A 65,641-nucleotide genomic window follows, 5' to 3' on the forward strand; every position below is an offset into this window, starting at 1 on the left:
TTTAATAATTTATTTCTTTATTGGGGAATTAATGTTTTACATTCAACAGTAAATACAATAGTTTGTACATGCATAACATTCCCCAGATTCCCATTTAACAATACAACCCCCACTATGTCATTCATCATTTTTCATGGACTTGTATTCTCCCCACCCACCCACCCACCCCAGAGTCTTTTACTTTGGTGTAATACTCCAATTCCACTTCAGGTTTGACTTGTGTTTTCTTTTCTAATCTTGTTTTTCAACTTCGGCCTGAGAGTGAGATCATCCCATATTCATCCTTCTGTTTCTGACTTATTTCACTCAATGGGTGGTGGATTTGTCCCAGAAATAGCCCTAGTGAGGGAAAGAAAAAATAAAAAAGACAAGGAAAGGAAAGAATCTGGGGACTAGATGGTGGCACACCTGGTTAAACGCACATATTGCCATGCAAAAGGACCAAAGTTCGAGCTCCTGCTCCCTATCTGCACTGGGGATGCTTCAAGAATCATGAGGTGAGGAGTCGGACAGTAGTGTAGTGGGTTAAGTGCAAGTGATGCAAAGCGCAAGGATTGGGTAAGGATCCCCATTTGAACCCCCGGCTCCCCACCTGCAGGGCGGTCGCCTCACAAGCAGTGAAGCAGGTGTCTATCTTTCTCTCCCCCTCTCTGTCTCCCCCTCCCCTCTCCATTTCTCTCTGTCCTATCCAACAACAATGATGACATCAATAATAATAATGACTACAACAATAAAACAACAAGGGCAACAAAAGGGAATAAATAATTTAAAAAAAAAGAATCATGAGGCAGGTTTGCAGATATTTTTCTTTCTCTCTCTCTGCCACTCCCCTCTCAATTTATCTTTGTCCTGTCCAATAAAATAAAAAGGAAAAAAAAATTGGTGGACAGGAGCAGAGTGTTTGTAGTGCCAGCACCAAGCACCAGCAATAACCCTGGTGGCAATAAAAAAAAATGAATCTGGGAGTCGGGCTGTAGCGCAGCGGGTTAAGCGCAGGTGGCGCAAAGCACAAGGACTGGCATAAGGATCCCGGTTCGAACCCCGGCTCCCCACCTGCAGGGGAGTCGCTTCACAGGCGGTGAAGCAGGTCTGCAGGTGTCTATCTTTCTCTCCCCCTCTCTGTCTTCCCCTCCTCTCTCCATTTCTCTCTGTCCTATCCAACAACGACGACAACAACAATAATAACTACAACAATAAAACAACAAGGGCAACAAAAGGGAATAAATAAATAAAATAAAATATTTTAAAAAATGAATCTATCATTTCCATTCTATAGAGTACTAATGACCAAGTAGGCACTTAATGGTTAACTCTCACATCTAGATGATATCAGTACCATTTCTTATTTCCCAGAGAGTAGATATAAATAACACATGTAAGGTGTTGAGTGCTTTACATGTTTTATAAATACCATCATGTTCTTTAGTTTATCAGAAGTCTTTGAGACCCACATGTCCTGGTAGTTTGTAAAGGTAGTATTACACCTATATTTAATTACTTAAATAACATAAAAGCCACTTCCATTCCTGCTGAACTCTACTGCCATCTCCTGTTCATGTAGTCAAGACAAATTGTACTTCCAGTCCCTCTATTCTTAATTCCTTTTTTCTTTTTTCTTTTCTTTTCTTTCTTTCTTTCTTTTTCTTTTTCTTTTCTTTTCTTTTTTTTTTTTTTACTTCTCCTTCTAATCAGACACGCTCAGCTTGGCTTATGGTGGTACAAGGAACTGACCCTAGGACTTTAGCCTCAAGCTCCAAAGCATAACCAGTATGCTATCCCTCAACCCCTTCTATTCTTTACTATTCAGTATTTTTCTTCCTTTCCCTCTCTCCCTCTCTTTCTTTCCCTTTTTATTTATTTATTTTTTTCCACCTCCAGGGTTATCGCTGGGGCTTGGTGACGGCACTATGAATACACTGCTCCTGGAGACTATTTCTTTGCTCTTGTTGCCCTTGTTATTATTATTGTTGTTATTGCTGTCATCGTTGTTGGATAGGACAGAGAGAAATCAAGAGAGGAGGGGAAGACATAGAGTGGAAGAGGAGGATAGACCCCTGCAGACCTGCTTCACCACCTGTGAGGACACTCCCCTGCAGCTGGGGAGCCGGGGCTTGAACCTGGATTCTTACCGCAGGTCCTTGCGCTTTGCGCCATGTGCACTTAACCCGCTGTGCTACCACCTGCACCCCCTGCTTTTTTCTTTCTTTCTTTTGCCACCAGGGTTATTGTTGAGGCTCAATGTCATCACAATGAATCTATTAACTCCTCTCCTCCACCCTTTCCCCACCCTTTCTTCCTCTTCTCCTCTCCTCCTTTTTGACAGAGAAAAATAGCTTCTCACGAAACTTCCCCTTCTGCTGATGGGAATTGGGAGCTTGCACTCCCAATCTGGGTACACCACTGTCCACTGTCTAGCCCTCCCCCCCCCAAGCATTGTCTATACTTTGAGCTTCAGTCCAGAATAGAGGTAATTTTGGAATTGCTTCCTGTATGTCATTAAAAACAATTCACCATTACATGGACAGTTTTCTCTAGAGGGTAATAAGAGTTTGTGCCTTTATGGAACACTAACCTTTTTATTTTCCAGAGCACTGCTCAGCTCTGGCTAATTGCAGTGTGGGTGGGTGGGCAGGTGGGTGGATAGGGGGTTGAATTTAGGACTTTGGAGCTTCAGGCATGAAAGTCTCTGCATAAGTATTATGTTATCTCTTCCATCCTAAACACTTCTATTAAACTCTTTTTTTTTTTTTTCATATGAGAGAGAAATCGTTCTGGCACAGGTGATACAGGGGACTGAATTTGCCATCAATGCTCTTGGGATTTGTTTTCCAGGAAATCTATGGGAATAGGTCATACCATTTCTGTATAATGTCCTCATCCTTCTCTCCCTCTAGTACGTATTACTGAACTAGACATCTGTTTTGGTCACATTTCATTCAGAGTGTAAATCTTAACTCATAGTTCAGGGACTTCATTTCATGTAATATCTGCTCTGTAAATTTTTTCCTTCTTCATTCTGGAAATCTCCCTTCCATAACTGTCAGCTGTTATCAAGAACCACAGAGTGGAAGGAGGATACAAATTCCCATGAGCAAACTCACCATTATACAACATTTTCCCTCATTCTTCCTTATGTGTTGGCTCCTGTTTTTCTTTTGCAAACAGAAGCTATCATAGAAAATATTTTAATGGACTTTTTAAAATTTTATTTAACCAGAGAGCTCTGCTCAGTTCTGGTTTATGGAGGTGTTGGAGATTGAACCTCTGTTCTGGGGGAATTTTGGTTCCTCAGGCATGAAAGCCTTTTTGCATACCATTATACTACTCCTTGGTTCTAAGAATGGAACATTTTAAAGAATCAGGACAGAATTTGGCACATGTGTTGAGTGATCTGATGAAGACAGGATGTCTTCAATAGGTAGAAGGCTTTACCCATTGTTATTCCTAGGTACTTAATTGTGACTACTTCAAAGATTTAATAATGACAGCCGGCAGTACTTGAGCCCTTACATATCTTCTCTCCATTTCTTATTTCATAATGTTTCAAAAGGTAGGGGAGCACTGGTGCACTCTGCAGAGCGAACACTTTACCATGTGCAAAGACGAGGTTCAAGCCCCCAGGCCCCACCTGCAGGAGGAAAGCAGGCCTGCAGTCCTTTCCTCTCTCTTCCCTATTCCTCTTCTTCTCACCTTTCAATTTCTCTCTTTAATAAAGCGGGGGGGGGGGGGGGGTGGTTTCGGGAGGTAGCGCAACGGGTTAAGCGCGCATGGCACGAAGCACAAGGACTCGCTTAAGGAGCCCCTCCTTTCTTTGCCTCTCTGTCTCAGTCTTTTCTATTTCTAGTTAAAAATATAATTGAGGGAGTCGGCGGTAGCACATCGGGTTAAGTGCAGGTGGCGCAAAGCATAAGGACTCGGCATAAGGATCTGGGTTTGATCCCCTGGCTCCCCACCTGCGGTGGGGGGGTCGCTTCACAAGCAGTGAAGCTGGTCTGCAGGTGTCTATCTTTCTCTCCCCCTCTGTCTTCCTTCCCATCCTCTCTCGATTTCTCTCTGTCCTATCCAACAACGAGGACAGCAGCGACAACAACAACAAACAACAAGGGCAACAAAAGGGAAAAAATGGCCTCCAGGAGCGGTGAATTCTGGTGAATTCGTAGTGCAGGCACAGAGCCCCAGCAATAACCCTGGAGGCAAAAAAAAAAAAAAAAAAAAAGGCAGGGGGGGGGAGGAGGACAAAGGAGAGGCAGGCACCAAGCAAAGATAAATGGAATAACCTGGCATAATCGAAATATCTGTGGGGATGGACTGTATCTAATAGGGAGGTTGTGCGGTGTTGACTACGCATCAAAGCGTTGGAATTCGTAGCTTTTGATTGAGGAGGTTCAGCCTCTGCGCCAGACTATATTAGCAAAGCACTTAAGAATTTTGACAGTATTAACAACAACAACGACAAAATCTTGACGGGACAGAACGCCTCCATTCCTGTCCTGGCCAGAGGACTCTCTGTGGGCCCCTCCTGGGTTGCTTTTCCTTCGAGGTTACACCTGAGGGCGCCCGGGATCCCCATCACTGACAGCAACCTACACCCATTTCTGCACAAGAAGGGTGAGCATCGCCATACTTCAACGTAGCCCTGGGAGGCTCACTCTTCAACAGTGACACAGACCAGGGTCCGCTTCTTGTCAGCTCCACATTTGGGGGTGGGGTGGGAGGCGGGGCATGAGGAGCAAATTTTTAAAAATTTTCTCCCAGGGCAGAACACAAATGCTCAACACAGGCGGCTTCTCCCGAGCTAGCTCACTGCTGACCGACTTCCGTCCCTAACTTCCGGTCTTCTGACTCTCACCGCTTCCGCCCGGAGTTACCACCAGCCACTTCCGCCAGGAGTCCCGGGAGGCTGGGAGGCAGAAAGCGGTCCTGTGGCGGCGGCCTCCTCCTTCCCGGCGCCCCGAGGCCGCGCTGCAGGCGAGTGGAGGTGCGGCCCCCGAGGGCGAGTTCCCCGGCCTGGGGTGATCTGGAGGTGCGAGACCAAAGCCGGCCGGGTGGCCGCAGGCCTGGGGCGGGGTCCGGCCTGCTCGCCCCGGTCCCCGCCCCTCCGGCCACCGCATCGGGTAACATTCCGTGTAGCCTCGCTCCTCCGGGCTGCGGGGCGCCATGGAGTTCGCCGAGCTCATCAAGACTCCCCGGGTGGACAACGTGGTGCTGCACCGGCCCTTCTACCCGGCCGTGGAAGGGACCCTGTGCTTGACCGGGCATCATCTGATCCTGTCCTCCCGCCAGGACAACACCGAGGAGCTGTGGCTCCTCCATTCAAACATCGATGCCATCGACAAGCGGTGAGAGCGGGTCCCACGCCCACTCCCCTACAGGTCCGGGGGCCCAGGGCTCTGCGGGGGGAACGACCACCCAGGAAACACCTCCGTGGTGTCCTCGCGGCCCGTCGCCCCACCTGCCAGCCAAAGAGGCCCCTCTACCTGGAGGGAGAGTCTTGAGTCAAGAAAACGGCACACCTGGTTTCCATGACATCTGGGTGGTAGTGCTAAGGTTATTTAAGGGGCCGTTACCATCCTTGTAATCATTTTGGATGGTTTTTCCACGTGTTAAGACTTGACTTGTTTATCTAGCCCCCCAAATGTTGTAGATGGCTTTTTTAACTTTATTTTTTATTTGATAGAACAGAGAGAAATTTAGAGGGGAGAGATAGATGGAGAGAGACACCTGCAGCCCTGCTTCACCACTCATGAAGATTTACCTCTGCAGGTGGGGACGACCGCCCTAACCCCTTTAAAGCCCTTCTGATTTTTATTAGATAGGCCAGAGAGAAATTGAGAGAGGACGAGGAGAGAGGGAGAGAGAAAGATACCTGCAGACCTGCTTCGCCAGTCATGAAGCGACCCTCCCCCACCTTCCGCAGGTGGGGAGCAGTGGCTCGAATCCAGGTCCTTGCACATGATGGTATGTGTGCGAAACCCGGGCACCACTGCTTGGCTCCCAGACTTGTTTCAGATGAGACAGCTTCACAAGAGAATGGAGAGGGAGAGACCAGAACATTTCTGGGTCCATGCAATGTTGGGATTTCCTTAGCCGCAGACATGCAAATCCTGTGGCCTACCAGCTATGCTATTTCCTTGGCCATATAAAGTTTTCTTTTTTAACATAATATCCTGGATGTTAACTCTCCATCACAATTCACCAAGTTGTGATTGAAGGTGATTTCTGTAAAGAAAAACTCAAAAGAAAGGAGTTTCTAGTATCTAAATTCCAGAAAACATTTTTCTTCCTTCCTCAAAAATGTTCAGCTTGTTATATTTCTTATTTTTCACCTCACCAGTCATTAGTTCTTCTCACAATGGGAAATTAGAATATCTTTTATTTATCTTATTCATTCTGCTTGGGAAAAGATCAGAGTTGGTTCTTTAATTAGAGATCATAATTAATTACCTCTAAGGGCTGGCCAGTGGCACACTTGGTTGAGTGCACACATTTCCATACACAAGGACCCAAGCTCAAGTGCCCAGTTCCTACCTGGCAGGGGAGGACCTTCATGAGATGAAGCAGTCCTGCAGGTGTCTCTCTCCCTCTATTTCCCTTCCTCCTTTAAATTTCTTTCTGTCCTATCAAACTGAATTTAAAAAGATACTGGAGACCCTTGAATGTCTTCTGTCAAACACACAAAAGACCAGTACCAAAGGGAAAATTGGAAAACCCACACAATTGTGGAAATTAAACAACCACTGGATTAAAGAAACATAAAGGAAATTAGAAAATACTTCGAGAAAAATAGAAAACACAAATACAACATACCAAAACTTAAAGGACACAACAGAAAGAGAACATATACATAGACTCTCACACACATCTCCACTCGATTTGTAATAAATCAGTGAAGGATGAGATGTGGAGAAAAACATACATTAAACATTTTTTTATTAGTGATTTAATAAACTATAAGATTACGAGTATAATTGCACACCAATCCCACCTCTAGAGTTTTGTGTCCTCATAATTGGATTTTTATCACATTTGAAACAAAAGTAGACTGCAAATGACTTTAGGCTTAAAATGAAGGATAAAACTATGAAGCTAATGTGGAAGAAAATGCTTGAGGCTGTGGGTCAGTAGGTGACACAGTAGATAAGGGGTGAGACTCTCCAGCACTAAGTCCTGAATTTGATCCTGGCATCATTAGTAAATAACTATTCTTTTAAAAATGCAGAAAACAGACTGGGCAGTAGCGCAGCGGGTTAAGGGCACATCAGTCGAAGCGCAAGGACTGGCATAAGGATTCGGGTTCAAGCCCTTGGCTCCCCACCTGCAGGAGGGTCGTTTTGCAAGTGGTGAAGCAGATCTGCAGGTGTCTTTTTTCTCCCCCTCCCTGTCTTCTCCTGCTCTCTTGACTTCTGTATCCTGTCCAACAACGACAGCAATAACAACAACAAGGGCAACAAAAGGGAAAAAATATCCCCCAAGAGCAGTGGATTCTTAGTGCAGGCACCAAGCCCAAGCAGTAACCCTGGAGGCAAAAAAAAAAAAAAAAAAAGGAAAGGAAAAAAGAAAAGCAGAAAATAGGGCTGATGGTTGGTGGTGCACCTGGTTAAGCACCTGTGACAATGCTCTAGGACCTGGGTTGGAGCCCAAGGTCCCCACCTGCATGAGGAAAACTTAGAAAGTGGTGAAGCAGGTCTGCAGGTATCTCTCTCCTTCTCCCACCCAAGTACTAACCAGGCCTGACACTGCTTAGCTTCTGAAATCAGCCGAGATTATGCATGTACTGGGTGGTATGGCCAAAGACTCTCCTTCTCTATCTCCCTCTACCCTCTTGATTTCTAGCTGTCTCTATACAATAAATAAAGATAATAAATTTTTTAAAATGCAGTAAACAGGGAGTCGGACGGTAGCGTAGCGGGTAAAGCGCACGTGGTGCAAAGTGCAAGGACCAGCATAAGGATCCCAGTTCGAGCCCCCGGCTCCCCACCTGCAGAGGAGTCGCTTCACAAGCAGTGAAGCAGGTCTGCAGGTGTCTATCTTTCTCTCCCCCTCTCTGTCTTCCCCTCCTCTCTCCATTTCTCTCTGTCCTATCCAAGAATGACGACAATAGTAACAACTACAACAAGAAGACAACTAGGGCAATAAAAGGGAATAAATAAATAAATATTTTTTAAAAAATGCAGTAAACTACCTTAGTGAACTTGGGATAAGGAAGGATTTCTTCTGTAAGACAAAAAAAAAAAAAAAAAAGAAAGAAAGAAAGAAAGAAAAAAGAAAATACACATACACACAAACTATAAAATAAAAATATGGTGAAATGTGCATTAAAGTTAACAAGTGTTCAACAAAAGATACCATAGAAAAGTTATCCAAATGACCCAGGAGGTGGTATCGTGGATAAAATGTTGGACCTTCAAGCATGATCTTCTGAATTTGATCCCTGACAACAGCTCATGTGCCACAGTGTTGTTCTGGTTCTCGCTCTTTCTCATTAATACGCAAATAAATCTTAAAAACAAAAAAGTTGGGGCCAGGCAGTGGCACACCTGGTTAAGCCCACCTATTACAGTGCACAAGGTCTTTGAGCATTGTTAAAACAACTGCCTTTATATAGCACATCTTCCATCATGTCTTGTTCAGGAGTGGCTCTCTCTCTTTTTTTTTTTTCCTTTAACGGACCGCACTAGTGTGAATTATTTTATGTATCTGAGAACATTTTAAGCACAAATATCTTAAATAGTTAATGATTCAAACTTGGCTTTTCCTTAATTAGGCTTATTGTTAAGAAAGTTGAATATAGATGTTAATTACAACTACATTTTTGTTTTGTTTTGTTTTTAACTAGAGCACTGCTCAGCTCTAGCTTATGGTGGTATTAGGGAGTTGAACCTGGGACTTTGGAGCCTTAGGCATGAGAGTCTCTTTGCATAATCATTATGCTATCTACCCCTACCCTACATTTCCTTTTCAAATAAATAATAGTATATTTAAAAATAATGATTCTATATGTTACATGATTTGTAATTATTATTTTTTTTTTACAGATTTGTGGGACCCTTAGGTACCATCATCATAAAATGTAAAGACTTTCGAATTATTCAGTTGGATATTCCTGGAATGGAAGAATGTTTGAATATAGCCAGTTCTATAGAGGTGAGTATCTTGAGACAAACTGATAAAAAACTATGATCTAAAAATAGATCATAATTTTAAAAAAGAATATTTTATCCTGATTGAATATAGCTTTTTTGTTTCTTCATTAAATATTTGGTCATGTTCTGTGATTTAGATATTGAAGACAGAGGAAAAGCCTTACTCTGATTCATTGTCATTGGAATGTAATAGCACTTTATTGGCTTATAGAAGCTTTAAAAAATACATTATTTATTTATTTTGCATAGAGACAGAGAACTGATAGGGAGAGAGGGAGAGAAAGAGATACCTGCAGTCTGCTTTACCACTCTTAAAGCTTCCTGCAGATGGGGGGCTGGGGGCTTGAACAACTAGTGAGAGTTAGCCAAGTATATTGTTTACTTTTCTACCAGATTATTTTGTACTGCATGGACTACTCTTGTGGGAGCTTCACTGCTTCAGGATGACTTTTTCAGACAGAGAGGCAGAAATAGAAGAGTGAGAGAGACTAGCACTGAAGCTTCATTCCATGTGGTGGGGTCCAGGCTCAAGTCTGGGTTGCACACATGACAAAGCAGCCTACTAGTCAAGCATTTTGATTATACTTTATTTTATTTCACAATAGTTGTGATTCTAGATTTGAATAGGCATGTTAGTAACTATGGAATCATATTGTAATAGTATGATTTGATGTGATTTTACTGTTGGTAGTTTGTAGGCATGGATAAAATACTTAGCTGCCTTGATCCTAGTTTCCTAGTTTTTATTAAATGAAGAAAGCTTTGCCTACCTTTTAGGTATGTTGTAAAAATTGTACTAGTTGGTCTATGTAGAATGCTTACTATAAAATTTGGTAATTAGCAGCTAGTATTAGAGGGTTTTCTGTCATTTATTAGCAGTTTTATGGGCAGACTTGTGAGGTTTTTGTTACTGTCATACTCCAGGCTGACTTCTTTAGAGGGAGAGGGAGAGAGAGAGACAGATAATGGGAGGGAGGGAAAGATATTACAACAGAGTTTTCTCCCTAGTGGTGGAAACCAGGCTCAAATGTGGGTCTGGTGCATGACAAAGCAGACACCCTCCTAGGTGAACTATCTTGCCTGCCCAAGACCATTCTTCCTTCTCCAAATTGTGGCTAAAAACCCCTATAATTACAATATACCATATTGACAGTGTAAAATTCAGAGCTGGTAAGTATATTCACATTGTTGTGAAATAGATCTCCAGATGTTTTACATCTTGCAAGATGGGAAACTCTATTAAACAGGAGGAGGGCCAGGTGATAGTGCATCAGGTTAAGCGCACATGGCAAGGGCTGATACAAGGATCCCTGTTTGAGCCCCGGGCTTCCCACCTGCAGGGGTGGGTCACTTCACAAGCTATGAAGCAGGTCTGCAGGTGTTTGTCTTTCCCCCTCTGTCTTCCCCTCCTCTCTTGATTTCTTTCTGTCCTCTCCAACAACAACAATCACAATGGCAACAATAACAATAACAGCAACAAGGGCAACAAAATGGAAAAAATGGCCTCCAGGAGTAGTGGATTTTTAGTGCAGGCGCTGAGCCCCAGTGATAACCTTGGAGGCAAAAAAATAAACAGGAACCCCTAATTCCCCGATTCCCTTAGCCTATGGCAGCTCCCCTACACACACACACACACACACACACACACACACACACACACACACACACACACACCTGTATATTTCTTATAGTTTAACTACTCTGGATAATTCTTAAAAGTGGGATCCTATATTACTAGTCTTTTTGTGAATGGCATGTCATTCAGTATAAGGCATTCAAGGTATATCCATATTGCAGCATGCAATAGAATTTTCTTACTTTTAAAGGCTTAGTAAAATCCAGTTGAATGTAGCTATGGTAAAAATTTAGAAGAGTTATTACTTTTATAAAGCTAGTAATTATCACCAAATTTTGGTTGTATTTTGTTTTCATTAAACTTGAAATTCCATATATCAAGTTTGCTTATGACAGGATGTGTTTGTATAAATAGTATTGAATATCTCTTTTGGTGACAAATAACAGAGGCCTTGCTTGGATAATTTAATGTTTAAAATTGGTTTATTTGGGACTGGGTGGTGGCACATCTAGCTAAGGTGCACATCTTATCATGTGCAAGGAACTGGGTTCAAGCCCCCACCTACTTTGCACCTGCTGAGAAGAAAGCTTGACAAGCAGTCAAGCAGTACAAGTTTTTCTTTTTCTCTCTTCCTGTCTCCCTACTCCCTTTCAATTTCTCTCTGTCTCTGTTCAATGAGAATAAACATTTTCAAGATTCATTTACTTGTGGGGGTCGGGCGGTGGCGCAGTGGGTTAAGCACATGTGGCGCAAAGCACAGGGACCGGCATTAAGGATCCCGGTTCGAGCCCCCGGCTCCCTACCTGCAGGGGAGTTGCTTCACAGGCGGTGAAGCAGCTCTGCAGGTGTCTATCTTTCTCTCCCCCTCTCTGTCTTCCCCTCCTCTCTCCATTTCTCTCTGTCCTATCCAACAACGAACAACATCAACAATGGCAATAATAATAACCGCAACGAGGCTACAACAACAAAGGCAACAACAACAACAAAAAAAATTCATTTACTTGTTAATGGATGAATGAGAAAAATGGAAATAAAGAGGGGGCAAAATGGATGAATGAGAAAAACGGAAATAAAGAGGGGGCAAAATGCAGCCCAGGGACTGGACTCAGGACTTTACACATGTGAGTCTTGCAGTGTATCAGTGAACCATCTCCTCATCCTTAATATTTAAATTGAAGAAAAAGCTCACACTATTTTCTTTGCTTTTTTTTCTTGCCAGCTGTTTTGGCACATGGTTATTAGATTGCCTTATTTTACGTCACTGTCACTAAATTATAGCAATTAACTTTTTTTTTTTTAGCAATTAACTTTGTTTACTGTACTTCCTAAGTATAGAAATATGAAATACACTAGCTTCCTTTGTTGTTGAATAACTAAACTAGATTTTATGTGCCAAAAGAATGTTGATTTAACTATTAAAATTGAGGTAGAAAGACTTAAACATCTACAAGTAGGACTTTGTTTGATTTTTAATTTTTTTTTTTATTTTATTGCTACCAGGGTTAGCACTTAGGCTCAGTGCTTGCATGATGAATCTACTGCTCCTGGTGGCCATTTTTTTCTTTTATGTATTTATTTACTTATCGACAGAAAAGAAATTGAGAAGTAAGGAGGACAGAGAAAGAGAGATATTTGCAGTACTGACTCACCATTCATGAAGCTCCCCCCTGCAGGTGGGAACTGAAGGCTTGAAGTTAGGTCCTTGGTCACGGTAATGTGTACACTCTACCAGATGTACTTACAGCCTGGCCCTGGATTTTGTTTGATTGTTAAACAAGAATAAGAAGCTAGAGGAACAATTGCTATACTAAGGAAGTGGTATGTGATTCCCCCCCCCCCCTTCTCCTTCTTTTCTTTTCTTTTCTTTTCTTTTCTTTTCTTTTCTTTTCTTTTCTTTTCTTTTTTCTCCAAAGCTCCAGTTTATTGTGGTTCTGGAACTACATCTCTGGGACCTTTGAGCCTCAGGTATGAAAGGTTTTTTGTATAACTGTTAAGCTTTGTCCCCAGCCCCATGTAACATTTTTATTTCTCTTTTGGCTAAATTTTACTTCAGGGAATGAGATAAGCCCCATCTTATCTGTCATTTGAAAGTGACAGTAATGTCAGCTTGGCCAAATTTTTAACATGAGTAAGAAATGCACTGTGACTTTAGGCTTTTCAACTGAAATCATGGTCTGTTATTTGTTCCAGGGGAATATTACCAAGATTGCAGTTGAACATGTGCCCTTTTGTTTTTTCACTCTGCAGATTTTCCTTAACTAACTACTGCCTTTTTTTGTTTGTTTTTGTTTTAATCTCTTGTTACTTGTAAACTAGCTGGTTGGTAGGTGTTAAGAGAAATTGCATGGGAAAGAGAGGGAGAGGGAAAGAAACAGGAAGAAATAAGAGAGAATATCACCCATTTTCTGGTTGGCATCAGACACTAATTAGTTACTTAACTAGAGACACATACATTTTACCTGAAGCTCCTTAGGAGCTGACTCATTTTATAAACATCCTAAAGGCATCAAGGAAGCCATACATTATTATTTTTTAAAGCCATAAATTATTAGCTATCGTAATTTGAGCTCAGAACATGAACTGCTCTGCTGAATTTTTTTTTCAAGTACTTATTTATTTATCCCCTTTTGTTGCCCTTGTTTTATTGTTGTAGTCATTATTGTTGTTGTTGGAGAGGATAAAGAGAAATGGAGAGAGGAGGAGGAGATGGGGGGGGGGAGGAAAGAGAAAGATAGACACGTGCAGACCTGCTTCATCACTTGTGAAGTGACTCTCCTGCAGGTGGGGAGCCAGAGCCTCAAACCGGGATCCTTAAGCCAGTCCTTCCTCTTAGTGCCACGTGCACTTAACCCGCTGCGCTACTGCCTGACTCCCCTCTGCTGATGCTGAATTTTTTTTTAATTTATTTTTTATTTAAGAAAGGATAAATTAACAGAACTATACGGTAAGGGGGGTACAACTCCACACAATTCCCACAACCCAATCTCCATTTCCTGTCCCCTCCCCTGATAGCTTTCCCATTCTCTATCCCTCTGGGAGCATGGACCCAGGGTCATTGTGGGTTGCAGAAGGTGGAAGGTCTGGCTTCTGTAATTGCTTCCCCGCTGAACATGGGCATTGACTAGTCAGTCCATACTCCCAGTGTGCCACTCTCTCTCCCTAGTAGGGTGGGTCTCTGGGGAAGCAGAGCTCCAGGACACACTGGTGGGGTCTTCAGTCCAGGGAAGCCTGGCCGGCATCCTGATGGCATCTGGAACCTGGTGACTGAAAAGAGAGTTAACATACAAAGCCAAACAAATTGTTGAGCAATCATGGACCCAAAGGTTGGAATAGTGGAGAGGAAGTGTTGGGGGTGGTACTCACTGCAAACTCTAGTGTACTTTCAGGTATATATTTTGCACTAGTTTATGGATACGTGTGAACATATGCTCTCTCATAGAACCTGGTCTATATCTAGGTTTTGGGACTTTGTTAGAAAGTGATCCACCTGGGATAGAATTAGAGAATACTATGAAAGGAAAGGTCTCACCTGAGTAATGAAGCTGAAGGGTTGTCATTCCACACCTGAAGACTCTGGACACAGTCTGAGCTGAAGCATGTTGAGGTGGCAATTGTTGCGTTGACTAGGTTGCGATCGGCTGATGCAATATTATTTGATGTGGATTGGGAGAGGCATGTGGGAAAGTGGGCCCTATCCTAGGGTTCCAGGACTGGGGGAAGTAGAGGCTCTATAGTGGAGATGTGAGGTTCCTGCTGTCTTAGGGTTCAAATAGACAATGGATAGTTATTGTTATCATCACATTATTTGGTAATTGGGTTAACTTTGAAAAGTCCTTTTGTTAGGGTTTGCTGTATAGATGCTGAATGTTTTTACAGCTCATTGAATACACATAGTGAACTTGGCCTTTTCCTGACATCTACCCCACCCATTGGCCCACCCATACATCTTAACATAATTTAGAAATAATAAGTGAATTTCTCAGATAGCATATTGAAACTTTTTAAAAAATTTTTTTCTTATTATCTTTATTTTATTGGAAATAGTCAGAAATTGAGAGGAATTGGGATCAAGAGAGGGAAAGAAACAGAGACACCTGCTGCACTGCTTCACCACTCACAAAGCTTTCCCTTTGCAGGTGGGGACTAGAGGCTTGAACCTGGGTCCTTGCTCATTGTAATATGCACTCAACCAGGTGTGCCGCCTCCTGGCTCATGAAGTTATTCTTGTAACTAAAGTGTCCATCTGCTCAACTGTCTCAGAAATTGTAGCATAAATTCTTATTTTTTTCTGTACAATAATTTTATTCATCAGAATTGAAAACATCTGGCTTATACAAATTACATTCAGCAAAATGCATTAAATCTTTGAGAGGATACTGTATTTCCATAGCTGTATCTGTCTATACCTTGTAGCAGAAATTCTAGTGAAGACTTTTTTTCTATGTAGTTTCAACTTTATTTTTGAGTTGAAATATTTTCAGCTCTTTAAACATTAATGTGTTTAAAGGAAAAGTCCTCTCTCTAATGCCATAAAATGGAATCACAACCAGTCAAAAGATGTGTGCCTATTGCTTGTGCTTCATGCCACATGTGCTTAACCCGCTGTGCTACCACCCAACTCCCTTTCTTTCTTTCTTTCTTTCTTTCTTTCTCCCCCCCCTTTTTTTTTTGATAAATATGAGAGAGAAAGAGAGAGGGGAAATGGAACACATACCAGATTATCACTCTAGCACATGCAATGCCAGAGAATGAACTCAGGAGTCCATGCTTGAGAGTCAAATGCCTTAGCCACTGTGCCATTTCTAGGACTGGGCTTTTTGCTTCTGTATGGTCAAACAAGCAGTCAAAGACAATATAGCACGGGATAACAGAATATACTGCCATGATGATTCTCTATACTTCCAGTTTTATGAGCTTTGTAGAGAAGGCTTCCTGATTTATGGAGAGAGAATAGCACTTTGTTACTCTGCTGAACTATGTATTTGTTCAATTTAAGTCATGGGTCCATCCCTTTGTGAGCCTGATCCTTCTGTGACCTAGAGGGAGGTAGTTTCATCCAGAGAACTTTGAGGTATATTAGCAGCTTGATATTGGATTCCTTCTAGGTAAGCGTCCCCATAATTACTGAAATTTTGAATTATGCAAGTTACTTTTAAGACACCCTCCCCCAGTCAGAAATGCTTTCCATAAATATAGAACTGCCAGGTCCACTGCCAGGGCCTATTCTATTTAGTTAGACTTTCCTGGTATTGTCACTCAGAATTCGAATGTTCCAGATGCATACAAACTCACTGGGGTCAGGGTTACTGTCCCAGCTTGAGAAGGGTCACTGTAGTATTAGGACATGAGAGGGGAGGGGAGGGGAGGGGAGAGAAGGGACTAGGAGAGGAGCAGAAGGGCTGGGGAAACAGCATAATGGTTATGCAAAAGACTTCCATACTTGAGGCTGTGAGGTCCCAGGATTAATCCCCAGCACCACCCTAAACCAGAGCTGAGCTGTCTCTCTCTCTCATTAAAAATAAATGATATAAAAATAATAATATATATTTTAAGAAGCAACAAAGAGGTACATATCCAAATGAAGTATTTTAAAATATTTTTGATAACTTTTATGATAACTTTAGATAAAATATAGTATGATGCATGTGAACATTAGTCTGTCTAAGTAAATCTAGTTATTAAAAAAATTATGACAAACTGTAAGCAAAGATGAGATGAGTTGGACCTGAGCAAATGGCCTATCACTTTGGGAAGGGAGGAACATGTGAAGCATGCAATAGCTAAACTTCATTTTAGAGTTCATTATTATATCAGACACTGCTTGAAGCCTGTTACCTTCTACCAGATGAAGTAAGCACTGTAATTTCTTGTGTTTTGCAGTAGAGGAAACTGAAGCACAGGTTAGTTATATTCTTTAACCACAGTTACTGGGATCTGGAATTTTATTGAGTTTAGCAGTCTGGTTCTCTATACTACTGCCCTTCTCCCCTTTTTTACAGTTACTAACATATACCGATTTATGTAATTTACGTATTGTTATAGTTGGCAACCAACACCTTACTAACCAAATCCTGCCTGTTATCTGATGCCCAGAAATATATTAGCTTCTATAAGATGATAATTTTATCTAGTGATACAGTGTGAGGGAAATATATTCGGTGTTTTGTCTAATAACAGTCTGTCAATTAGAATGTATTTCAAATCATAGTTTCTCTTTCTTTTTACCTCTAGGCGTTGTCTACCCTGGACTCCATCACTCTGATGTACCCTTTTTTTTACCGGCCTATGTTTGAAGTGATAGAAGATGGTTGGCATTCTTTCCTTCCTGAGCAAGAGTTTGAACTCTACTCTTCAGCAGTGAGTTATTTTTGTGACCTATGGGTAATGAGAAATAACCCCACATCTTGCTTTACTTGTGAAAATGATAGCTTCCTTTTGAAGAATAATAAAGTACAATTGACTAACTTGTGCTATTAATTATTACTTCTGTAGCCTCTGCTTTTCAGAGCTGTGTACAATTTACTCTCAGTGCTAGAACTTCAGTGATTTCTCTTCCACTGAACTTACTGTATTCTAAATGTTACTTTAATTTTGAAAATAAATTAGCCAAACAGTAAGATCTTCATATAGTCCTGACGTCTCTTTGAGTTGAGTGTTGGGTGTTTTAAGAGTATCTCCATAGAAGCAACTTAATTAGTAGTTATTAGGTTAGGAGCTCCCAAGTCTGATGAACCCACAGTATACCTAAAAGACAACATTAGTGAACCATATGTCACATTTGTTTCTTTGGATTATTTTTGACTTTACCATTTGAGTTGCTAAGACCTGATAGCTAGAACTGGGTTTTCTTTTTTGTTCTTCACCATTTACTTCTTTCTTCTTTTATCACAACTCTGTAAGTGGGTCCTAAGGAGATGAAGAAGTAGGTACCAGGGCAAACGAAAGAATGAAGATATAATTAAAAAGTGAAAGGCGTAACATGAAAGGGGAGAAGATTTCATATTTCCATGAACAGAATGCTTTTCCATAGTCATGTATAACTCTACCTGAGTAGTGCTTATACTGAGTATCTTTATTCCACTAAAAACTGCATGGTATACATTCTTAAGAACATAATGCTTTTCTTTAGTACCAATGAACTACCATCTTACAGCTACTTAGTAGTCCGTAGTTATTTCTTAGGTGGAAAATAACAGGCAGAATGTGATAAGGAAAGAAAGATCTGGATGATTTACTTGGTTGTCTAAAATTGCATATACAAGTACCCTGCCCTTGATTTAGGTGTTAGGTATCATAAGTAAACCAGTCTAGGCTACACTTTGCAAGTCAACATTCAAATCCGTCTACTAAATTTTGTGCTGAGTTGTCCTGCACTAAATACACTCATGTATGGTTTGTAGTACAGCCTTTGCTTGAATCTCTAGAACAGAATTCCTAAAATGACATGATAATGTCCCATTTTTTTGACAGTTCTAATGTTAACCTGAGCTCTAGTCCTCTATACTTAGGCCCAATTTTATTGCCTTGTGTTATTCATACTGTCTTATTTCTCTACTATAAACGGTTTTTCAATTTGAGAACATTTGTGTCCCCATTAAATTTTCTTTTCTATTGATTAAGTACCAGTATTTATTTCAGTCTTTTTTCATAACACTGACCTTAGGGCCCTTTATTGCCAATTAGTTCTTTTCAGTTGGACTTCCGGTTTATCATTGATTCTCTTAAAAATATGATACCCACAACATTTATTATAAGTTGGAGTTATACTACTTTTTTTTTTTTTTTTTTTTTTTGCTTCCAGGGTTTTGCCTGCACTATGAATCCACTGTTCTTGGAAGCTGTTTTTTCCCTTTTGTTGCCCTTGTTTTTTTATCGTTGTTGTTATTATTATTGTTATCATTGCTGCTGTTGTTGGATAGGACAGAGAGAAATGGAGAGAGGAGGAAGAGAAAAACATAGACACCTACAGACCTGCTTCACTGCTTGTGAAGCGACCCACCTGCAGGTATGGAACCAGGGGCTCAAACTGGGATCCTTAGGCCGGTCCTTGTGTTTTGTGCCATGTGCGCTTAACCCACTGTGCTACCGCTCGACCTCCTATACTACTATTTTTAGTTGCATTTGTTTTTTCCAAGGATTGGATTTTTAAAAAAATATTTTATTTATTTTAATGAGAGAAAGAGAAGGAGGGGGAGAGAGAGACACAAGGATTAGATTTCTAATGAAATAAACTAAAATATATCTTTTCATGCATTTTGTTATGATGTACATAATTTTAAAATATTTTTTACTTAGACTCAGTGCTTTTTTTTTTTCTTAGCAGATATTTCTTTTTTTGCTTTAAGCTAATTATTTAGCCAGTGTATATACTTGAAGTTCTGCTATTTTTCTGCATGTGTTGTAATCCAGACTTAAAAGAACATGCCTTGGTTTTATGCCTTGGTCTTCAATGTTTATGTACTATTGCTAAATCCTAGAAATTTAAAATAGGAAAAGTATGGTTTTTCCCTTTTACTTATTCAGACTAATATTTATAAAATAATTGAGTTCAGTAAAATAAGTGCTGATAAAAGTATCCACAAGCACAGGGGAAATGACACTATTAGATGTGTGTTACAGAAAATCAATACGGACTCAAAGTGCTGAGAAACTGCGTAAGAAGCTACCATAATAATAGAAAGAAGAGGGTTGGGTCGATTGTAGAGGGGTGACAGTGCAGAAAGATTCAGGAAGTAGAAGTAAAATGAATTGACATACTCACTGGATGTCAAAGGTTAAAAAAAAAAAAGCAGCCAGCAGCATCTAGGATAGGACTACTGAGATGGGGAAAGCAGCAAGAGATGTGTTTGGTGGGGAACTGAGTTCAGTTTCAGAGATGGCTAATTTGAAAGACTGCAGGTATGTGCTGTTGGATGTATTTTAAGAGATATATTGGAACTTAAACACAGAGCTGTGTTGAGGGTGATAATTTTACAGTGATCATTGAGACATTGTAGAGATCCATGGAGAGAAGATGAGATTATCTAAGGAAATTCTTTGAGTGGGGGATGGGGGCAGGTAGAAGGGGTTGGGGGTTGTGTCAAGGATTCAGTGAAGGGGTCAGTAAAGAAGAAAGCCAAAGGAAAATTGAGTTGTTAAGTAGGAAGGGACAGATAAGAACACTGTAAGATAGAACACTGCTTATTCACTGTTTATGGTCTCTGTGGGCTATGATAGAAATTACTGGATACAAATTGAGCCAGGATATTGTGAATGATTCTCAAAAGAAAAGATAATCAGTAAGTACCGAGATCAAGATAATACCAATAATTGAATTATATGGGGGCTTTATAGCAACCATTAAAACTGCCCAGTTTTCCACAAAGGGAAATATACAGTGGTGGTTTCATTGCTGTATACAACTTTCAAGACTCATGAAACCATGTGCTTTAAATGGATTTAGTTTATTTTTCATGTTACTATAAACAATTCAATAAGGTTTATTAAATAGAGGAAAGAATGGCAGAATGCAAAGGCTAAGTAGCTGAGTAGAAACAACTAAAGAGAATTGATGATCTAGAATATTTGATCTGAATTACTCAGTAACATCTAACATAGAAATGAAGATGGAAAAATGATAGAGAAGTTAGAAATAAGCATGGACGATAAAGGAATTGGTCCAATATTTCATAAAAATAGAAGTTAAAGAATAGAAGACCAGCAAAATAGCTCACTTGGACAGCAGCAGCTTTATCGTGTGTAGCCCAGGTGTGTGTGTGTATGTTTTATAGTGACAAAAATTGAGAGGGAACGGGGAGATGGCAAGGGGTAAAGAGAGAGAGAACTAGCTACATCACTACTTTCTTGTTCATGAAACCTTCCCCCTAGAGATGGGGACCATGGGCTTGAACCTGGGTCCTTGTGCATGGTAATGTGTGCGTTCTATCAGGTATGCCACCAGGCCTCAGTGCTATGCTTTCCCCCCTCCTTTCTTTGCCTCTCTGTCTCAGTCTTTTCTATTTCTAGTTAAAAATATAATTGAGGGAGTCGGCGGTAGCACATCGGGTTAAGTGCAGGTGGCACAAAGCACAAGGACTCGGCATAAGGATCTGGGTTTGAACCCCTGGCTCCCCACCTGCAGGGGAGTCGCTTCACAAGCAGTGAAGCAGGTCTGCAGGTGTCTATCTTTCTCTCCCCCTCTCTGTCTTCCCCTCCTCTCTCCATTTCTCTCTGTCCTATCCAACAGCAACGACATCAGTAACAACAACAGTAATAACTACAACAATAAAACAAGGGCAACAAAAGGGAATAAATAAATAAATATTTAAAAAATATAACAAAATATAGAAATAGTAGCTAAATGATTATGAGAACCTCTTCCTCCCAAGCAATGAAAGTCATGAAAATAGAACTGTTACATTGTGGTATCCCAATAAACACCATGCAGGGGGAAAAAAAAATCTTAATACAAAAAGAATATTATAAAATTAGCCAGAAAGAAATAATAAATTACATACATAACAAAATTAGAAGAATCAAAACAATTTGGTCAAATTAAAGACCCATTCATGATGAAAGCTCAGAGCAAGATTGGAATCTTTTGGAAATTATATTAGAGTTGGTAATATGAGGTAAAATAATTTTAGAATTATGATAAGTGTGTCTTATAAAAAGAATTAAAAATATTATTGTCTTATATACTTGAACTTTACCCTCCTGGTACTATAATCCATGACCAGTATGTTAGGCTAACTCTGATTTATAGCAACAAAACAAAACTTACGTAGATATAATATATAGATATGCTCTTACTGTATTACAAAAAGTGTTTCATATTCAGGTGATCTTAATTTATGATATTTGACATAAGTTGTCATTTGATAGCATACTATATATTTTTGTTCTTATTGTACTGATTACAAATCATTTCAGTGACTCCTGAATATATCAGTTTTTTTTTCCCCCACCAGGGGTACCACTGGGATTGGTGCCTACATGACAACTCTACCATTCCTAGTGATCCTCTCCTTTCCTATTTTTTTCTTCCTTCCTTCCTTCCTTTTTTTCTTTTCTGATAGAGACAGAGAGCAATAGGGGGAGAGACAAAAAGAGACACCTGCCACCTGTAGCTTTTCTCCACTACTCATGAAGCTTTTCCTTCACAGGTAGGGGCTGGAGGACCTGAACCTGGGTCCTTGCACATGGCAGCATTTGCCGTTACCAGGTTACACCACCACCACCATCCAGCTCCAAGTTCCTATTGTCTTAAGAATGATGTTATCCATATTTCTACTTTTTTTCTCCCTTTTTTAAGTTATCAAAATGAACAGGGATTTTGGTGTAGTTAGTAACTTCTGAACTATTCTGGTTGAAAATTATCTGGAAAATTACTTTCTTCCTTTTGCTATATTTAACAAATTAAATGGTACCCAAAAGAGGATGAATAAGGTGTTGTCCCTGACAGGGTGTAAGGAACAGAGGCCATATTCAAGGAAATTATAGCAGAGAATTTTCTCACCTGGGTAATCCTCAGAACATAAACTTCTTGGAAGCAGAGCATGTACCCAGCTACCTAAATGTAAAAAGACCAACATCAAGACATACCATTGTAAAACTATGAAGACTCGAGGTCATGGAAAAAATATTACAGGCTGCCTGGCAAAAGAAATCAGTGTGGTACTTTAACAAAAATAGACATATGGTCCAGTGGAGAAGCAATTACAATAACCATACCTTCTGCCTTCTGCACCCCAAAAAGAATTTTGGTCCATACTCCCACAGGGATAAATAGTTTCCAGTAGAGGAGATGGGACATGAAACTCTGGTGGTGGAAACTGTGTGGAATTGTACCTGTTATTTTACAGTCTTGTTAATCATTATTAAATCATTATTAAAATAAATTTGAAAATGGATATATGGACCAGTGGAATAGGATAGAAAGCCTAGAACTAAACCCACACATTATATACAACAAAGGGACCAAAACTGCCCAATGGAGAAAAGAAAGTCTCTTTAACATAACAAATGGTGCTGAATGAACTGGATAACCACATGTAGAAAAGTGAAACTAGACTACCACTTAACATCATGCACCAAAATTCACAGTAGCCAAAATTTGGATACAACCAAAATGCCCTTCAACAGATGACTAGATAAAAAAGTTATGGGACATATACTCAGTAGAGTACTACTCAGCAATAAAAACATAAATTATATTGGTTTTTTGGGGGTAAAATGGAAATAATTGGAGATTATGCTTCGTGAAGTAAGTCAGGAGATAAAGGACAACTACAGAATGATTTCACTCGTGTAACAGAGAATTGAACACATGCATGTGAAAAAAAAAGTAAACTCATATCTAAGACTGGGAGAACTGTAGTGGTTATCTTTGGGAGTGGGGACATAGGCCCTTGGTGATGTGAAGCAGTGAGAAACTATACTCCTAATGAAAAAAAAAAGGAAGGCACAGAAAAAAGATGTCCCTGATACTCATGTATCCTTAATGTACTCAATGTGGAAAGTAGAAAAGTAAAGGAGATACAATTTTCATTTAAATATTGGATAGAATGTCATGAGGAATAGGGAAGTTATACTAAGTTATGGTTAAAATCAGATTTTGTTCCTTATTAGGAAGAACTCTGTAGGAACTAGGAATACATTGAAATGTATGACGTTGCCCCTGAAGAGCAGAATTCTTTTTCTCTGGAAACATGTGCAAATAGACTAGGCACCATTGTATTACCTGCTGACAAATGGCTTCTTCACTGTATGGAAGTTGAAGACTGAGGTCCTATAAAATTTTGTAGATTATTTTGTGACATTGAGATGCTGGCTTGGGTTTGAAATATTTTGTCTTACCAGACCAATGAATGGAGGTTAAGCTATGTCAACAAGGACTTTGCTGTCTGCTCCTCTTACCCACCAATCGTCATAGTACCTAAGTCCATTGATGATGAAGCACTTCGGAAGGTAGCTACCTTTCGTCATGGAGGGCGCTTCCCAGTGCTTAGCTACTACCATAAAAAGAATGGGATGGTAAGTGTTAAGGACTACTGTGAGGTACTCAAAGAACTTGGTTTGGGGGAATCTTTCCTAGACATATTCCTCTTTTCTATGTACATGATCATTGAAGGGGTTATTTGTTCTCACCAGGACTTTGTTCATTTAAATTTTAGGCAACTGAATGGGTCTACAAGATGGCTCATCTGGTTAGTGTATCTGCTTTGTCAAGCAAAACAACCCTTATCTTTCCCCCTCTCCACCTGTGTTTCTCTCCTCCAAGTTGGCTTAGAGCAATGAAGCCCTGATAACAGAGAGAGAGAGAGATATGAACTTTCAAGAAACAAGGAGAATATATTTCTGTGACCAGGATATGACTAAATTCTAAGATGCTGCTCACCCTTAGAAATGTGCAGAGGTTCACCTTTGGGACTCAGCTCAAAGGGGACTAGTATTTGTACTTAAAATTATATTCTTAGAGACATTTTCTCTGAGCAGATTAGTGGTAAAATGCTTTAATTATTCTCAATTATATTCAGATTTGCATGGGAAAAGTGAACTGACCAGATTAATTGCGAAAGAGAGAAGGGTGGGTGACACATGTTATCAGTCACAAGTAAGTGAACTTGGGAGCCAGGAATTGAATAGGCAAATACTTCCCTGTATGTTTTCTAAGTAGTTTCTAAATCTCTCTCTTCCCTCTTAATTTTCTGTGTCAGAAACTCCATGTCTCATTTTAAAACTGGTAAGTTAGTAGATAAAGTTATAGCTGTCTTCTCCATTAATAAATCAGAATCCAAAGATTTTAGAAGAGGGACCAAGAGGTGGGTAAAGTGTTGGACTCTCAGGCATGAAGTCCTGAACTTGATTCCAAGCATTCTCTATGCCAGTGTGATGCCTTGGAGGGTTCGCTCTCTCTTCCTCCCCTTTTCTTTCCCTCTAATTAATAAATACATTTGTTCTTTTAAAAAAGATTTTAGAAGATGAAGATTTCTAAAAATTTGCTACTTTGGCATCAGGTCATCAATCTTGCCTACTCAATTGACTTGCTCTTCTCTAGAGTTATTACAATGCATTTTAACAACTAATATTAAATATGCTGTTGTGTCCATTTAAATGGCAAACATGAAAGTTAGCCATTGTCATCCTCTGAATGACATATTGAGTCTTAGGGTGGTAGAGACAATAGGATTATATTATGGGATATGTTGAAATGACTAATAATCCACTAGGGAAGAGATCTCTTTAATTGAGACTGATTTATTGAGAAAAGTTTCATAAGTAAGCCTTTCACAATAGTTGATCTTGGACTACCAACCATTTAAGAAGTTAAGTCCTAGGGGCCAGGTAGTAGCGCAGTGCGTTAAGCACACATGGCACAAAGGATCCTGGTTCAAGCCCCCGGCTCCCCACCTGCTTCACAAGTGGTGAAGGGGAGTCGCTTCACAAGTGGTGAAGCAGGTCTCTGTCCTTCTCTCCCCCTCTCTGTCTTCCCCTCCTCTCTCCATTTCTCTCCTATCCAACAACAATGGCTTCTATAACAACAGCAATAATACAACAAGGGCAACAAAGGGGAAAAAATAGCCTCCAGGAGCAGTGGATTCGTGGTATAGGCACCGAAGCAATAACCCTGGAGACAAAAAAAAAAAAAAAAAAAAAAAGTTAAGTCATAGAATGCCAAAGAAGATGGCGTATGGGCACTTGGAGAATAAATAAGATTAGCATCATTTAAGATACTGAAAATGATTCCCATGGTCCAGGAGGTGGCACAATGGATAAAGCATTGGATTCTCAAGCGTGGGGTCCCTAGTTCAGTCCCCAGCAGCACATGTACCCGAGTGGTATCTGATAACTGGTTCTTTCTTTTCTTTCTTTTTTTTAATTTATTTTTTATTTAAGAAAGGATAAATTAACAAAACCATATGGTAAGAGGGGTATAACTCCACACAATTCCCACCACCCAATCTCCATTTCCCATCCCCTCCCCTGATAGCTTTCCCATTCTCTATCCTTCTGGGAGCATGGACCCAGGGTCGTTGTGGGTTGTAGAAGGTGGAAGGTCTGGCTTCTGTAATTGCTTCCCTGCTGAACATGGACGTTGACTGGTCGGTCCATACTCCCAGTGTGCCACTCTCTTTCCCTAGTAGGGTGGGTCTCTGGGGAAGCGGAGCTCCAGGACACATTGGTAGAGTCTTCAGTCCAGGGAAGCCTGGCCGGCATCCTGATGGCATCTGGAACCTGGTGGCTGAAATATCTGGTTCTTTCTTTCTCTCCTCCTAGCTTTCTCATTAATAAATAAATAAAAGTCTTTAAAAAAAAGATTCCCCAAACAAGAATAGTGCATAAACTTAAAAAATATTGTCATTTTCTCCTTATAATCCTTGATAAAACCTGGCAACTCTTAAGTTTATGTAATCAAAGCAAAAGCTTTCTGCTTCTTAGGCTATTATTTTTATCTTTATTATAGGTCCAGTCTGCTGGATTTTTAAAAAATATTTTATTTATTTATTAATGAGAAAAATAGGAGGAGAGAGAGAAAGAACCAGATATCATACTGATACATGGGTTGCCGGAGGTTGAACTCAGGACCTCATGCTTGAGAATTCAGTGCTTTATCCATTGCGCCACCTGCTGGATCACGTGATGGATATTCAATTCACTGACTAAGTGGTAATATTTAATCTTAGAGATCCTCTGTTACTTGATAGTATTTAAAGACAGTAGCAAGAAAATCATGTAACAGTACAAAGCTTTTGTTATTAATTACACAGAAATATTTCTTCATTTTAAATTTACACAGAGCTTTTGAGGTAACCTAGCTAACCCACTATTGTTTTCAGAAACTTAAAAAAAAAAAAAAGCAGAAACAGGCTGGGAGTATACATAGACCTGCCAATGCCCATGTCCAGCAGAGAAACAAAGAAGCCAGACCTTCCACCTTCTGTACCCCATAATGACCCTGGGTCCATGCTTCTAGAGAGATAAAAAACAGGAAAGCTTCCAATGGAAGGAATAGAATATGGAACTCTGGTGGTGGAAATTGTGTGGAATTGTACCTAAGGACAATTCCTCTTATCCAATGGGCTTGTTGTTCTTTTTTTTTTTTTTTTTTTTTTACTAAAGCAGTCATTGTGAAATGTTAAGCTTTACTGTGCTTCCAGGTAATTATGCGAAGTGGTCAGCCTCTCACAGGCACAAATGGGAGGCGGTGCAAGGAAGATGAGAAGCTGATAAATGCAACCCTTCGGGCAGGAAAGCGAGGCTATATCATAGACACCAGATCCCTAAATGTAGCTCAGCAAGCCCGAGCCAAAGGAGGTGGCTTTGAACAGGAAGCACATTATCCCCAGTGGAGGCGGATTCATAAGTCAATTGAGAGGTAATGTAGTCAGGGCTCTTTATGTTCATTTGCTAGACCATATGTTTTAGGAGTATAGTTCCTATATTCTCTGAAGAATGTGTTACAATACTACACTCACCACCAAGGTGGCCAGTATCCCTCCACTAATGAACTTTTACTTCAAGCTCCCTGGAGTTCAAAACCTCAGGTTTGCAAACCTATGCATTAATAAAACATAAAAAATTAGCTGGATATCTTTTCATTGCAGTTGATGTGATAAATAGGAAACTTGTCTTGGATGACTTTTGGTGAAATAGCATTCTTTCCTTAAGTCAGCTCTGAAAGTTTCATGACTTTCAGATAAAGAGTGATGCCTGTTCTTCTAACTATAGACTAGTCGTCCCAAAACTTACTGAAATGGATGTTCCCCTAAGTCACAGACTGAGAGATTTTATTTCTCCCATCTTCATCTCTTCTCACACCCTTTCCCACCACTTCTATCATCTAGTGTTGAAGCTTGACAACAGACGGTTGCAGGTACTTCTGGGGAGGTCTGAGGAATAAAACAACGAAGTACAAGTTGGCCTTGGGTACCTGTACTGAAAATGTAATAGCCTCCAGCCTTGTGTCTACACACATAAGTGATACTGTCATGACATGTCACAAAATGTAAAGTTCTTGCCACCTGTCACTAGTGAAAGAATTCAGCTGTGTGACCTAGGTTGAATCTGATGAGGAACAGTTGACAACATGAATGTAATGTTTTCAGTCTTAAATCATTAACCTGATAAATATTTGTATAGTATTTTGAACTGCTTTTGCTCTTGGATATATAGACACTTTTGGAGGTTGTTTTTTTTCTTCACTTTTTTTTTTTTTAAACTTGTTTCTCAAAGGTATCACATTCTTCAGGAGAGCCTAATCAAACTTGTAGAAGCTTGTAATGATCAATCTCATAACATGGACCGATGGCTCAGTAAGCTGGAGGCTTCTAACTGGCTGACACACGTAAAAGAGATTCTGACAACTGCCTGTCTGGCTGCTCAGTGTGTTGACAGGTAAAGTGTTTTTCAGCATTCTTGTGGAACAGATGCTCAAATAAGACTGCTTTTATCCAGATGTATATTTCTTGTGTGCTTGTTCTATGTCTTAGGTTCAGATCATTAATTACTGTGTGAGATAGTAAATCTTGGGTATGTGTATAGAATCTGGCATTTAACTGATAAGTCCTCTTTGCTGAATGAATATGAATCGTGGATGACACACAGTTCTAAAAGTCCCCCCATCCCATAAAATCCTTAAGATGTAAGAAAGAAGTGAAGTTTATTCTCAGAGAACAAAACTTGCCTCCTTACTTTTGAAGTACCAGTAAGATGAGACATAAGATTTTATTTCACAAGAAATTGAGCCCTTCTAATCTCTCAGTGATCTTATTACAAGTTCCTTGGTATACAGTTAGATCTGGAGCTCAGGCTGAGAAAACCTGCTAGCAATGATGTAAGAGCTAAGTAAGCAATTTTAGTTTATTCACACAACTGAAGGCTGCTAGTCCTTGTGATTAGCATGAGGGAGAAGACTTGACAGAGACAGGACTGACTTACATAAGTTGTTGCATAAATGGGCTGGGAGATAATGCAGTGGTAGAAGCTCGTCACACTTTCAAGTCTGAGGTCCCAGAGCTCACTGGCTCCATCCCTAGTACCACCATGCCATAGCTGAGCAGTGCATGGAAGTCCTCTCAAGAAAAATAATAAAAGGGATTACAAAAAAAAAAAAAGTCACAGAAGGGGATTTTGACTGAAGAAATGGGTAGGTATAGGCATTGCCATTTGAGATTTTAATCTGTTTTTTTTTGCTGCATAAATATAGAGAAATATAGGATAATTTATTTTAATGGCAATAGAGAAATTGATGGTGTAGTGGGTTGCTAATTATCCATGTGCTAATAAGTTAATGACAGAGAAGGAGTGGAAACTCTTGGATTAGGCTGTCACCATCTTTGTCTTAGGTGATGCTTATCCAGCTATGAAAATACACAAGTTGAAAATCAAGGTTTTGTGACAGAGAAGTCACAGAATGATGAGATGCTTGTATAAAGGAAAGGTCTTGTTCATTTTTAACATGACCTTACCAGATTTCCCAACATGATGAGTACAGAGGCTTCTGTCTAATTATAATACTCACTTATAATACTCACTTATCACCATGTTGTCTAAATTCCCAGTTACAATAAAGAGAAGATGCAACCAGGGCAACACTAAGTGCAGACTAGTGTGTTATTTCCGTCAGTGTTTAGTTTGAGCTGGCTACTTTCAAAGGGACTCCTGCATCCTTATGAGAGTTAGTCCTTTGTTTTCTTTTGTCTTATTTGGGTTTCCCTTCTGATATGTACTATGTTAATTATTCAAAACTTCTCACAGGGGTAAAGTGCTATCTTGTTGTTACTTGCATTTCTCTGACGATCAGTGACTTGGAGCATTTTTTCAATGTTTGTTGGCATTTTGGATCTCTTCTGTGGTGAATATTCTGTTCATAGCCTCTCATTTTGTAATGGGGTCACTTGTTTTCTTATTGAGTTTGGCAAGCTCTTTTTTTTTGCCTCCAGAGTTATCTTATTTTATTTTATTTTTTTGCCTCCAGGGTTATTGCTGGGGCTCGGTGCCTGCACCACGAATCTACTGCTCCTGGAAGCCATTCCCCCCCACACACCTTTTATTCCCCTTGTTGTTTTATTGTTGTTGTGGTTATTATTATTGTTGTTGTCATCATTGCTGGATAGGACAGAGAGAAATTGAGAGAGGAGGGGACGACAGAGGGGGAGAGAAAGAGAGAGACACCTGCAGACCTGCTTCTCCTGTGAAGCAACTCCCCTGCCAGTGGGGAGCGGGGGGCTCAAACCTGGATCCTTACACAGGTCGTTGTGCTTCACACCACCTGTGCTTGACCTGCTGTGCTACCACCTGACTCCCCCCTCCAGGGTTATTGTTGAGGCTTAGTGCCTGCACTATGAATCCACTGCTCCTGGAGGCTATCTTTCTTTCTTATTATTGCTGTCATTGGATAGAACAGAGAGAAAGGGGGGGAGGGAGGGAACGGGGGAGAGAAAGACACCTGCAGACCTGCTTCACCAGCCGTGAAGCAAACCCTCCTGCAGGTGGGGAATCAGGGACTCGAACTGGGATTCTTAGGCTGGTCCTTGCACTTTGGGTCATGTGCACTTAACCTGCTGCACTACTGCCCAGCCCCAACGAGCTCTTAATATATTTTAAATGTTAGCTTCTTGTCTGATGTATGGCATGTAAAGATCTTCTCCCATTCTGTGAGGGGTCTCTTGGTTTGGGTAGTGGTTTCTTTTGCTGGGCAGAAACTTTTTAATTTGATGTAGTTCCATTGGTTTATTTTTGTTTTGGTCTTTTTCATAGTTGGATTCATATCATGGAAGATGCCTTTAAAATTTATATGGAGGGAGTCGGGCTGTAGCGCAGCGGGTTAAGCACATGTGGCACAAAGCGCAAGGACCGGCCTAAGGATCCCATTGGAGCCCTAGCTCCCCACCTGCAGGGGAGTCGCTTCACAAGTGGTGAAGCAGGTCTGCAGGTGTTTATCTTTCTCTCCCCCTCTCTGTCTTCCCCCTCCTCTCTCCATTTCTCTCTGTCCTATCCAACAACAATGACAACAATAACTACAACAATAAACAGGGGCAACAAAAGGGAATAAATAAATTAAATAAATATTTAAAAAAAGAAAAAATATATACAGAAAAGAGTTCTGCCAATATTTTCCTCTAAGTATTTGATAGTTTCTGGTCTAACATCCAAGTCCTTGATCGACTTGGAATTTACCTTAGTGTTTGGTGAAATATAGTGATTCAGTTTCATTCTTCTGCATGTTTCAACCCATTTTTTCCCAACACCATTTGTTGAAGAGACTCCCATTTCCCCATTTAATAGTCTGGGACCTTTGTCAAAGATCAGATGTCTGTAGGTGCAGGGGCTTCTCAATTCTATTTGACTGGTCAGTGTTTCTATTCATGTTCCAGTACCAAGCAGTTTTGATGACAATGGCCCTGTAATACAGTTTAAGATCTGGGAGTGTGATGCCTCCAGTTCTGTTCTTCTCAAGATAGTTTTGGCAGTTCTAGTTTTTTTTCCTGGTTCCAGATAAACATTTGTATTCTATTTTCCTTAAAAAAAAAAAAAATTGGGTGGAACCTTGAGGGGGGTTTCATTAAATTTGTATATGGCTCTCGGTAGTATTCATTTTATTTATATTTTTGCCTCCAGGGTTATTGCTGGGGCTCGGTGCCTGCACTATGAATCCACTGCTCCTGGGGGGCTATTTTTTCCCCTTTTTTGCCCTTAAGTATATTCATTTTAATGACGTTAATTCTTCCAACCCATGAACATGGAATATCTTTCCACTTCATTGTGTCTTCTAAGAAAAATAATTTTTTTCGCCTGTCTCTCCCTCTCTGTCACCCCCCCATAAGAAAAATAATTTTGAGGAGTTGGGTGCTGTGCAGTGGGTTAAGCACACGTGGCGCAAAGCGCAAGGACCAGCATAAGGGTCTGGGTTCAAGCCCCTGGCTCCCCACCTACAGGGGAGTTGCTTCACAGGTGGTGAAGCAGGTCTGCAGGTGTCTCTCTTTTTCTCCCCCTCTTTGTCTTCCCCTCCTCTCTCCCTTTCTCTCTGTCCTATTTAACAATGATGACATCAATAACAACTACAACAGCAATGAAAAACAACAAGGGCAACAAAAGGGAAATAAATAAATATGAAAAAACTTAAGAAAAAGAATTTTTAATGATATATTTTACAGGACAGGTAAAGCAACAGAGAGAAAACAAAACAAACAGGCAGACAAAAAACCCTTTATATTTGTAGACTTGATGAAAAAAAAACGATCTTACTCAGCATTTAAAACAGGAAATGGAAGGGCCAGTGGTAATACACCCAGTTAAACACATACATTACTGTGCATAAGGAGCCTTCACAAACGATGAAACAAGTACTATAGGTATCTGTTTCTCTCCCTTTTTATCTTCCCCTCCCCTTTCCTCTCAGTTTCTCTGTCCTATCAGTTAAAGAAAAAAAAAAGGCTACCAGGAACAGTGGATCCATCAAGCCCCAGTAATAACTCTGGTAGCAATTAAAAAAAAAGCACCCAGGAGGTGACACTGTGGATGGTGGTGGACTTGAAATTTGAAGTATAAGGTCCAGAGTTCAATCTCTCTGGCATCATCACAGATATTAAAGTGATTCTCTGCTGTAGTTCTTCTCCCCTGCACCCCACACCAGGATCCAGAAGGAATGGAGAGACAGACAGGACTACTATGAGTAATAAGGATTGTTTTTCAGTTTTGTAAAGGGAGGAAAAAAATCAGCTAAAAGGTTCTATGTAATTTAATGGGGTTCTTGCTATGTGAATTCTGGGACTCATTATAGTTGTAATTTTTCTCCCAATGAGAGCTTTCTTCCTATATCTTATTTAGACTCTGATAATCTGGATGAATGAAGTACATACTCTGAAGTACAGTACCCAGTAAATGTGTCTTATTAGCAGAGTGACTGACTGTGGTGGAGTAGTTCATTTGTGCTCTGGATATTCCAGGGAAGGAGCATCCATACTTATCCACGGAACAGAAGGAACTGATTCCACACTTCAGGTGACCTCTTTGGCCCAGATCATCTTGGAACCAAGAAGTAGGACCATCCGTGGTTTTGAGGCTCTGATAGAAAGAGAGTGGCTGCAGGTGAGAAAAGCTCTCTATGTATAGAGAAACAGCTCACCACTCCTGTTTGAACCTGTTTGCCGGGCATGGATATACGAAATGTTAATGGATTGGATGTCTAAATTTTATGTTTCATTTTCTGGCAGACTATTACTTGGGCAACTTATAGATAAATGTTACCATAGTATCTTTCAATTTTGTACCTCTCTTTTGCCTGTAGCACTAATTTGATACTTAATTCTCTTAAAGACTTTTTTTAAAGAAAAAAAATATATGTGTATTTTTTTTTTAATGTGGGAGGAGAGAGGAAAGTCGAGCAGAGCATCACTTTGGAACATATGGTGCTAGGGATTAATATAACCTTATGACCTCACACATACAAGCCTGATACTCTAGCTAGTGTGCCACCTCCCAGGCCATACCTTAACAAACTCTTATTGTACTTGTTAAATACAGGATAAATACAAAAACATAGTTATATATTTATTTAGAGTGAGGAGAAAGAGAGAGAGAAACACTACCATCCATGGAGTTCCTTTGATGCTGTTCATGGTACTTACTCCCATGTGGTGCCCATGATCAAATCCAGGATCAAACTCATGCACAGCAAGGTGTGTATTATACTTGCTGAGTTATCTCCCAGTCCTGCACTTAATCTTGCTGAAAATATAAGGCATGAACAATAGGCTATGTAGATATAGTTATGGGACATACATACTTTCACACTATTTGCTTTTGCTCCTTCTTCTCTTAACCAGGTAAAATCCTTCTTATCCCTAAAAATCTAGCTAAATGGCACTGCTTTCATGAAGTCTATGGCACCTTAACCTCCTTCACAGATAAAATTGATCCATTTTATTTACATCTTGTTTTTTAAACTAGACCCAAATAAAATGATTTTTCTTTTGAAGTTAGGGAATAATGCCTAAACTACCTGCTTATCCTGAGGAAACTACAGTACTATCACATAATGCTAAGTGATGGCTAAAATAAAGTTTTTGTAAAATAAATAATCCCCTTAAGTCAGAAATGAGCCTGTATTATATGCTATATAACTTAGTAATTGTGATTGAAAACACAAAATGGAAGTACCTCTTGAGAAAATAAACCATTTATAGCCTTTCTGGTTCCAACTTGGATTTTTAAAAAATATTTATTTATTTAGTATCCAAATAGAGACAAAAGAGAAATTGAGAGGGAAGGAGGTGATAGGGAAAGAGAAAACGAGACACCGACAGCACTGTTTTATCACTCATGAAGCTTCCCCTGTGCGTGTGGGGACTGGGGGGGGCTTAAATCTGGGTCCTTGAGCACTATTAATGTGTCATCAACTAAGTGCACCACCACCCAGCCCCCCTCAACTTGAATTTACCTTGTGATTGTATTACCATGTGTTAATGTATATTTATCTTGTCTGATAGCTGATCTTTATCTCTGCTTAAGTCAGACCTAAATTTATTTAGGTAAATTTATATATCTACACATATAAATTACATTACCATTTGGAGGCATGAAAATCCTACTAGCCACTGGACAATGCTCATGCCATTGTCTTTGTCTAATAAAGTAGTGAGGATTCAAAAATAAAGCAGGTAAGTGAAATTTCCAGGTTTGTGATCTGTAGTAAGGTCAGTACAGGAGAAGACAGCCAAACAAGCTTAACATTATTTTAGCCAGTAGGAAACAGCCTCTCCCATTCATTTTGTGAGGAGAGAGAAACTAAAGAAAGCTTTATATATGATATAAAAGTATCAGTAAAGGTCTCTTCATGACAATGTCTTCTTTCCACAAGTAAAGATTTAATATGAGGAGTGACCTCAAAAAATCTGTCTCAGAGAGTCCCATATTTACCTCCACTTAGTGACAAGATCAGTAGATTATATAATTTACCATGTTTTAGGTTATACATGATAGACATTTTTTGTTTTGTACCTGAAGAACTTATGGCTCTTTAACTTTGGCTCAGAAATGATTTATCATGTTACTGGAGTTCATTGTTCTCCCATTTCACACTCCAGAGACAGTTGCAGCATCTATGATTCCATAGCCTAGCAAAATATTGGGAAATTGTAAAATGTTCCTTAGTTGCTGAAAAGTTATTTTAGCCCAATAAAATTACTCATCTAAGCAGTTACCCTAATTATTTGATGTTCTATATGGAGAGAATTTAACTGCAGTACTGTGAAGTAATGTTATTAGAATATGCTACCTTGTGATCACTTGAGGCTATGAAGCTCCCATTGTCATCTCTTAGGCGGGCCACCCATTCCAGCAGCGCTGTGCTCTGTCAGCCTACTGCAATAGTAAGCAGAAGTGGGAGTCACCTGTGTTCCTTCTCTTCTTGGACTGTGTGTGGCAGATACTTCGTCAATTCCCATGTTCTTTTGAATTTAATGAGAATTTCCTCATTATGCTCTTTGAGCATGCTTATGCCTCACAGTTTGGAACATTTCTGGGCAACAATGAAAGTGAAAGGTGAGTACACTTCTCATTGGAGACCATTTGATTTAAGATCAGGATTTGGTTCTATTATTAATGTTATTTATAATGTAAAGATAAATGATATAAAGTGTACTCTTTTTTAAAATAAATTGTCATAAGAGTTATTGATGGGACTTGGTGCCTGGACCATGAGTCCACTATTCCCAGCAGCTATTTTTTTCCCTTCTCCCCCAATCCCTAGTAGAGACAGGAGTAAAATTGAGAGGGGAAGGGGAGATAGAGTGAGAGAAAGAGAGATATCTGCAGCACTGCTTCACCACTCAAGAAACTTCCCCCGCCCCTGCCCTCTCCCCCGTCCCTGCCCTCGCCCCCACCCCTGCCCTGCAAGTAGAGACCAGGGCTGGCTTGACCCCAAGTCTTTGCACATGGTAATGTGTGCACACTACCAGGTGTGCCCCTGCCCAGCCTTCATAAAGTATACTCTTTTTTTAAGTGATCTTTTTTTTTATTCCCTTTTGCTTTTTATTGTTGTAGTTATTATTGATGTCATTGTAGTTGGATAGGACAGAGAGAAATGGAGAGAGGAGTGGAAGACTGAGAGGGGAAAGAGGAAGACAGACACCTGCAGACCTGCTTTAAACTGCTTGTGAAGTGACCCCCCTGCAGGTGGGGAGTCGGGGGCTCAAACTGGGATCCTTAGGCCGGTCCTTGCGCTTTGCGCCACCTGTGCTTAACCCGCTGTGCTACAGCCCAACTCCCATAAAGTATACTACTAAACAGATTTTAGATAGCATAATGACTGTATAAAAGACTCGTGCCTGAAGTTCCAAGTCTTCAGGTTCAGTTCCTGGCACCAACTGGAGCCAGAGCTCAGCATTGTTCTAATAATAAATAAATAAATAAATTAATTTTTAAAAGATATTTATTTTAAGATGGTGAGATAGCATAATGGTTATGTAAAATACCTTTATGCAAAAAAAAAAAAAAACCCTTTCTGCCTGAGGCTCTGAAGTCCCAGGTCATCATCATAAGCCATAGCTGAGCAGTGCTATGGTTGAAAGAGAAATAAACTTTATCTAATTATGAGAAAGTTTCATATGACATGTGGCATGGGGGATAGAACTATGAGCCTTAAGAATGCAAGTCACATGATCTGTAACTGCACCACCACCCTGGCTATTCTGCTAGTGCTTTTGAATATGTCACCACTGTCATCTGGGCTTTTGGTTTCTAGGGATAAGCCAGCTATTGTTTTTATTGAGGATCCCTTGTTTGTGATGACCCCTTGTTGGTGATGAATAATTTTCCCTTTTGTTGCTTTTACTACTCTTTCTTTCACTCTAAACAGTTTGATACTGATGTACCCAAGTATGGGTAGCTTTGAATTTATCAAGATAGGATTTCTTTGAGCTTCTAGGATCTGTGCAGCAATGTTTTTCCATCATATTTTAGAAGTTTTTTTATAAATTCTTTTTTTTCCCTCCAGAGTTGTCCACTACTGGGGCTTGGTGCCTGCATTACAAATCCGCAGTTCCTGGAGGATATTTTTTCCCTTTTGTTGCCCTTGTTGTTTATTGTTGCTGTTATTATTGTTGTTATCACTGTCGTAGAATAGGACAGAGAGAAGTGGAAAGAGGAGGGGAAGACAGAGAGGAGGAAAGACAGACGCCTGCAGACCTGCTTCACCACTTGTGAAGTGACCTCTGTTTGTGGGGAGCCAGGGGGTCAAACCAGGATCCTTCCACTGGTCCTTTTGCTTTGTACCATGTACGCTTAACCCACTGCACTACTACCTGGCCCACTATAAATTATTTTTAAAAAGTAGTCCAACCTTCCTTCTCATCTTTCCAACACTATCTCCATTATATGCATTTTGGTTTAATTCATACTTTTCCACAAGTTTATAGGATTCTCTCTGATTTTACTTATTCTTTTCCTCAAAAATAAGTATTTACTTTTTATTTTGACTGTATTTTATGCACATGTGATTTGTGTTAAAAGCTAAATCTTTTGGCGTATTGCACCAAAGTAAGACTTTGGGGCCTAGAGGGCGTTGTTCGGTCCTAGAACATGATGGCAGAGGAGGACCTAGAGGGGTTTGAATTGTTATGTGGAAAACTGAGAAATGTTACACATGTACAAGCTACTATGTTTTACTGTTGACTATAAACAATCCCCCCAATAAAGGGGAAAAAAGCTAAATTTCTAAAACATTTACTGTTTTGAGATTTGCTTCAATGACCATTTTTAGTATTATGGATGATGATTTTTTAATTTTCTTTTTTTTTTCTTTCTTTTTTTTAATTTTTTTTTTTTTAAGAAAGGATTAATTAACAAAACCATAGGGTAGGAGGGGTACAACTCCACACAATTCCCACCGCCCAATCTCCATATCCCACCCCCTCCCCCGATAGCTTTCCCATTCTCTATCCCTCTGGGAGCATGGACCCAGGGTCATTGTGGGTTGCAGAAGGTAGAAGGTCTGGCTTCTGTAATTGCTTCCCCGCTGAACATGGGTGTTGACTGGTCGGTCCATACTCCCAGTCTGCCTCTCTCTTTCCCTAGTAGGGTGGGTCTCTGGGGAAGAGAGCTCCAGGACATATTGGTGGGGTCTTCACCTGGAACCTGGTGACTGAAAAGAGAGTTAACATACAAAGCCAAGTAAATTGTTGAGCAATCATGGACCCAAAGCTTGGAAAAGTGGAGAGGAAGTATTAGGGAGGTACTCACTGCAAACTCTAGTGTACTTATGCTTTCTTATTTTGGTGCCATACTCCAAACTCAGTCAATTTCTGCTTTGCGTTTCTACTTCTTTTTTTTTTTTTTTTACATGCATAACATTCCCCAGATTCCCATTTAACAATACAACCCCCACTATTTCATTCATCATTTTTCATGGACCTGTATTCTCCCCACCCACCCACCCACCCACCCCAGAGTCTTTTACTTTGGTGTAATACTCCAATTCCATTTCAGGTTCGACTTGTGTTTTCTTTTCTAATCTTGTTTTTCAAAAAGGCCTGAGAGTGAGATCATCCCGTATTCATCCTTCTGTTTCTGACTTATTTCACTCAACATGATTTTTTCAAGGTCCATCCAAGATCGGCTGAAAACGGTGAAGTCACCATTTTTAACAGCTGAGTAGTATTCCATTGTGTATATATACCACAACTTGCTCAGCCACTCTGTTGTTGAACACCTGGGTTGCTTCCAGGTTTTGGCTATTACAAATTGTGCTGCCAAGAACATATGTGTACACAGATCTTTTTGGATGGATGTGTTGGGTTCCTTAGGATATATCCCCAGGAGGGGAATTGCAGGGTGATAGGGTAGGTCCATTTCTAGCCTTCTGAGAGTTCTCCAGACTGTTCTCCACAGAGGTTGGACCAATTGATATTCCCACCAGCAGTGCAGGAGGATTCCTTTGACCCCACACCCTCTCCAGCATTTGCTGCTGTTACCTTTTCTGATGTGTGACATTCTCACAGGAGTGAAGTGATACCTCATTGTTGTCTTGATTTGCATTTCTCTGACAATCAGAGACTTGGAGCATTTTTTCATGTGTTTCTCGGCCTTTTGGATCTCTTCTGTGGTGAATATTCTGTCCAAGTCCTCCCCCATTTTTGGATGGGGTTATTTGTTGTCTTGTTGTTGAGTCTGGCAAGCTCTTTATATATGTTGGTTATTAAACTCTTATCTGATGTATGGCATGTAAAGATCTTCTCCCATTTTGTGAGGGGTCTCTTGATTTGGGTAGTGGTTTCTTTTGCTGTGAAGAAGCTTTTTAATTTGATGTAGTCCCATAGGTTTATACTTGCCTTAGTCTTCCTTGTAATTGGATTCGTTTCATTGAAAATGTCTTTAAAATTTATGCGGAAAAAAGTTCTGCCAATATTTTCCTCTAAGTATCTGATAGTTTCTGGTCTAACATCCAAGTCCTTGATCCACTTGGAATTTACTTTTGTATTTGGTGAAATACAGTGATTCAGTTTCATTCTTCTGCATGTTTCAACCCATTGTTTCCAACACCATTTGTTGAAGAGACTCTGCTTTCCCCATGGAATAGTCTGGGCCCCTTTGTCAAAGATTAGCTGTCCATACGTGTGGGGCCTCATTTCTGGGCTCTCAATTCTATTCCACTGGTCAGTGTGTCTGTTCATGTTCCAGTACCAAGCAGTTTTGATGACAATGGCCCTGTAATATAGTTTGAGATCTGGCAGTGTGATGCCTCCGGTTCTGTTGTTTTTTCTCAAGATTGTTTTGGCAATTCTAGGTCTTTTCTGGTTCCAGATAAACATTTGTAGCATTTTTTCTATTCTCCTAAAAAATGTGCTTGGGATCTTGATGGGGATAGCATTAAATTTGTAGATGGCTCTGGGTAATATATTCATTTTGATGATGTTAATTCTTCCAACCCATGAACATGGAATATCTTTCCACTTCTTTGTGTCTTTTTCAATTTCTTTGAGTAGTGACTCATAATTTTCAGTATACAAGTCTTTCACTTGTTTGGTTAGGTTTATTCCTAGATATTTTATTGTTTTTGCTATAGAAAAAGGAACTGATTTCTGTATTTCAATTTCTTCTAACTTAGTGTTTGCATAGAGGAATGCCACTGACTTTTGAATGTTAATTTTATAGCCTGACACATTACTGTATTGCCTGATGATTTCCAAAAGCTTCTTGTTGGATTCCTTAGGTTTTTCCATGTATACTATCATGTCATCTGCAAATAAGGAGAGTTTGACTTCTTCTCTTCCAATCTGTATGCCTTTAATTCCTTGCTCCTGCCTGATTGCTATGGCAAGAACTTCCAACACTATGTTGAATAGTAATGGTGATAGTGGGCAGCCCTATCTAGTACCTGATCTGAGTGGAAATGCTTCCAGTTTTTCACCATTGAGTATGAGGTTGGCTGTAGGTTTGCTATATATAGACTCCACTATCTTGAGGAATTTTCCATCTATTCCCATTTTTTGTAGTGTTTTGATCATAAAGGGATGTTGTATTTTGTCAAAGGCTTTCTCTGCATCTATTGATATGACCATGTGGTTTTTGGTCTTGCTTTTGTTGATGTGGTGGATCACATTGATTGATTTACGTATATTAAACCAACCTTGCATGCCTGGGATAAACCCCACTTGGTCATGATGAACAATCTTTTTGATATACTGCTGTATCCGGTTGGCTAGAATTTTGTTCAATATTTTCGCATCTATGTTCATCAGAGATATTGGTCTGTAGTTTTCTTTTTTGGTTGTGTCCCTGTCTGCTTTTGGTATCAGGGTGATATTGGCTTCATAGAAGCTGGCAGGGAGTATTCCAGTGTCTTCAATCTTCTGGAAGACTTAAAAGTAGAGGTATTAGTTCTTCTTTGAAAGTTTTGTAGAATTCATTTGTAAAACCATCTGGTCCAGGACTTTTATTTTTGGGAAGATTTTTGATAACTGTTTCAATTTCATTAGCTGTGATGGGCCTGTTCATGTTATCCACTTCGTCTTTACTTAGTTTTGGAAGTTGGTAGGTATCTAGGAAATCATTCATTTCTTCCAGGTTCTCTAACTTGGTGGCATATAGTTGTTCATAGAAGCCTTGCATGATATGTTGAATTTCTGCAGTGTCTGTTGTGATTTCTCCTCTTTCATTTACTATCCGATTTATTTGGGTCTTCTCCCTTTTTTGTTTTGTGATTCTGGCTAAAGGTTTGTCGATTTTGTTTACTCTTTCGAAGAACCAACATTTACTTTCATTGATCTTTTGGTTTTCCTATTCTCAGTGTTATTTATTTCTGCCCTAACTTTAGTAATTTCTGTCCTTCTGGTTGCTTTAGGATTCCTTTGTTGTTCTTCTTCTAGGTCTTTAAGATGTGCAATCAGGCTGTTTATTTGTGCCTTTTCTTGTTTCCTAATGTGTGCTTGTATAGCTATGAACTATAGGACTGCTTTAGCTGTGTCCCAAATATTTTGATAGCTTGTGTCTTCATTTTCATTGAACTCTCAAAACATTTTGATTTCTTCCTTGATTTCCTCTTTGACCCAGAAGTTGTTAAGAAGTGTACTGTTGAGCTTCCACATTTTGGCACTGTTACTAATCTTTTGTTGATTGTTAAGTGTTAGTTTAATTCCACTGTGGTCTGAGAAGATGCTTGGGATGATTTCAGTGCTCTTGAATAGGCTGATGCTGTCTTTGTGGCCTAACATATGGTCTATCCTTGAGAATGATCCATGTGGATTTGAGTAAAATGTGTATTCCAGTTTCTTGGGATGAATGACTCTGAAAATGTCCAATAGTTCTAGTTTATCTATCTCTTCATTTAGCTCCCTTATGTCTTTACTGATTTTCTGCCTGGATGATCTGTCAAGTTGAGATAGTGGGGTGTTGAAGTCCCCTACTATGATTGTGTTACTGTTAATATATTGCTGTAGCTCTTTCAGTAGAAGTTTGATGTATTTAGATGGCTTCTCATTGGGTGCATAGATATTAATAATTGTTAAGTCCTCTTGATTGACTGATCCTCTGAGCATTAAGTAGTGTCCATTCCTATCTTTTTTAATCTTATCTATTTTCAAGTCTATCATGTCAGATATGAGAATAGCTGTTCCTGCCCTTTTTTGTGGGCCATTGGCTTGTATGATAGTTTTCCATCCTTTCACTTTAAGTCTGTGTTTGTCTTGTTGCGTTAGGTGAGTTTCCTGTAGACAACATATTGTTGGGTTGTGTTTTCTGATCCATCTTCCTACTCTGTGTCTTTTAATAGGTGAATTCAGGCCATTCACATTTATTGATATCAAAGATTGAAGATATTTTAACGCCATTCTTGTAGAGTTTTAGAGTGTTTTGATATATGTCCTATTTGTGGTGGTCTGGTTGTTTATAGGAGACCTTTCAGAACTTCTTTCAGGGCAGGCTTGGTGATGGTTGCTTCCTTCAACTGTTGCTTGTCTGAGAAGGTTTTGATGCTTCCATCTAGTCTGAATGACAGTCTAGCAGGATATAGTATTCTTGGCTGAAAGCCTTTCTCATTGAGCACTCGATAGATATCTTGCCATTCTCTTCTGGCCTGTAGTGTTTGTATGGAGAAGTCTGCTGCTAATCTTATGGGTTTTCCTTTGTAGGTGACTCTTTGTTTTTCTCTTGCAGCCTTGAGGATCCTTTCTTTATCCTTATTCCTTTCCAATCTAAGTATGACATGTCTTGGTGTCTTTAGGTCTGGGTTAATTCTGTTTGGGACCCTCTGGGCTTCTTGAATCTTTATGTCTTTGGTGTTGTCTAGACTAGAGAAATTTTCAGCTATTATAGCCTGGAGAACGCTTTCTTCCTCCCCTTCTCTTTCTTCCTCTGGTAAGCCAATAATGCGTATATTGTTTCTTTTGAAGTCATCCCATAGGACTCTGTTGTTGTTTTCAGCATCTCTTAATCTCTTTTTGAGATCTTTTACTTCTTTTTTAGTTGTCTCTAATTCATCCTCAATCTTGCTAATTCTGTCTTCAGCCTCATTGATTCTATTCTCTCTGCCCTCTACTGCTTTCTGGAGTTCATCTCTTTTGTTGCCCTGCTCTGATACTGATTTAGCTTGTTCAGCTAGTTGCCTTCTTAGCTCAGCGATTTCAGCTTTCAGCTCTCTAATAACCATGAGATAATTAGAATTTTCTTCCATATTCTCATTTGTTATTCCTGCATTTCTGATTACAATTTTTTCAAATTCTTTACTCACTCCTGTTATTATTTCCTTAGCTAATGTTTGGATGTTGAACTCGTTGTTTTGTGCTTCACCCTCTGGAGGACTTTTAGCTGGACTCTTGTCCTGGTTTGAGTCTCCAATATTTTTTCTTGTTGTTTTAACCATTTTATATAAGTTAACAGTTTTTTCAATCCCTGATTTGGAGTTCAGTGGTGTAAAAGCCTTTTTTTTTTTTTCCCCTGTAGGCTATGGGAGCCTGAGGGCTTTTAAACTATCAATAGGCTTCTTAGCTTAATCACTGACTCCTGACCAAGAGATAAAGCAGGGTGTGGCAGAGATACTCCAGTGGTTATGCAAAGAGACTTTCACAGCCCCTCAGCTATGCCACCGAGGTATAGGTCTTCTCCTGAGTTTCCCGGTTAGATCTCTGTCCCCTGGTGTCCCTCCCTGTTGCTGCTCCAGATTCTGAGGGTAGTAGCAATGGAGACTCAGAGTTGCACTTGGTGAGTCTCTGGGGAGTCCTTTCCTCCCTTCAGCTGTCCCCTTGTTGGTGGAGCAGACTGGAGGTGGTGTCTCCACTGACAAACTGTTGAACTGTTAGCAGTCACTTAATCTCTCCTTAGGCCCCTCTCTCCTCTCTGTCACCAGCCATGCGTGTTTGTACTCATGGGTGATTTCCTGGGTTTCTGTGGTCATTCTAGTCCTGTCTTGTTTCGGTCCGGGTGGTCTCCTTTGGTATTCCTAGTTGATCCGGGAGAGGAGAGGAGAGGAGAGAAAGCGATCTGCTGCTCGTAGCTCCGCCTCCGGAAGTCCTTAATTTTCTTTATTAGGGATTAATGGTTTACAGTCAACAGTAAAATACAATAGTTTGTATATGCATAACATTTCCACATAACGATACAACCCCCACTACGTCCTCCTCTGCCATCATCTTTCAGGACCTGAACCCTCCCCTCACCTCACAGTCTTTTACTTTGGTGCAATTATATAGATGAAATATGTGCCTTTTATAGTCCATTCTTCTCCACAACAAATTAAAAAGTTAAAAAGGTTTTTCAGTTAGCTTTTTAAAATAAACTACAGTTCTAGTCACAAACAACTTTTTGTTTATAGTGATGTTCTTTGGGTTACTGATGAACACCAAAGTTGACAGGACCAGATTCTGCTTTTATCCATCTTATTGACTTTCAAAATTTGTAACACAGCATTTGTTTTGTTGCTGCTAAAACATATAACACTCACCTGACCTTCTGACAAATATTGGGGTACTAGAGAAGTTATGATGTATTTTTCTTTTTACTATGCAAAAATGCATCATGACTTTTCTAACAACCCAATGTGTTTTCACTTGATGTTTTGTTTCCCTACTAAAAGCCTGTGTTCTGCCTTCTGACATACACAGAGAGGATACTCTCCTACTAGGGGGAGCACCTAATAGTAATTGTTACACATTAATTGTTTAAATGGCAATTTTCTTCTTGATCAGATGTAAGCTGAAGCTACAGCAAAAAACAATGTCCCTGTGGTCCTGGGTCAATCGCCCCAGTGAGCTGAGTCAATTCACTAATCCTCTCTTTGAAGCCAACAATCTTGTCATCTGGCCTTCAGTTGCTCCACAGAGTCTTCAACTCTGGGAAGGTAAGCCATGTATCATATCTCTTGCAAAGTTATTATTAGTAGCCATGGATGCTCTCTTGATGGCAGGTGTGTTGAGAGTGATAAGGTGAACCTCACCTGTGTGTATTTCTTATTTTTCCTCCCTACAGCTCTCTCTTTACCAGTTATCTAATCACACAAAAATACCTATGTCAGTTAGTTAACAATGCCAACTTCATGGATATTGATGTTTATATAGGATAGTTTCTGTGGATAGAAAGGTATATTTGGGCTGGAGTGATAATATAATGGTTATGCAAAAGACTCCAAGATCCCAGATTCATTCCCTAACACCACCAAAAGCCAGAGCTGAGCAGTGCTCTGATCTTTCTCTCTGTATTACTCTCATTAAAATAAAAAAATAAAATATCAAAAAGGTATATGTTTTTATTGTAATAAAAGCCCAAGTCTACCAATTTAGCCATTTTTAATTGTACAATTTACTTTTAAATATATATATTATTTCAGTAGATATTAAAAAATGTATATGAATGTTATGCATGTACAAACTATTGTATTTATTGTTGAATGTAAAACATTAATTCCCCAATAAAGAAATAAATTAAAAAAAAATGTATATGTATGTATGTACATTGTTTTAAACTGGTCTGTAGGATGTTTTTATCTTATGGATCTGAAACTCTGTACCCATATAATAATTTTCCAACATTTCCCCCCTCCCTATCCATTGGCATTTATTGAGTTGTCAGAAAAGTCATAAAAGCATTTTTGCATAGAAAAAATAATGTTGCGACTTTTCCAACAACCCAGTACTATTTGCTTTCTATTTGTATGAGTTTTGACTAATGAACAGGTTTTATACACGTAAAATCCTATAATATTTGTCTTCTTGTGGATGCCTTATTTCACTTAACATAATGTATTCCAGGTTCATCCATGTTATAGCTTATGATTGGATTTTCTTCCTTTTTAAGGCTGAATAATTCTCCACTATGTGCATATACAACATCTGATTTATCCATTCATTCACAGATAGTCACTTGGGTTGCATTTTCCTTTTGGCACATAGATATACCAATATCTTCTTGAGTTCCTGCTTTCAAGCCTTTTAAGTATATGTCAATAAATGGAATTGCTGGATCATATAATAATTTCTTATATGTTTTTTTAATTTTTTATTTATAAAAAGGAAACATTGGCAAAACTATAGGATAAGAGGGGTATAGCTTGCACAATTCCCACCACCAGACCTCCATATACCAACCCCTCCCCTTTCCTACTCTTTAACCCTCTGGGAGTATGGACCCAAGATCATTGTGGGATGCAGAAGGTTGAAGGTTTCTGTAATTGCTTCCCAGCTGAACATGAGCATTAACAGGTCAATCTATATTCCCAGCCTGTCTCTCTCTTTCCATAGTGGAGAAGGGCTCTGGGGAAGCGGAGCTCCAAGGCACATTGGTGGGGTTGTCTGTCCAGGGAAGTCTGGTCGTATCCTGCTAGCATCTGGAACCTGGTGGCTGAAAAGAGAGTTAATATACAAAGCCAAACAAACTATTGGACAATTATGGACCTAAAGGCTGGAATAGTGCAGATGAAGCGTTGAGGGGTCCTCCATTTTGTAGATAGCTAGTAGGCGTATTTTAGTTATATTTCAAAGGGCCTGTAGCTATACTAGTGTTTTTTGGTTTTGTTTTTTTGTTTTGTTTTGCCTGAGCCTGAAATCTGATATGCAGGTGAATCCTAATTATTGTCTGGGGAGATGATGTCATGGCTGGGAAAAGGACCAGAAAGCTGGATCAGGGAAGAGAGTAGCTCCCTAATATGAGAAAGGGGTATAAATATTATTGTAAACCTCATCAATATGATGTGATCTGGTGCCCATAATTAGCTTAGTAGCCTGTGTGACCTCTACGTCCATCTAGATTTGAGCTCACATTCTGTGGTCATAAGTATGAACATTCCATGCTGCCCCAGTATCGACCCATCTTCCTCAGGTATAGCATAGAGTATTGTTTTCCATCCTCCCTTTGGAGGATGGAAAATTCTCTACCATTGTTGATCCATGTTGAGGGCAAAGTCCTGTGGGGGCCCATAAAGGGATCTGTTCTGTTGTTCCTGATAGAGATGACCAGAAACAATGGAGAGAGGGATTTATTTGAGGTCTAGGCCCATCAAGTCTGTTTGGGAGACTCAGGACTCCCCAGTTAGGGCTCCAGCTGATGGAATGGCCTGATAGTGACTAAAGAGTCATCATTAAAGTATGCCAGTCTCTTGCCCTTATTCAGCTTTTGCAGTCCTTGCTTTGCTAAGGTTAGCTTTGGAGTGAGTGAGGGAACTGTAATAGGAAGTAGGTGAGGAGGGTATCTAAGTCTAAGTGGACACTATTTCATTATGAACTTGATACTGACTCACTAAAGACTATTGTGTATTTTTCCTTTCAGGTATATATTTTGCCCTAACTTACAGATACATGTGAACATATGCTCTGTCTTATGGACTATATATGGACTATATCTGGGTTTGGGGACTTTGTTAGGAAGTGAACCTCCTGGAATGGAATTAGAGACTACCATGAAAGGAAAGGTCTCGGTTGCTTCTGATCTCCCTCACCATATTTCATGTCCTTTAACATTGTTTGCATATAGCTATGCCACCAGTTTCTTTTGTTCTCCCAGGACTAAGCTTTTAAGAGAGTCAACATATCAAAGACTCAGCCTATGTATTAAAAAGACTCAGTCTGTGCTTTGAAAAGTTTGAGATATTCAATCAGTTTTTCCCATCATATTAATTAATGATTTATATGACTGCAAATTGATAGGAGTGTGCATAAACACCATTCCCACCACCAAAAGACTGTGTCCCCCCCTCCCCCATAAAGCTGAACATTCACCCTCACCCTCCACCCAGGGCTTTTTCTTTGGTGCCCTACTCCAATTTTTTTTTTTTTTTGAGGAACCTCTATACTATGTAAATAAAACATAATTCTACCAGCATTTCTCACGGTTCCAAGTTTTTTTTTTACCTTGCTAACACATAAGCACAAGGACTGGTGTATGGATCTCAGTTCAAGCCCCCAGCTCCCCACTTGTAGGGGAGTCGCTTCACAGGTGGTGAAGCAGGTCTGCAGGTGTCTATCCTTCCCCCCCCCCCCCGTCTCTGTCTTCCCCTCCTCTCTGTTTCTCTCTGTCCTATCTAACAACGATGACATCAGTAACAACAACAATAACTACAACAATAATGAAAAGCAAGGGTAACAAAAGGGAAACTATTTTTTAAAGTATGTACTTTTGTTGAACATAATGCTATTGTACACTTAACAGATTATCATAGTATAAACATAATTTCTCATATTTAATGTGACTCGGTTTATTGTTACATTCATTTTATTACCATGATCTGGTCCTGTACCTATAATCTCTGAGGTGTACGTGTTCTTGTTTTTTAATTAATCTGTTTATTTATGTTAGAGAGGAAAGAGAGAGAGCCAGAGTATCACTCTGGCACATGCAATGCTAAAGACTGAACTTGGAACCTCATGATTAAGAGTCCAAGGTCTGGGGGCCGGATGGTGGCGCACCTGGTTGAGTGCACATGTTACAGTGCGCAAAGACCCAGGTTCGAACCCCCAGTTCCCACCTGCAGGAGGAAAGCTTCACAAGTGGTGAAGCAGTGCTGCAGGTGTGTCTCTGTCTCTCACCCTCTCTATCCCTCCCTTCCCTCTTGATTTCTTTTTTTTTTTTTAATTTCTTTATTGGGGAATTAATGTTTTACATTCAACAGTAAATACAATAGTTTGTACATGCCTAACATTCCCCAGTTTCCCACATAACAGTACAACCCCCACTAGGTCCTCTGTCATCCCCCTCTTGGTTTCTGACTATCTCTATCCAATAAATAAATAAATATTTTTTTAAAAATTAAAGAAAATAAAGAGTCCAAGGTCTTATCAATACCCCCCAGACCATACTTTATTTTTTGTGTAAGAAAATAAGGAGTTGAGGTAGAGATTTTTTTTTAATTTCTTTATTGGGGAATGAATGTTTTACATTTGATAGAGATAATTTTTAAAAATATTTATTCATTCCCTTTTGTTGTCCTTGTTTTATTGTAGTTATTATTGATGTTGCTGTTGTTAGATAGGACAGAGAGAAATGGAGAGAGGAGGAGAAGACAGAGATGGGGAGAAAGAGATAGACCTGCAGACCTGCTTCACTGCTTGTGAAGTGACTCCCCTGCAAGTGAGGAGCCAGGGGCTCGAACCAGGATCCTGATGCCAGCCCTTTCGCTTTGTGTCACCTGCACTTAACCCACTTCGCTACTGCCCAACTCCCGAGATAAATTTTAAGTTCCTTAGATATCCTCCCTTCCTTCATTCCTTCCTCCATTCTTCCCTCGCTCCCTCCCTTCTTCCCTCTGGCTATCTTCAGTGCTTGACTGCTCTGGGCCAACTTTTCCTTCCTCCTTTCCTCTCTCTCTCTCTCTCTCTCTCTCTCTGGCTGTCTTCAGTGCTTCACTGCTGTGGGCTGACTTTAAAATAAAAAGGGGGGTGGGGAGCCACAGCATCAAAGCACCCTTCAATGCAGTCAGGGCTGTGCTTGAACCTGGGTCACACACATAGCAAAGCAATGCACTACCCAAGTGAGCTATATTGCAGACCCCAAGATGCTCTGTGCTTCTTTTAGTACCTTCATTAGGATAGATTCTTCCATGCAATGATACTGAAGGTTTACATGCTTTAGTCATTCTAATAAGGCCCTGTAAAAGTACATAGATAACATGTATTAAAGCAGTAATGCAGATATTATTTTTTAAAAGGCTATAAAGGTTAATTTCTTTTTAACATTTTGAAGATGGTAAGTTGATATTATTATCATCATACAGCATAAGGCATTTATACAGGAATAGTAGTTATTGTACCATGTTCTAATGTTATACCCTAATGGGCAATTCCTTTGTGAAAGCTATCTGCCCTTTGTGTGTGAATGTGCTTTAGACTGCTCTGCTTTCTGGGTCTGGATGTCTGTAAGCTCCCATGCCCTGGCCCTCTGTCATACCTGTTGCTGGCTGTTTCTTTCCACCTCTACATGTGTGTCCAGTCTTACCTGCTATATTCTCCCCTTATTAAAATTGTGGGAAACGCCTCAGATGGTCTCAGTTTCTTGAGTCCGAGCTCAGTGCTTTAAGGAACTTGGGACTGTTCAGAACTGCTCTTAACTACTATCTTGACTGACTGTAACAGTCACAGTGCAGAGTGAGTGTAAACGTCAAATTTGTGAGTTAGATGGTGTAATGATGACTTAGCTAGTTTTTACCAATGAGAGAGGAGTAGGTATTAGGTGACAGAAGATTTTGTTATATGAATGAATCCCTACCATTTCATTAAGAAATGTCCAGATATGTTCTGTGCCTTCTCCGTTTAGAGCTAGAGAAAAAATCTTATGTCCAGTAAACCTCCTTGTGGTAAATCTATAGGTTTTCTTTTTTCTCTCTTTTTTATGATTATCTTTATTTATTGGATAGAAACAACCAGAAATTGAGAGGAATGGGAAGATAGGGAGAGAGACAGAGAAATACCTGTAAGCCCTGCTTCACCACTCAACAAAGCTTTCGCCCTGCACATGGGGACTGGGGGCTCGAACCCAGGTTATTGTGCATTGTAACATGCGCTCAACCAGGTACGCCACCACCCAGCCCCAATCTATAGGTCTTCTAATGAGATTAAAATGTCTCTGCTATTTGCATTTACATGATAGTTAACCATTAACAGTAATTCATAAATCAAATAAGAGAACTTTTACAATAGACTCAGACAATAGAAAAATCAATAGAGTTCTATCAATCTTTAAACCATGTTTCTGTTTCTCCCCTTTAATAAAGAGTAGCAACTGGACATACATAGAAAGACTTTTTAGGACTCATGGAGTTGAGTTTATAGAAAGTGTTTTGATGAATGATAACTTACTTAACCTTTGTGAACTTGGCCAGGTACTGACAGTTACAACCTAGAAAGCTCTCATACCCCCTGATTGGAAGATCTTTCAACTATTATTTTCAGCTGATAGAGTTAAACCAGGTCCATGTAGAGGAGAAAGTAACCCCTTACAGTTCATAATAAAAGGAAAAATATTATTTGGGAAAAGAAAATAATTACCTGAAGAATTGGATGTCTTCCTCTTAAGTGACAATAAATGAAAAATGGATGCCGAAGAGAAGCTTTTGAATAACAATTTATGCAGCTCTGTATTCATTGCTAATACTTTTTCTAGTAAAAGTGATTTCACATGTGTAGGAGGTCTTACAGGTCTTGGTAAAAGTACTATATTTGTAAAAAGAAAATAAATGAGTGAAAATAGAAAGCTGTGGTGGTGTAAATCATCCACTTGTTTTCCCGAATATATCACAGAATACTATTTTGGTTTATTACACAATACTGTGGGGGTCTGTTTGTATTTAGAACTAATGAGCATGGGGCCAGTAGAGTAGCTCATTTGGATAGTGTGCTGCTTTGCTTTATGGGTGACCCAGGTTTAAGCCCGATCTCTACTGCACTGTAGGAAGCTTTAGTGCTTGAGTGTCATCTCTTTCACTCTCTCTCTCTCTCTGCCTTTCTGTCTAGATATGGAGGGAGGAAGGATGGAAGAGGGAAAAAGAAACATTTCATTGAGGGGCCGGGCAGTGGCACACCTGGTTAAGTGTACACACTACAGTGTGCAAGGACCTGGGTTCAGGCCCCTAGTGCTCACCTGCAGGGTAAAGCTTCGCAAGTGATGAAGCAGATTTGCAGGTGTCTCTTTGCCTCCCTCCCCTCTCAATTTCTCTCTGTCCCTATCCAATAATAAATGAAAAGTTCAAAAGCTTAAAAAAAGAAAAACTTCATTGAAATAGGGAGTTCTTGGCTACTTTATTTAATTCACTTTTTCAGTACCTCAAGATAGCTGTATGTTTCCTTATATAATGAAACAAATATAAATCACATGAGGTTAAAAAAATGTATGGTTGAAATTATTGGGTGGTCAGAAATCATGACATTTTCGCAGAAATCATGACATTTTCGCATATAAAAACAAAACTATGTCATAACTTTCCTGACAACTCAGAAGTAATGACCTGCAAGTGTAATGTTAATCTGTTGCATGTCTCTTTCTCCCTTCTTTCCTGGATTTAATAGGTATTTTCCTACGGTGGAATAGATCCTCCAAATATTTGGATGAAGCCTATGAAGAGATGGTTCACATCATTGAATATAACAAAGAGTTACAAGCAAAAGTCAATATCCTTCGGAGGCAGTTGGCAGAACTGGAGACTGAGGGTGGAACACAGGAGAGTCCCTAAAAGCTCTCCCCATGCCTCTCATAACGACCCGTACCCATCTCTCTCTTCTTTTGCCCTTCAGTTCACCTTTACCCAGTGGACTTAGGGCTTTCAATGAGGGAACCCTCTAATGGAATGGATTTCTCAATGCTTATGAGTGAAAGGTACTATAATTACTCACATTTCATGTGGCCTGGTAGGCCTCTTCACTTTGAGAGCAGGAAGGAGGTGCTAGTCTATTTTATGTGAAATAGGTGACCTACTTAATGCCGTTCATGTTACACAGCATTTCATCAGAAGCTTTTTTGTGTTCCATTAGCAGATCATGCTGCAGACTAGTCTGTTTAAGGAATACTAGTTGGTTTTTAAAAAGGATCATACTTTTCAATACTCTAAACATAAAAAATTTTTTTTTCCAAATGGAAATGGTTGATAAAGCCAGAATTCCATGTTTAGCATGCCGTTTCCAATATCTTCATGACATAGAGCCATTCTCTATAACAAAGCTGATTTCATTCTCACACTGGTATGTTAAGAAAGGCAAATCTGTATATGTATTAGGGTAGACAATTTTTACAAGGACAACAGTCATAGTCTTCTAACAGTTATATTAAGAGTAATTTTGTTTTAACAGTAGACACTAAAAGAATGTACAATATAGAAATAAAGTAGGAATTTGCTACGGATGTGGTTTTGTTACTGTTGAGTTGGCTTCCTCAGGTTTTTGACCATACATGTTAATTGTGTACCAAATGCTGAGTGAGGATCACATTAAACCATCAGTTAGAATAGAGATTTGTTACAGTTTAGCTTCAAATATGGTTTCCTTAAACCAGAGATGCACTGCCCTTGTCTGGAGTTCTTAATGCACTGGCTTATGTATATATGTGTGTGTTTTATTATGTTTTATTTTAAATATTCTGAGAGTTTACTAAGGTTAAAACTTTCATGTCAGCTGAAGCCTTTTGACAATGTATCTTGACTCTGCTGACTTGATGATTACATGTTAGTTTTAAGCAGATACACTTTTTTTAATGCAGGGCTATGGAATGAAGCCAGGGTCTTAAGCATGTGTAATATTACTGAGCCACCTCCCTGACCCAAATTTTATTTTACATTAGTAAAGAGGAAGGAAGAGTTACCAAAGCACCACTCGACTATCTGTGGATTTCTCCTAGTGCTGCCCATTGTGCCCTCATTGGTGCCAGGGATTGAACTCTGGGCCTCACATGTGGAATTATGGGCTTTACTGATGACCACCTCTTGGGCCCCCTAGTTAAACTGAACTAGAGGGGAAAGTTTATGAACAAGGCACAGCTCTATGTTTGTAACTGCAAAAAAAAAAATTGAAATGTTTTCATGTTCTCAACAGTGATGACTCTACTTGTGCTTTGACAATTTATGCCTGCACCCCTGAAAATTTGCAGTCCTGTGTTCTCATGGTACAAATATAGATACATACCTGCATTCTGGCACTTCATATCTTAATACTGTCAGTTCTAGTTTGCCTTTAAAAGGATAGCTAAAGAGGAATCTTTAATACAATTTCCCAGCTATCGGTACATTGCTATGTATGTTTTGAGTTAAAAGTGTAATTAAAAGAAAAAATTCTGGTAAAACCTTATGACTATTCTGAAACTTTTTAAAGTGGTCATTACTTTTTCATCACCAGTTGCCCCAACTTCATCCTTTTCCTGCTTCTTCAGACTTGTGACAAAAGGCTGGACAACAGTCCCATCAGAATACATTTTATTTATTTATTTATTTATTCCTTTTTATTGCCCTTGTTGTAGTTATTATTGCTGTTGTTATTGATGTTGTCGTTGTTGGATAGGACAGAGAGAAATAGAGAGAGGAGGGGAAGACAGAGGGGGGGGGGAGAGAAAGATAGACACCTGCAGACCTGCTTCACTGCCTTTGAATCGACTCCCCTGCAGGTGGGAAGCCAGGGGCTCGAACCGGTATCCTTATGCCAGTCCTTGCACTTTGTCCACCTGTGCTTAACTACTGTGCTACTGCCAGACTCCCCAGAATACATTTTTTGAAAAGCTGCTTGCATTCTCTGAGCTGTTCCTCTTGACTCTTTTTTTTTTTTTTTTTTTTTTTTTTTACTACTGTTAGGAACCTTAGGACACTGAAGACCTCATCAAAACGAACAGAGAAGATAATCTGTTTTGCTAGAGATGTTTATGTGTTGTTTGTCTACATAAGGTTTTTAAAAAGAGGAAGCTTTTCATGGTCCCTAGCTTTGTGTTGGTCCCTCTCAAAACTGGTTGCTGCATTTGTTCATGCAGCCAAACTTTTTATCTTCAAGTGTTGACTTAACAATAAATGGGAAGAAAGAGTGTCTTTCTTCTTAGTTACAGGAGCCATAAATAGAACCATCTAGATAACATTTTAAGTGACTCTTTAGAAGGGACCCACAGGTAACAGTGATAGGCCATAGGGTTTGTGTAGGTTGAAACTCTGAAAAGAGTTCTTTTACTAGGCTTGGTCATGGAAAAATTAGAGTGTATGCCATCAATTTATACCTGTCTCCTTGAAGAACATTTTATGTGCCAGTAAGAGTTATAACAATAGCATAGAATTTCCATTTCTGTGATCTCAAGCTGTTTGGACAAGGTTACATTGTAGTATTAATTTATACTTGGGGGTTGTTCAAATCTCAGTTCTCTTTAGTCATAGAAACAAGCTTTGGACTCGTAAAGGGGTCCTCTAATAATGCAATTCTTAGGGTTTGTTCAAACTTGAGAACTCTTTTAAGAGTTGCATCACTGATATAATTTGAAAGGGATTTTTTTTAAATATTTATTTTATTTATTTATTCCCTTTTGTTGCCCTTGTTGTTTTTTTTTATTGTTGTTGTCATTGTTGGATAGGACAGAGAGAAATGGAGAGAGGAGGGGAAGACAGAGAGGAGGAGAGAAAGATAGACACCTGCAGACCTGCTTCACCGCTTGTGAAGCGACTCCCCTGCAGGTGGGGAGCCGGGGTTCGAACGGGATCCTTATGCCGGTCCTTGTGCTTTGCGCCACCTGCACTTAACCCGCTGCGCTACAGCCCGACTCCCTTGAAAGGGATTTTTAACAAAACTATTAAACTGCCCACCCATCCTTGGATGAGAAGAAACTTGTTAAACATTAAGGTTGGATGACTATCTGATGTGACTTTAAAAACATTAATGAAAAGAATACTGGCAGGATTAGTAAGCATGTTTCCCCACTGGAACCAGTGATAATAAGGTGAAATATATTAAGTTCATGTACATTAATTATCTTCTGTATTTATAGTGAATACGGGTTTTCATTTTGAGCATGCAAAAAGTAGGCCCCATGGGGGAAAAAAATTAAATACATAATATTTACTGTAGTCCTCTCTCAGCTATATAAAGATCCTTCAGTTTAAGTTAGTTTTTGTTGTTGTTCGTTTAAGTCTAAAGAAGGTAGTTGGTTATATAAAATATATTGAAACCTTTTTGATGGTCAGTCATCTCAGTGATTGATGACCTTTTTTTTCATACTGACTATTAAATGGGAGGACAGCAGACAAGTTTTAAAATGTAACTGGTTTTTTAAAAAAACCTATAAGGTATATTCTTTTTTTAGATAATTTTTAAAAATTTTGCTTTCCCCCCCTTTTTTTTCTTGTTATAGTTATTATTATTGATGTCGTTGTTGGTGGATAGGACAGAGAGAAATGGAGAGAGGAGGAGGCAAGACAGGGGGAGAGAAAGATAGACACCTGCAGATCTGTTTCACTGCCTGTGAAGTGATTCCCCTGCAGGTGGGGAGCTGGGGGCTTGAACTGGGATCCTTCCACCAGTCCTTGTGCTTCATGCCACGTGCGCTTAACCCTCTGAGCTACTGCCTGACCCCTATAAGATGTATTTTATCTTAAAGATAAAGTAGACCATTAAATCAAGATTTGAAAGTATTTCTTGGGTCAAATTTGAAAGACAGTAATGATTAAGATTGCATTAAATTTAATGAGAAATTTAAAAACTTAAAAAAATTTCCTTGAATTCTGAATCTTGCTTTACAGAGATGGGATATTATTGCTTTTCCTCTTAAGGAATTAAGTTCAGTGAGATCTTATTCTTTTATCCAGCCAGAATATGTGATTAACTTTTTAAAAATCACTATCATGGAAAATAATTGACCAGTACCTATTTCTTAAGGAAAAAGTGTCTTTGGTATACTAAGAGGAAGAAGTGGAGGAAGGGAGCCAGGTGATGGAGCACCTGGTTAAGCCCACACATTATAGTGCACAAGGACTCAGGTTCAAGCCCCTGGTCCCCATCTGCAGGGGGGAGAATGCTTTGTAAGCTGTAAAGCAGGTCTGCAGGTATATCTCTTTCCCACTCTATCTCCCCCTCTCCTCAATCTCTCTCTCTCCCTATCCAATAATAAATAAATAAATAATGTTTTGGAAAAAAAAAGTGGAGGAAATTGAGGAGTGAATTTACCTGCTTAAAGATGTAAATGTCATAGTTATTTGGTTTCAAGAATAGCTGTTGTAATTTGTCAGTCTTAACTAGGTCACCAGGTTCAGTTATTATCAAACTTAAACTAGGGGCAGAAGTTAGATCCTTGGGGCTAGATAGGGGCTCACCTGATAAAGCACACACATTACCATGTGGAAGGACCCAGGTTGAAGCCCTCAGTCCCCACCTGTAGTGGGGGAGTTTCACAAGTGGTGAAGCAGTGCTGTAGGTGTCCTCTTTCTCTCATCTCTCCATCTGCCTTTTCCTCTCCATTTCTCTCAGCTTTTTATCCAAAATAAGTAAAAATATTTTTAAAAGTTGGATTCTTACCAAGATGAAATGAATGAAAACTACATGTGGTGATTTAAACACTGAGAAAGATATTTCCTAAGTCAAAAAATAAATAAAGCACTATATAGAATAGGTGGTTCCCTCTTCCTGAAGATCTAAACTGGTTCAAAGAAGCCATTTGGTATGTCCAGTACAGATTTGTACAATACCTCAAGACAGCACAGATGATTACATCTTACTCTCTAATGTTGGGTATATCTTCTCCATTGCTCATATTCTAACTTATTACCAGGTAGTGTTTATGGAATTCACTATCTTAACAAAAAACATTACTTAAAAGACTGACTTTTCCACTAATATTTACTCTCAAGTAATATGAAATGCTAAGTTTCAAACAGTATCAGTTAAGTAGAATAAAATTACTTCCACTTTTACTCCATCATTATAGTCTAGTGTCCATAGCATCTTCTTCCTTGAAATCAACCACCCAGCAGAGATCCTCTGAAACTGTAGGGCTTGGTTTGTAAAAACTTGAAGTTGTGATCTGAATTCCCATTAAGAAACCTACATCCCTCATGTTAAGTGAAATAAGTCAGAAACAGAAGGATGAATATGTGATGATCTCACTTACAGGCAGAAGTTGAAAAACAAGATCAGAAGAGAAAACCCAAGTAGAACCTGAACTGAAGTTGGTGTATTGCACCAAAGTAAAAGACTCTGGTGTGGGTGGGGGGAGAGTACAGGCCCTGGAAAAGGATGACAGAGGATCTAGTGGGGGTTGTATTGATACGTGAAAAACTGGGAAATGTTATGCATGTACAAACTATTGTATTTATTGTCAGCTGTAAAACATTAATCCCCCAATAAAGAAATTTAAAAAAAAGAGAGACACCTGCTTCACTGCTTATGAAAGGGTAGATAGCATAATGGTTATACCAAGAGACTCTCATACCTGAGGCTTCAAAGTTCCAGGTTCAATCCTTTGCAGCACCATAAGCCAGAGCTGAGCAGTGCTCTGGTAAAAAAATAATTAATTAATTAAAATTAAAAAAGAAAAAAAATCTACATCCCATCTCTTGAACTACACTGTAAAGTAGTTTGGTCTTCACTTCATGAATAAAGTCTGCTCATTAAAGATACTACATTGTCCTGAAAATGTATTCCTGATGAGACCTTATAGACAGCCACTCTCTTCAGGCATCCGTTAGTCTGTGGATTAACTATTTGTGCTTTGTAATTAAAACGAGTTGTTACGAAACTGCCTTATGTCTGTCTGCCCTAGCCACTCCATTTTTTATAAAAATGTATCTATGGAAAGATGGATTTGTCAATACACAATATGCTCTGAATTTTGTTGTTTAGAGTTCTTATAGATCTATTACAGTCTACAGTAAAGGTGATATACTTGCACAACTTAGTCTAACTTAAAAAATACATCATGTATTTCTTTAATAGCTGGATATCTGGATTGTACTCTTAATATCTTTGTGACTTTTGGATTGAAATACACTAGAGCTCATTTCTCTCACAATAAAATTGCACTACATGGTGATGTGTCTGTAATGTTTGCTTTGCTAAAACCTCAAAGTGCTATAATCTACAGATTTCTGTATTTTTTGAACCTGTCAGCACATAAAATCTTAAGGGGGAAATTCTGAACTTTTTAAAGTCTGTGTGACATTTTAAAAGTATTTGTGGGGAGTCCGGCGGTAGCGCAGTGGGTTAAGCGCACATGGCGCGAAGTGCAAGGACCGGCAGAAGGATCCCGGTTCAAATCCCCAGCTCCCCACCTGCAGAGGAGTCGCTTCACAGGCGGTGAAGCAGGTCTGCAGGTGTCTTTCTCTCCTCCTATCTGCCTTCCCCTCCTCTCTCCATTTCTCTCTGTCCTATCCAACAACAACTACCAGTAGCAACAACAATAATAATAACTACAACAATAAAGCAAGGGCAGCAAAAGGAAATAAATACTAAAAAAAAAATTTTTTTTTAAGTATGTTATGTTCACGAAGTATGATCAGTTAGGTCCTAAAACTGGAACCATTCACCCCAATTTAGCTGCTTTATCTAGCTTGGTTTGCTGGATCAAGAAAAAGTTTTGAACATGGTACAACACGTTATTGTAGTAAGATTTGTGTGTGGTGTTCTCCCTATGCCTCAGATGGTGGTTGTTGCACAGATGCTAGTGTTACATTTCTATAGAAAACGGTAATAAAATTTTAATATATTCAGATGCTGGTAAGTTAGAATCTAGCTTGATTTTTATCAAATATTTGTGAAGGATCTGATAGTGTCTCAAAATTGCTATATTAAAAAATCCTTATGCCAGTCCTTGCACTTTGCACCACATGCGCTTAACCCGCTGCACTACAATATCAGCAGGGAGTCGGATGGCAGTGCAGCAGGTTAAGCACAGGTGGCTAAAGCTGCAAGGACTGACATAAGGATTCTGGTTTGAGCCCCCAGCTCCCCACCTGCGGGGAGTCGCTTCACAGGTAGTGAAGCAGGTTTGCAGGTGTCTTATCTTTTCCCATCTGTCTTCCCCTCCTCTCCATTTCTCTCTGTCCTATTCAACAACGACATCAATAGATGACAGAGGACCTAGTGGGGGTTGCATTGTTATATGGAAAACTGGGAAATGTTATGCATGTACAAACTATTGTATTTTGTAAAACATTAATTCCCCAATAAAAAAAATTTTAAAAAACGACATCAATCATAACTACAACAATTAAACAAGGGCAACAAAAGGGAATAAATAATAAATTTTTTTTTTAATTCAGGTCTTTAAAAAGTTCCGAAATAGGAGGACAGGAGGTAGCACAGTGAGTTAAGTGCACACGGTGCAAAGCAAAAGGATCCCAGTTTGACCCCTAGCTCCCCACCTGCAGGATTGCACAAGTGGTGAAGCAGGTTTTCAGGTGTCTATCTCTCAATTTCTCTCTGTCCTGCCCAACAACAGCAATAACAAGGGCAACAAAATAGCCTTCAGGAGCAGTGGATTCATTAGTGCAGGTATGAGCCCCAGCGATAACCCTGGAGGTAAATAATAATAAAAAGATTAAAAAAAATTTTTTTCAAAATAGTACAATGATCTCCCAGTACTTTTCACCTAGATTGAATGTTCATATTTTTCTACATTTGTATTAACATTATTCAGTGTGTATGTTCTACTATTTTGCAAACTGAATAGTAGTTGCAGACATCCTCTTTCCACCTAAATACTTTGAAGTCATCATTACTGAAGAGTTAACAGTATGTATTGTACATATTATTTACTCAGTACTTACTGATACAACAATCAGCAAGGGATACTAAGAAATATAGAAAAATGGGAATGGGGCGGTAGCACAGTGGGATAAGCATAGGTGGCACAAAGCGCCAAGGATCGGCATAAAGATCCCGGTTTGAACCCCTGGCTCCCCACCTAGGTAAGTCACTTCACAGGCAGTGAAGCAGATCTGCAGGTGTCTATCTCTTCCCTCTCTCTGTCTTCTCTCTCCATTTCTCTCAGTCCTATCCAAAAATTACATCAATAACAACAATAATAACTACTTTTGGGAAATTGTGCAGATGTGGTTGAACATTGGAAGGGCCCACAAACCATTTTGTTTACAGATATCCACCACATTATCCCCTCAGGGTATTGCTAGCTTAGTTAAAACCATTGCAACAGTTGCTAGGATGCTGGGAAGGTGGAAGCATCCTAGTGACTACCTTCCCAGCGTGCCTTTTGCCTCTCCATCCCCTTTCCCGGCCAATCCCTTCCCTACTCGACATGTCCAGTTTTTGCCCTATAAAGCCCTCCTGCTTCCACCTCTCTCTCTCGCCCCCTTTTCACCTTGGTGACCTAATACGGGGAAGGGTTGTTGCGCACAGCGGGAGGCTGCCATTTTGCTATCTCCACGTGGCCCCAACCGCTGTGCTCTCACCCAACTCTGAGGTGTCCACATGAATAAAGATTTGTGTTCCCTCTCCGCTCCGATTTTCTCTCTCCTCTGCGGCGCAGCCTGATAACTACATTAAGGGCAACAAAAGGGAAAATAAATAAATATGAAAAAATTTAAAAATTAAAAAAAAGATATAGTTGCCAGTTGGGGTGGGGAGCTCAAAGATGAAAAGAACTCTTTACAAAACCTTGCAGCCTCAGGCCATGTGACTCAGAAACCTATGTCTAACTGCTGAAGAGGCCCATGGCAGCTAAATCTCTAGGCTAACTGTGGTGTGAGGAAGGTCATCTTCAGGGCCCAACTTCTCAAAAACATTGAACCATCCTCTATTTTTACTTTCACCTGCTCTTTGGTGTGCCAGGTGGCTTCAAGGCCTATACCTTCCCAGGATCTGTGAAATCTGCAGCTCATCTTTCTCCACCCAACAGCTTATGTTTCAGTTTTCCCAGTTCTGATAAATAATATATCTATCATATAGTTTCCAAAATGTTGACTTGTTTTGTCTGTCACTATCCCCTTGATCATGATTAATCTTTTTTATTATTAATCATTATTATTTCTTTTTAAAAGGATCAGAGCACAGCCCAGTTCTAGCTTTTGGTAGTCCCCAGTTAAGGACTGAATCTGGAACTTCTAATGCCTCAGGCTTGAAAGAGTGATGTGCTACCAGCAGCTATCCTCCCAGCCTAGTCAAGATCTGTTGTTAAAGTTTCAGAGGCTCCAGCTGGCTGGGCTAGCGTCGCGGCGGTAGACAGAGACAGACTCAGGGACACACGGCTGGGCTGAGAAGCTGCAGTTTAATCTTTATTCACGAACGGGCAAATCACCACACCATGTGCTTCTTCATCATTTTCCCTCTGCCGCTGCTGCTGGGACTCTGCACATCCTTAGCATACAGAGCGGGGAGAAAGAGGCGCGAAACTAGCAAGGGCCAAACCATTTCTCTCATAGGTAGGGGGAAGGGGACCAAACCAACACGAAGAATACCAACAAATAAAGAGAAGGGATCAAAACTTCGCTTTTTAACATTCAACCGTCTTTTTTTTTTTTTTTCCTCAACTGGAAGTATTGTTCAAATAAAAGTCAGAGGAAACTTATAACTATTATTTCCAAAAATTATATATATATATATCAGGAAATTAAACTCAGAGCTTCATACATTTACACTGCTGAATTGCTACCGTGACACAATTTCTTTTCTTTTTTGTGAGTGAACAGGAAAGAGACGTTAAAACACCACTTCGCCATTCATGGAGTTTCCCTGATGATGTCCATGGTATATGTGGTGTCAGGGATTGAACCCTGGACCTCACACACATTAAAGTGTTTGCTTACCCACCTCCTAGCCCCACTTTATTATTTTTTTAATATTTACTTACTAAAGAGAGAGAGAGAGAGCTACCAAAGTATCATTCTGGCATATATGGTACCACAGATCAAACTCAGAACCTCACACCAGCAAGTCCTGTGTCCAACCACTGCACTACCTCCCCAGCTATACTCTAAACACCTTTTAAAATATAATTGCCCAGGAATTTTGTTTTGATTCTTTCTAAATTATATTTCAACAAAGATGTGTATAATATTCACGATTTCCATGTAAAGACTACACAAATGATATGTTTTTTCTTGCAAATTCTGTTTTGACACTCAACGGGGGTTTTCTCTCCCAGTCAAGGGGGACTTTGTGTTCTGTGGCACCTACGAGAACTAAGATGTTAAATATGACCCAGGGATCTATGTCCCATCCTTCTGACCTGAAGGGTGTTTTGACTTTATTCATGACCACAAATAAGTCAACAAAAAGTATGCAGAGAGTGAGCTTTTTCATTGAGAAAGTATTTTCCCGTGCTGTTTTGGAGTGACCCCAGCTGAGGGTAGTAGCTTCCTTATCTGCCAGAATTGTTATATTCAATTCCTGATTGTGCTAGTGAGTATTATCCAGAGAAGCAAGACCTGTAAGACAGGCATGTCTCTATCTCTGTGTTTGTCTATTCATCAAATAAGATTTATTTTTATATCAAATAAAACTGAATCACTCATTCTGGAGGGAAATTCCAGCAAGGATAAATGTCCCAACTGGAAAACTGTCAGAGAGAGATTTCATGCTCCTTTGCTGAGCCTTTTGTTATCATCTTGTTTTCAATGGGCTAGATGAGACTTACAATGGTGGGCAGGACCATCTGCTCTGCATTGCTCAGTTCAAATACTGATCTCATCCAGAACGCTGTTCCAGGTGCATGAAAAATCATGCTTCACCAAATATCTTAGTACCCAATGACCCAAAGTGAGATGAAATTAACCCATTGCAGGGGCCAGACAGTGGTACACATGGTTGAGCATTCAAGTTGCCATGTGCAAGGACCAGGGTTCAAGCCCACAGGTCCACCTGCAAGGAAGAAGCTTTACAAGTTGTGAAACAGTGCTACAGGTGTCTCTCTTTCTTCTTATCTCCCTCCCCCCTCTTAATTTCTCTCTGCCTTACCAAATGAAAAAATAATTTAAAATATTAGCCAAAAAAAAAATTAGCCGATCACAGTAACAAGGAGACAAATTTCAGGACACCAAGAGACAAAGGCTGCTCTCTCTCTTTTTTTTTTTTTTCTATTTTTTTAAAATTTATTTCTTTATTGGGGAATTAATGTTTTACATTCAACAGTAAATACAATAGTTTGTACATGCATAACATTCCCCAGTTTCCCATTTAACAATACAACCCCCACTATGTCATTTATCATCCTTCATGGACCTGTATTCTCCCCAACCAACCCACCCCAGAGTCTTTTACTTGGGTGCAATATGCCAATTCCATTTCAGGTTCGACTTGTGTTTTCTTTTCTGGTCTTGTTTTTCAACTCCTGCCTGAAAGTGAGATCATCCCATATTCATCCTTCTGTTTCTGACTTATTTCACTCAACATGATTTTTTCAAGGTCCATCCAAGATCAGCTGAAAATGGTGAAGTCACCATTTTTTACAGCTGAGTAGTATTCCATTGTGTATATATACCACCACTTGCTCAGCCACTCATCTGTTGTTGGACACCTGGGTTGCTTCCAGGTTTTGGCTATTACAAATTGTGCTGCCAAGAACATATGTGTACACAGATCTTTTTGGATGGATGTGTTGGGTTCCTTAGGATATATTCCCAGGAGAGGAATTGCAGGGTCATAGGGTAGGTCCATTTCTAGCCTTCTGAGAGTTCTCCAGACTGTTCTCCACAGAGGTTGGACCAATTGACATTCCCACCAGCAGTGCAGGAGGGTTCCTTTGACCCCACACCCTCTCCAGCATTTGCTGCTGTTACCTTTTCTGATGTATGACATTCTCACAGGAGTGAAGTGATACCTCATTGTTGTCTTGATTTGCATTTCTCTGACAATCAGAGACTTGGAGCATTTTTTCATGTGTTTCTCAGCCTTTTGGATCTCTTCTGTGGTGAATATTCTGTCCAAGTCCTCCCCCCATTTTTGGATGGGGTTATTTGTTGTCTTGTTGTTGAGTCTGGCAAGCTCTTTATATATGTTGGTTATTATACTCTTATCTGATGTATGACATGTAAAGATCTCCCATTCTGTGAGGGGTCTCTTGGTTTGGGTAGTGGTTTCTTTTGCTGTGAAGAAGCTTTTTAATTTGATGTAGTCCCATAGGTTTATACTTGCCTTAGTCTTCTTTGTAATTGGATTTATTTCATTGAAAATGTCTTTAAAATTTATGCAGAAAAGAGTTCTACCAATATTTTCCTCTAAGTGTTTGATAGTTTGTGGTCTAACATCCAAGTCCTTGATCCACTTGGAATTTACTTTTGTATTCGGTGAAATACAGTGATTCAGTTTCATTCTTCTGCATGTTTCAACCCATTGTTTCCAACACCATTTGTTGAAGAGACTCTGCTTTCCCCATGGAATAGTCTGGGCCCCTTTGTCAAAGATAAGATGTTCATAGGTGTGGGGCCTCATTTCTGGGCTCCCAATTCTATTCCACTGGTCAGTGTGTCTATTCATGTTCCAGTACCAAGCAGTTTTGATGACAATGGCCCTATAATACAGTTTGAGATCTGGGAGTGTGATGCCTCCAGTTCTGTTCTTTTTTCTCAAGATTGTTTTGGCAATTCTAGGTCTTTTCTGGTTCCAGATAAACATTTGTAGCATTTTTTTCTATTCTCCTAAAAAATGTGCTTGGGATCTTGATGGGGATAGCATTAAATTTGTAGATGGCTCTGGGTAATATATTCATTTTGATGATGTTAATTCTTCCAGCCCATGAACATGGAATATCTTTCCACTTCTTTGTGTCTTTTTCAATTTCTTTGAGTAGTGACTCATAATTTTCAATATACAAGTCTTTCACTTCTTTGGTTAGGTTTACTCCTAGATATTTTATTGTTTTTGTTGCTATAGTAAAAGGAATTGATTTCTGGATTTCAATTTCTTCTAACTTAGTGTTTGCATAGAGGAATGCCACTGACTTTTGAGTGTGAATTTTGTAGCCTGACACCTTACTGTATTGCCTGATGATTTCCAAAAGCTTCTTGCTGGATTCCTTAGGTTTTTCTAAGTGTACTGTCATGTCATCTGCAAGTAGGGAGAGTTTGACTTCTTCTCTTCCAATCTGTATGCCTTGAATTCCTTGCTCCTGCCTGATTGCTATGGCAAGAACTTCCAACACTATGTTGAATAGTAATGGTGATAGTGGGCAGCCCTGTCTAGTACCTGATCTGAGTGGAAAACAGTACCAGTTTTTCACCATTGAGTATGAGGTTGGCTGTAGGTTTGCTATATATAGACTCCACTATCTTGAGGAATTTTCCATCTATTCCCATTTTTTGTAGTGTTTTGATCATAAAGGGATGTTGTATTTTGTCAAAGGCTTTCTCTGCATCTATTGATATGACCATGTGGTTTTTGGTCTTGCTTTTGTTGATGTGGTGGATCACATTGATTGATTTACATATATTAAACCAACCTTGCATGCCTGGGATAAACCCCACTTGGTCATGATGAACAATCTTTTTGATATACTGACGTATCCAGTTGGCTAGAATTTTGTTCAATATTTTAGCATCTATGTTCATCAGAGATATTGGTCTTTAGTTTTCTTT

General features: G+C 39.6%; 1 protein-coding gene across 1 annotated transcript; it reads left to right on the forward strand.

Annotated features, from left to right (window-relative positions):
- Positions 1-4,864: 4,864 nt before the first annotated feature.
- Positions 4,865-54,619, forward strand: MTMR9 (myotubularin related protein 9). Its single transcript, XM_060184927.1, has 10 exons — positions 4,865-5,339; positions 9,036-9,144; positions 16,951-17,076; positions 23,560-23,733; positions 26,859-27,076; positions 27,934-28,095; positions 32,649-32,790; positions 35,024-35,244; positions 44,379-44,530; positions 51,678-54,619. Exons 1-10 carry the CDS (start codon positions 5,158-5,160, stop codon positions 51,839-51,841), a joined length of 1,650 nt encoding a protein of 549 aa, XP_060040910.1. The 5' UTR covers positions 4,865-5,157; the 3' UTR covers positions 51,842-54,619.
- The last annotated feature ends 11,022 nt before the right edge of the window (positions 54,620-65,641 follow it).

The sequence above is a fragment of the Erinaceus europaeus genome, chromosome 2, assembly GCF_950295315.1.
Source record: "Erinaceus europaeus chromosome 2, mEriEur2.1, whole genome shotgun sequence".
Lineage (NCBI taxonomy): Eukaryota > Metazoa > Chordata > Mammalia > Eulipotyphla > Erinaceidae > Erinaceus > Erinaceus europaeus.

Bases quoted from the DNA above. Each gene is read 5' to 3' on its own strand.
- MTMR9 (XM_060184927.1), top strand. From the start codon at position 5,158: ATGGAGTTCGCCGAGCTCATCAAGACTCCCCGGGTGGACAACGTGGTG. The intron at 17,077-23,559 runs GTGAGTTATTTT...TTGTCTTACCAG, and splicing joins TTGAACTCTACTCTTCAGCA to ACCAATGAATGGAGGTTAAG. The intron at 35,245-44,378 runs GTGAGTACACTT...CTTCTTGATCAG, and splicing joins GGCAACAATGAAAGTGAAAG to ATGTAAGCTGAAGCTACAGC.